General features: G+C 35.9%; 1 pseudogene; it reads left to right on the forward strand.

The window, feature by feature from the left end:
* Positions 1–20,170: 20,170 nt before the first annotated feature.
* LOC105733505 (large ribosomal subunit protein uL1-like) lies at positions 20,171–57,023 on the forward strand (annotated as a pseudogene).
* Positions 57,024–72,089: the final 15,066 nt, after the last annotated feature.

Genomic DNA, 72,089 nt, shown 5'->3' on the forward strand with positions numbered 1-72,089 from the left:
TAAATAATTAATACACCTTTCATCTTAAGCTATACTAGAAATGAAAAGACTCCTGTGATCTTGGTAATGCAATCAGCAACATATATCAAGGTATTTTTAGGTTGATCGAATTCCAGTTTACTGAAAGCTTTGCAATTAATACATGACAATACTCAGTCAGGAATAAACTAGCTAATTTAAACACTATGAGAGGAAGTAGGAAGATTGAGAACTAGGAGGGCAGATGGATTGAAAAAATTTGAAGCTGCAAAGGTGCTATGGTCTGAATGTTTATGTCCCCTCCATATTCATATGTTGAAACTCTCATCCCCAAACTGATTATGTTAGGAGGTAGGGCTTTCGGGTGGTGATGAGGTAATAAGGGTAGAGCCCTCATGAATGTGATTAGTGCTTTTATAAAGGAACTCCCAGAAAGATGTCTTGCTCCTTCTGTCATGTGAGGTCACAGTGAGAAGACAGCTGTCTGTGAGAAAGTGAGCCCTCGATAGACACCAAATCTTCTGGTTCTTTGCTCTTAGACTTCCCTGCCTCCAAAACTGTGAAAAATAAGTTCTGTTATTTATAATCCACTCAGTCTATGATCTTTCATTACAGGACCCAAGAGTCTCACAGGAAAGAATGTAGAAAACAATCTGGGAAGTAGGAATTCTAACAAGGTAAGGTACTTTTTTTTAACCTTTCTTTATATTAGAGGAAATAATGTAGCATCTCGGACAGCCAGAACTCACTGCAGACCAAAATCATCTATAGGAGAGTATTTGGTGAGATTCTTTTAGACAAAGAATTATCCAGAGTTTGCATGTAGTTTGGTGATGTGACAAGTCCTCATTGCCTATTTCTCCTTTTAGGATACATTTGGTGGTTCTAAAACTCTGGCTGGCATCAGGAATATGACTGAACTCACCATTAATATTGAAAACAGACAGCCCTTTCTTACTTTCCAGAACCCCTTCCATACCTCATTACACTGTGAGGTGACAGACCAGAATTAATATCCATTATTTACTTATGAGTCAAGAAATCTGGAGAGTACTAGGAACTTAAAATGCATCAATCAGTTTAGGTTTAAAGAAAAATTGGCAAGATCAGAATGTACGAAGACTTCCTTTTACTACCTCACTCACCCCACCACACACTTTCTCCTATAATTAACATCTTCCATTACTGTATTACATTTGTTACATTCCATAACCCAACACTGATGCACTATGATTAATGTAAGTACCTCATTTACATTAGAATTCACCATGTGTGTTGCTATCCTACGGATTTTGGCAAGTGTATACTAACATATATTCGTCTTATTCATCTTTATACTATTATATAGAATACTTTCACTGCCTTAAAAATCCCATCCACCACCTATTTGTTGATCCCTCCCTCTGATCCTCTGGCAACCTCTGATCTCATTGTCTTCACAGGTTTGCCTTTTCCAGAATGTCATAAAATTGAATTATGCAGTAAGTACATAGCCTTTTCAGATTGGTTTCTTTCACTTAGAAATATGCATTTAAGTTTTCTCCACATCTTCTAGTGATTTTATAGTTCATTTCATTTATCACCTATTAATATCCCATTGTACAATGTACCACACTTATTGTACTGAAGGACATCTTGCTGGCTTCCAAGTTCTGGCAATCATGTATAAAGATGAGATACTATAAAAATTCGTGTGTAGATTTTTATGTGGACATAAGTTTTCAGCTCATTTGGATAAATGCCAAGGACTCCAATTGCTAGAACAAAGAATATGGTTAACTTTGTAATAAACTGCCAAACTGTCTTCCACAGGTGCTATATTAATTTGCATTCCCACCAGCAATAAATGAGAGTTCCTGTTGCTCCACATCTTTGCCAACACTTAGTTTTGTCAGTGTCTTGGATTTTTACCATTCTAATAGGTATAAAATACTACCCCATCATTTTAATTTGCAATTACCTAATGATGTAGGATGCTGAGAATCTTTTCATATGCTTATTTACCATCTGGTTATATTCTTTGGTGAGGCTGAAATCTTTTGTCTATATTTTAGTAATTTTTGTTTTCTTATTGTTGAGTTTTAAGAGTTGTGTATTTTGAATACTAGTGATTTATCAGATATATGTTTTGCAACAATTTTCCTTCAGTCTGTAGCTTGTCTTTTCATTCTCTTAGAGTGACTTTTAAAATTTTTAATGAAGACCAACTTACTATTTTTTTCTTTCATAGATTGTGCTTTTGGTGTTGTGTACTAAAAAAGACATCATTGCCAAACCTAAAGTCACCTAGATAACAGAGATGTTATCCCCTAGAAATTGTATTGTTTTTACAGTTAGGTCTATGATCAATTTTGAGTTAGTTTTATGAAATGTTATGAATTTTATGAAGTTTTAGAATCAGGCTGCTAAAATTCACACAACAATTGAAACCATGTGGAAAATAAGAGGTAATAAATAAAATCAGAAATCTAATAATTCTAAAATATTTACAAATTTAAAAACCCACAAAACAATGTGCTGGTGTTTTTATTAGAATTGTGTTGAACCTACAGATCAAATGTTGAAGAAAGAATATGTTTATAATATTGACTCTTTTAATAAATTTGCAAGGAATATCTTCATTTATATGCATTTATATTTTTCTTTCATCAGAATTTTGTAGCTTTTCTCCTATAGATCTCATATATTTTTAGACATATATCTAAGTATTTCATTGTATGAGTATGAATGTAATTAATTCAAATTTTTAATTTCAAATCTCACTTGTTTGTTGCTGATATATAGGAAAGTGATTGACTATGTATATTAATCTTGTATCCTGCAACCTTACTATAGGTGCTTATTAGGAGGTTTTTGTTTGTTTATTTTGTCTGTTCTTTCAGATTTTCTACATAGACAATCATGCCATCTGTGAAAAAAATAGTTTTTTTTTCTTCTTAATGAGTATATCTTTTATTTCTTTTCCTTGTCTTAATGTATTAGATAGAACATTTAATATGATGCTGAAAGGGAATGGTGGATGGAGGCATTGTTGCCATTTTCCTGATTTTAGTTGAAAATCTAGGTTCTCACTATCAAATATGATGTTGTGTGTAGGTGCTTAGTACATGTTCTTTATTAATTTGAGTACATTCCTCGTTTGCTAAGAGATGGATCATGAATGGATATTGAATTTTGTTAAATGCTTTTTCTCCATCTATTGATGTAATCATTTTTTTTCTTTAGTTTGTTGATGCAATAGATTACATTGATTTTTTTAATATTAAAGCAGCCTTGCATATCTGGATAAATATCACTTGCGCATGGGAGATAATTCTTTTTATACATTTTTTAATTCAATATGCCAATATTTTGTTGAGGTTTTTACATCTGTGTTCATGAGAGATATTAGTCTCTGCTTTTCCTTTCTTGCAATGTATTTTTTTTTATGATGATAATATACATCCACCTAAGCCCCAGGTTGTGACCATGGGCAGAGTAACCTGTTTTCAGGGTGCTTGTCATGCACTGGTGGTCCTGATGCTGGGGAAATGGGGTTGCTGCTAATGGCTCATGCTTTGGGCCTGACAGCAGCAGCCAGCAAAAGTGGCAGCTGTGGGTGGGAAATGTCGATGGCAGAGGCTATTTGCTGGTGGGGGCTGGGTTCTCAAAATTGCACCAGGTTGTATCTTCTTAGGACTCAGAGGTGTATGAGACTCATGATAAGCACTTCTGGAGCAATGATGTCTTATGATCTCCAGGCAGCTCCCTATGTTAGTTTCAGGGACTGTGAGGGTCAAGGGGCTTTCCTGTGGCTAAAATGGTAGGAGTTCATGGTGGGAATGTGGACTGCTGGGGATCCCTCACTTACTCTTTCCCTGCATTGGGAGCCTCTCCAGGCTCCCAGCTGATCCTGGCTAAGGAGGCAGCCTCTCCTTCCTTGCCTTAGGTGTTTTTTGTCAATTCTCTGTTCCATTTCAGTGTTCTTTCTTAGGGGATCTATTTGTGAAGTGTGATTACTTGCTATTTTGGTTCTTCTCTGAGTAGGAGTTGAGTACCAAATGCCTCTATTCAGTCATCTTGAAGAAACTGGATGTGATGTACTGGGGGAAAAAAATGAAAGTAAATATACCTTTAAGTGTGAGGTCTTGCATTTTTGTGACTAGGAATTAGACTGTTATTGTTTGCTATAGCTGTGTGAGTCAGAAGCTAAAATGTCTTCTGATGTCCTTTTTCTTGTTTCCCCTGTTGTCTTTAGGTTTCCCTAAAGACTTCTCCTTGAATAAGATCTGAGATATGCAGTTTATTCATGTGTATTCCTCTGTTATTTATACAGGAGCCCTATTGATGTAGTGATAAGGTTTAGGAGGAAAGGAAGCATTCTAAGGTCCTGTTACTATGTCTTACTCCTTTTGTAATCCTCTAAGGAGGTGGGCTATGGCCTTCAAAAGTACTCTTCAGTCTCCCTGCACCCCTTACATGAGGCAGTAATGCTGGAGTAGGTTGGACTTGTGCATTTTCATTCCCCTATGATGGAAGCTGGAGTGAGTTGCAGTTTAGTATTTTCTTACTCTTTGGTTGGTTAGACTAGTAAACCCCATTTGGGTTAGACTCCAGAAAAATGCTTTCCTTTAAGGGAAGTTCATGTTAAAAAGAGCAGAATGTTCTGAGTATATTTCAGATGGCTACTTTTCCCTTCCTCATGCTGGCAGCACACAGGAGGTTTTCTTTGTTCTTCTTTGTGAAGACCACCTAAATTCCTGGAGGAAAGACTCATAAAAGTATGAGGGTCTCACTAAGATGGGGCTCCTGTGGATTTATTTTAGCTCTCAAGCTTACCCACAGTAAGCCTCAAGCTATTCCTCAATTACAGTTAAATGTTTCTAACTCTGTACTGGCTCCAGTGATGTCTGCTCCTAGGCTTCCGCCCCAGTAAGCTTTGATTCTCGTATTCACCTGTCTTTCACTATAGTTTGGGAAGAAGCAGTTTGCCCAGTGACCTCTCTGGTGGTGCTAAAAGGAGTTAGTCATTATTTTCAGTTTGGGTTTTTTTGTTGTGAGAATGGTAGTGATGGCTCTGAGCTCTTTACATTCTGAACCTGAAGTCCTGAACAGTTTTGAATTGAACTATAGAAGGAAGCTGTCCCTCCAGCAGGGACTTTATGCAAAGAGAAGCTAGTTTTAGCCATGGTTCTATAGTTGAGCCCATGGCGACTGAGACTTGTTAATTTCTTAGAAACCAATAAGAAAGATAGATTTCAGAGCGCATTAAAGACCAAATGCTGAATAACTGAGGCTTATACATGGCATCAGAAGTCCAGATTCTGAAACCAGGTGAAGAATGGGATAGGCACTAAAGTCTGAGTTTTGTCAGGTCCTGTGTATCTCAGAGGTGGCACTAAATTTGGAGTTATCCTGGGCTTATACCAAAATTATCCTGGGGTTATACCAAAATTATTGCCAAGTCATCCTTGGGTTCTAGAGAAAATGTATTGAAAATGTTCCAAAACATAAAATTAAAATATTTTAGTATCTATAAAGTTCACCAACCATATACTGACCTAGGAGAGCAGAATAAACTGATATTTAGGAAAGGAATGGCCAGAATCAATATGAGTGGAGAAGTATGCTAGAGTGATTCTACAAATAATTCTGTAAATACAGCCTGTCTCTCTCAATACTCCTCTCATGTACTGCTCAGTCTGTTTCAAAGGATCTTGGTTATAGCCACTAAACAACAAGTGGCAGTGTCTTCTGTTACATTTCAAAAGAAATCTAAAGGCTGCTCACCCTCCCACTTCAAAACACTCTTCTCACTTGTAATACGATCTGAAATTCTACCTGTAGAAAGTTCTTGAGGTTTCCTCTTACCGTGACACTCTTTAAAACATGAATACTTCTGAGAGGACAAAAACATTTTTTTTTGCCATGTTTCTATCATGTATCAAAGCACGCTTCAAGAGGAACTAGATTATGAAAACTGGGTACTTGGGGAGGGAGAGGAAGAATAGGAAAAAAAGAGTATTGAAAGCTGCTGATGCCTTACAACTCAGGAAAGTTGGATAACAATGTGATTTATTTGAAATTTTGCATATGGGTGAAAATGTAGGTATATGTATATACACATTACCCAGAAGTGATCCCATCAATCTCAGAATATCATATCATTTTATTTGAACCTGCTCTGCAATAAATAGGATGGTTTTCCTCTATTGTCCATGAAGGATATGTTTCAGATCCTCCATGTATATCTGAAACCATGGAAAGTGAATCTAAGTTCCTTTTTTGATAAGATGGGTGGGACTTTACTTGCAAATATCTATTGCATATTATACCTATGTTTTGTTATCTATAATAGATCTTAAACTTTTAGATCTCAAAAGTTGTATCTTACAGATTATGATTTAAGGAAAATATCATCAGTCACTTACACATTTAGGCATTTTTTATATGCAAGATGTGTAAATTGCTAGATCTGATATATGAAAGTAACCATTAACACTTCATGGTAAAGATTCATTTGTAGATGACTGCTGTAGGAGCTAAACCCTTTTATATACAGAAGATTTAAAGAAACTAAGTAAAGAACCACACCTAAAAGGAAGTAGGCTCAAGGACTATACATGCACCATAAAATTCAAAAATTCCCTTGGCAATTCTTTATAGTCCCTGTTAGGTACTTACTCAAAGGCAGATTCAAGACAAGTGGGAAATAGTAAAATAGCCTCAAATACTGAACAACAGTTTGCTAAATTTCACCAGGTCTCTTGCTGATAATGAATCTCATACCTGTTACTTTGTAAGTGGAGTTGACTGATATTAGACTATGGATAAGCAAAAACACTCAGTGGTTCTTGGAACTTTGAAGATTCAAAAGCAATTCACCTGCTAATGTGTTGTTGATTTGTAAGAAAAATAGCATCTCATTTTTCTTTATCAATTTACTTTTAACCAAACACAGGTCGATAAGTTGAGCAGCCCATAAGGTTTAATGTCTGCCCCATAGGCCAGTATTAAAGTGATAGCCTTGTAGTTTTTTGTATTTGTAAACATAGTTACATGAGAAAACATTGCCTTTAAGTGAGCAATTATGATGTTGACATGGTTGTCATTATAACATCAGAAAAATATAATATGGCTCACTGTGTGTCTCTTCTCCCTCTCTCTCTGCCAACAATATTGAGGTTTATGGTATACAAATATGATTATAATAGATAGATCTAAATCTGTCAGTACTCAGAGACTTAGATTTGTGACACAGTAACATGTTTGCTTTGGCTTCTAAGACATAGTAAAAGTACATTGTATATGATAGATTGGTAGGTAGGTAGATATGTTGGTAGATAGATAGGTAGTTGATAGGTAGATAGATAGATAGCTGGTAGATAGATAGGTAGATAGATAGATAGATAGATATGTTGGTTGATAGCTAGATAGTTGGCTTAGTTTATAGATGATGATATGATGAAAATAAATGATAAAGATAGACAGACAAAAGCAAAGCAAGTCCCTCTATCTCTACCCCACAATGGAAATATCTTTGAACAACGAGATACTACTATCTTCTTCACATAAATGAGAACCAAATGAAAAGAGAAAATACCTTATGGATCTTTTTCCTGGGCTGGCTCATTTTTAACTCAGGACTCCTTGATTCTCACAATATTAACTAACATTACCATTATCATTACATAGCACTATCCCTTTACTGTCTTCTAAATTTGCCTGAAGAAATGAAAAATCTTGGTTATTGCTAAAAGCATAAATTCTGCTCACCAAACAGAATCTGCTAAATCAGACTTTCTCAGGGTAAATACTTTATAATCTGCATGTTTGACAGAAACCCCAAGTGATTCTTATTATTAGTAAAGATTGGGAAATAATGATTAATTGTTTCATTTTATTTGAAATGTACCTGAGCAACCATCTGAAGTAGGAGTTATGAGCTAGATTATATTCCAATTATTACAAATGAGGAAATTGACACTCAGAGACATTTAATACCTTGGTGAAGGTCACACAGCTAAAAAGTGGCAGAGCTAGATCTTAAACCTACATATTCTGGCTCCATTTTTTTTCTTTTTTTTTTTCCTTTTCTTTTTTTTTTTTTTTTTTTTGAGACAGGGTCTCACTCTGTCGCACATGCTGGAGTAGAGTGGCATACTTTTGGCTCATTGTAGCCTTGACCTCCTGGGCTCAAATGATCCTCCCACCTCATCCTCCTGAGTAGCTGGGACTACAGGCATGTACCACCACACCTGGACCTGACTAATTTTTGTGCTTTTGTAGAGGCAGGGTCCCAGGCTGGTCTCAAACTTCTGAGCTCAAGCGATGTGCCTGTCTCAGCCTCCAAAAGTGCTAGGATTATGGGTGTGAGCCACCACACACAGCCTCTGGCTCCATTTTTTTAACACTTCTCCATCAAATGATAAACCACTTGCTACACTGCTAATCACATGGAAGCTACTCAAGATAAAGGCTCTGGACAAAACTGCAAAGTAACATATAACCTTCTGTCTTCACTCATTGAGTCTGTCCTATCTTCTATTTCTGCTGTTCATTGTGCAGAAGATTCCTGGAACCCTCTGACAAGCTGAAGCATTCCATTACAATCTCCTACCAGGATGACTCTGTTTCCCCTTAAAGGACCCAGCCTCCAATATTATCTTCCCTTGTCCAGCCTCTTCTTTCCTCTGCACCCATTCTTCCAGGCAGAGGCTGAAAAGTAAGATGCAAAAATCACTGAGTATTTAATAAACTAGAACTAGAAAACTGGACTCTCTCCATGGCCTGAGGCAAAACATTCTTTGTTTTGCCCATGTGAATTACTTAATCTGATCAGAGACTCTAGGATTACAAGAATTTAGGAGTCAAACTCCTTATTTTAGAAGAAAGGAAATGAAAATGCTAAAAGGTGATTTAGCAATTCAAATGGAATTATAAAGTTAAAATGTGCAAGGTAAGATGTTTGAGCATATAGTGTCTTTGGTTGTCCCTTTTATAAATTGAGCCCTCCTTTTCCTAATCCACACTGACCACGAAATAGCTTATTCTTCTTTTATTACTAATTCTACAAGCCAATTTTTTCCCTGAATACTTTATATACATTATTTCACTGAACTTCAAAGCAATCTTTCAAACGAAATGATTCACATGTTAGAAACCTGTTACTTTTTGCAAAAACAAGAATAGGATCAAGACAAGGTTTATATTTAGATATTTTTAAATTCTAAAATATGCTCTTCCTCCCCTTCTCAAATAGTGGTCACTTCTCAATCTCCACTTTTCTGAATTTTTAATAAATTTTACTGTTTATATTTAAGGCATGCAACATGTTATGGGACACATATAGATGGTAAAAAGGTTAGCAGAGAGAAGCAAACATATCCATCATCTCACATAGTTATTCATTATTTTTTTGTTTTTGTGGCAAGAGCAGCTAAAATCTACTCATTTAGCATGAATCTCACATACAGTACAATTTTATTACCTGTAGTGCCCATGTTGTACATTAGATCTCTAGACTTGTTCATCATGCACATTTGCTGCTTTGTATCCTTTGACCTATATCTCCCCATTTACTCCCCAACCATCACTCCTGGTAATCATTGTTTTATTCTCTGTCTCTGTATATTTGACAAGTGGTATTATGTAGTATTTGTTCTTGTTTCACTCTGTAATATCTCCAGGCTCATCCATGTTGTGGCAAATGGCAGGATCCCCTTCTTTTTTAGGGCTGTATAATATTCCATTGTAATATATGCACCATGGTTTCTTTACCCATTCATCCATTGAAGAAGACTTAGATTATTTTCACTTTTCAAAAACCAGAATGTCTCTCCCCCACCACAAGATCACAACTCCTCACCAGCAAGGGAACAAAGCAGGATGGAGAACAAATTTGATGAATTGACAGAAGTGGGCTTCAGAAGGTGGGTAATAACAAACTTCTCTGAGTTAAAGGAACATGTTCTAACACAATGCAAAGAAACTAAAAATCTTGGAAAAAGGTTAGATGAAATGCTAACTAGAATAACCAGCTTAGACAAGAACATAAATGACTTGATGGAGCTGAAAAACACAGCACAAGAAGGTCATGAAGCATACACAAGTTTCAATAGTCAAATAGATCAAGCAGAAGAAAGGATATCAGAGATTGAAAATCAACTCAATGAAATGAAATGAGAAGGCAAGAAAAGAGAACAAAGAGTGAAAAGAAATGAACAAAGCGTTCGAGAAATATGGGATTATGTGAAAAAACCTAATCTATGTCTGATTGGTGTACTGGAAGATGACAGGGAGAATGAATCCAAGCTGGAACACACTCTTCAGGATATTATCCAGGAGAACTTCCCCAACCTAGCAAGGCAGGCCAACATTCAAAAACAGGAAATACAGAGAACACCACAATGATACTCCTCTAGAAGAGCATCCCCAAGGCACATAGTCGTCAGGTTCACCAGGGTTGAAATGAAGGAAAAAATACCAAAAGCAGCCAGAAAGATCAGGTCACCCACAAAGGGAAGCACATCAGACTCACAGCGGATCTCTTGGCAGAAACCCTACAAGCCAGAAGAGAGTAGGGGTCAAAATTCAACATTCATAAAGAAAAGAATTTTCAACCTAGAATTTCACATCCAGCCAAACTAAGCTTCATAAGTGATGGAGAAATGAAATCCCTTATGGACAAGCAATTGCTGAGAGATTTTGTCACTATCAGAACTGCCCTACAAGAGCTCCTGAAGGAAGCACTAAACACAGAAAGGAAAAACCAGTACCAGCCACTGCAAAAAAGAACCAAATGGTAAAGACCAACAACACAATGAAGAAATTATGCCAACCAAAGGGCAAAGCAACCAACCAGTAATAAAACAGCAGGATCAAATTCACACATAACAATATTAACATTAAATGTAAACAGACTAAATGTCCCAATCAAAAGACACAGACTGACAAATTGAATAAAAAACCAAGAACCATTGGTGTGCTATATTCAGGAGATCCATCTCACATGCAAAGACACGCATAGACTCAAAAAAAAAGGGATAGAAGAAGATTTACCAAGCAAAGGGAGAGCAGAGAAAAGCAGGGGTGGCAATCCTAGTCTCTGATAAAAAGGACTTTAAACCAACAAAATCAAAAGAGACAAACATGGACATTACATAATTGTAAAAGGATCAAAACAACAAGAAGAGGTAACTATTCTAAATATATACACACCCAATACAGGAGCACCTAGATACATAAAGCAAGTCCTTAATGACCTACAAAGAGACTTAGACTCCTGCACAATGATAGTGGGAGATTCTAACACTCCACTGTCAATGTTAGACAGATCAACGAGACAGAAAATCAACGAGGAAATCCAGGACTTGAATGCAGATCTGTACCAAGCAAACTTAATAGACATTTACAGAACTCTTAACCCCAAATCCACAGAATATACATTCTTCTCAGCAGTACATCACACTTACTTTAAAATCAACCACATAATTGGAAGTAAATCACTCCTCAGCAAATGCAAAAGAACAGAAATCATAACAAACAGTCTCTCAGACCACAGTGCAATCAAATTAGAACTCAAAATTAAGAAACTAACTCAAAACCGCATAACTTCAGGGAAAAGGAACAATGGCTCCTGAATGTAGACTGCATAAACATGAAATGAAGGCAGAAATAAAGACGTTCGAAACCAACAAGAATGAAGACATAACACACCAGAATCTCTGGGACATATTTAAAGCAGTGTCTAGAAGGAAATTTATAGCAATAAATGCCCATATGAGGAACAAGGAAAGGTCTAAAATCAACACCCTATCAACAAAATGGAAAGAGTTAGAGGAGCAAGATCAAAAAAACTCAAAAGCTAGCAGAAGACAAGAAATAACTAAGATCAGAGCAGAACTGAAGGAGACAGAGACACAAAAAACTCTTCAAAAAAATCAACAAATCTAGGAGCTAGTTTTTGAAAAGATCAACAAAATAGATAGAACACTAGCCAGACTAACAAAAAAGAAAAGAGAAAAATCAAATACATGCAATAAAAAACAATAAAGGGAACATCAACATTGACTCCACAGAAATACAAACTACCATCAGAGATTACTACAAACAACTCTATGCACACAAAGCAGTAAATCTGGAAGAAATGGATAAGTTCCTGGACACTTGCACCCTCCCAAGCCTAAACCAGGAAGAAGTTGAATCCATGAAAAGACCAATAACAAGGGTTGAAGTTGAGGCAGCAATTAATAGCCTACCAACGAAAAAAAGCCCAGGTCAAGATGGGTTTACAGCCAAATTCTATCAGACATACAAAGAGGAGCTGGTACCATTCCTTCTGAAACTATTCCAAACAATACAAAAAGAGGGAATCCTCCCCAACTCATTTTATAAGACCAACACTATCCTAATACCAAAACCAGGCAGAGACACAACTGAAAAAGAAAACTTCAGGCCAATATCCATGATGAATATCGATGCAAAAATCTTCAATAAAATACTGGCAAACCGAATCCAACAGCACATCAAAAAGCTTATTCATTATGATCAAGTAGGCTTCATCCCAGAGATGCAAGGCTGATTCAACACACACAAGTCTATAAATGTAATCCATCACACAAACAGAGCCAAAGACAAAAACTACATGATTATCTCAATAGGTGCAGAGAAGGCCTTCGACAAAATTCAACAGCCCTTTATGCTAAAAATTCTAAATAAACCAGGTATCGATGGTATGTATCACAAAATAATAAAAGCTATTTACAACAAATCCACCGCCAATATCATATTGAATGGGCAAAAACTGGAAGCATTCCCTTTGAAATCTAGCACAAGACAAGGATGCCCTCTCTCACCACTTCTATTCAATATAATATTAGAAGTCCTAGACAGAGCAATCAGGCAAGAAAAAGAAATAAAGATATTCAATTAGGAAAAGAGGAAGCCAAATTGTCTCTATTTGCAGATGACATGATTGTATATTTAGAAGACCCCATCGTCTCAGCCCAAAATCTCCTGAAACTGATAAGCATCTTCAGCAAAGTCTCAGGATACAAAATCGATGTGCAGAAATCACAAGCATTTCTATACACCAATAACAGACAAACAGAGAGCCATATCATGAATGAACTCCCATTCACAATTGCTACAAAGAGAATAAAATACCTAGGAATACAACTAACAAAGGATGTAAAGGACCTCTTCAAGGAGAACTACAAACCAGTGCTCAAGAAAATAAGAGGGGACACAAACAGATGAAAAAACATCATGCTTATGGTTGAGAAGAATTAACATCTTGAAAATGGCCATACTTCCCAAAGTAATTTACATATTCAACGCCATCCCTATCAAGCTACCAATGACCTTCTTCACAGAACTGGAAAAAAGCACTTCAAAATTCATATGGAACAAAAAGAGAGCTCACATAGCCAAAACAATCCTAAGCAAAAAGAAGAAAGCTGGCGGCATCATGCTGCCTGACTTCAAACTATACTACAAGGCCACAGTAATCAAAACAGCATGGTACTGGTACCAAAACAGAGACAAAGACCAGTGGAACAGAACAGAGGCCTCAGAAGCAACACCACAAATCTACAATCATCTGATCTTTGACACACCTGAGAAAAGCAAGCAATGGGGAAAGGATTCCCTGTTTAATAAATGGTGTTGGGAAAACTGCCTAGCAATGTGCCAAAAGCAGAAACTGGACCCCTTCCTGACACCTTACACTAAAATTAACTCCAGATGGATTAAAGATCTAAACATAAGACCTGACACCATAAAAGCCCTAGAAGAAAACCTAGGCAATACCATTCAAGACGTAGGCATAGGCAAGGACTTCATGGCTAAAACACCAAAAGCAATGGTAACAAAAGTCAAAATAGACAAATGGGATCTAATTAAACTCCAGAGCTTCTGTACAGCAAAGGAAACAATCATTAGAGCAAACCAGCAACCAACAGAATGGGAAAAAATTTTTCTATCCATCTGACAAAGGGCTAATATCCAGAATCTACAAAGAACTAAAACAGATTTATAAGAAAGAAACAAACAAACCCATTCGATAGTGGGTGAAAGATATGAACAGACACTTTACAAAAGAAGACATCTATGAGGCCAAGAAACATATGAATAAATGCTCATCCTCACTGGTCATTAGAGAAATGCAAATCAAAACCACACTGAGATACCATCTCATGTCAGTTAGAATGACGATCATTAAAAAATCTGGAGACAGATGCTGGAGAGGATGTGGAGAAATAGGAACACTTTTACACTGTTGGTGGGAGTGAAAATTAGTTCGACCATTGTGGAAGACAGTGTGGCGATTCCTCAAGGACCTAGAGATAGAAATACCATTTGACCCAGCAATTCCATTACTGGATATATACCCAAAGAATTATAAACTGTTCTATTATAAAGACAAATGCACAAGTATGTTCATTGTGGCACTGTTTACAATAGCAAAGACCTGGAACCAATCCAAATGTCCATCAACGATAGACTGGACAAAGAAAATGTGGCACATATACACCATGGAATACTATGCAGCCATAAAAGACTATGAGTTCATGTCCTTCATAGGGACATGGATGAATCTGGAAACTATCATTCTCAGCAAACTGACACAAGAACAGAAAACCAAACACCGCATGTTATCACTCAGAGACGGTTGTTGAACAATTAGAACACGTGGACACAGGGAGGGGAGCATCACACTGCGGACAGTTTGGAGGGTCTAGTGGAGGGACAACAGGGGGTGGGGAGGGTGGGGAGGGATAACAAGGGGTAAATACCAGATGTGGGTGATGGGGGGAATCAAGGCAGCAAACCACCTTGCCATGTGTGTACCTATGCAACAATCTTGCATGATCTGCACATATACCCCAGACCCTAAAGTACAATAAAAAAAAGAAAGACAAGATCATTCCTGTACGGTCAAGAGAGATAGGATGAAAATGTTGGCAACAATTATTTAAAGGTTCTAAGAATGTAGGAGATGGATATATCATCAATATGCATGAGGAAATCTTAAAAAAAGTCATAGCCATGGAGAGAGACAAGAGCTAGGTATCCCATGAGAGGAAGAGGTAAACATGGTGTCTGTAGATGCAAGTAATGGAAGTGGGAGCTAAGAAAGTCTGATGGTTAAACAGGAAAAAAAGCTAATGTTTTTAAGGAGAAAGGGAAAGAAATGGTCCTTAGGTTCTTAAGTGGGGATAGAGAATAGAAAAGACACTTGAGTTATAGGGAGTACAAGAAAAATCAGTCTCCATTGAAGGGGTTATAGAGATGTATTTGCAGTACAGCCACATTTCAGTTAAGCAAGAAGATGAAGTGATCATTCAAAGAAGGGGTTGAGAACAGAATGGAGTATGCTTGTGACAGTGATTTCAAAAGGTACTGAAGGATTTGAAAAAGTTGGAGGGTTGGGAGTTAAGATCCTATCAGTAAATGTAAACATTCGTAGGGGGATAATCATTTTCATTATGCTTTATGGTATTGAAAGTTGGATTTCTGTTGATATCCAAGGATAGAGGTAAAGTGGATTAATTCTAGAAATCAGAAAATGAATTAAATACCCTATAGTGGACATTCATGGCCCTTTGGGGAAAGGTCAACGCAGCAAAACATGGAATAACTAGGGGCTGAGAATTCGGCTTAGCCCCTGAGTAAAGAAGGTGATTTGCAAAAGCACAGAGTTGATTGGATGACACAATTTCAACTGAGATATATATGAAAGATGTGAAGGATTTAACTATCATATCAATAAAAGCTGAAAACACAACTTCACTAAAGAAGACAATGTATTTTTTGACTGCATCAATAAAAATTTACTGTCCTGAAAAAGTGAATATACCCACTGGCTGATGTAATGTATCCAGAGCACCAAGGCTAATTCTGGGCTTTATTCTTAAAGAATAGCATTGGTAAGTGAGAGTCAATCTCCAGATCACTAACATGCAGCGGAAATCAGGAAGTTGTCATGAACACGTAGAATGAGAAACAGGTCATCAGTGCCTTGAATAAGCCACGTATCAATAAGCAGAAAGTACTGCTTCACAGATACAGGTGTCTGGACCCTTCAGGATATGGTAGGACCCTTTAAGCAAGTAAAGGACAGTCTCACCCAGCCTGAGAAGTCCTCAGAGCTTCAATCAAGCCCATCATGGTTAAACTTGGCCATGTCATAGCCACTTCTGGCAGAGGTAGAAATACGATTTGCCAAGGCTTAATGTGGTCATTCATTTTAAATAGTTGAAGAACAAACCCATGAAAAAGAAAACAGAGTTATTCTGAGTTTTTCTAAGAGAGATTTAAGATTAGCAGGAATAAGTTATAGAAAGAAGATTTTGATCCAAAATAAAGTAGAACAATCTAAAATTAATCTTCCTACTATGACATCAATTGCCCAAAAGTAACCAGCTCCCTTTTACTAAGAGAATTCAAATCAAAGCAAAATAATTTATCTGAAATAGAATCATAAGCTTGAAAGAATTTTAGATATCAATTCAATATACTATTCCAACCTCCATTCTATAAGTGAAATCTAAGGTCCAGAAAAATTGAGACCTATCTAAATTCATACAGCTGATTAAAGCCAGTGGTAGGAATACAGCCTGGCCTGAGGGCTTTACTCATATATCTACTCAAATTGTAGAAGCAATACCTGCTTTGATTTATATGACTCCAAATGTCTCGTCTAAATTCTAGGACTTAGGACTCTGTATTTTGAACTCATCTTTTTTTTCTTCCTTTTTTGTTTATATCTAGAATTTTATAGTTAATTAATTTTTCATGGAAATGAAGTGAATCATGACTCTTGATTTGCATATTTGCAAACTGAAAGAAAAAAATCCAAAACAAATCTGCCTGAAAATAGCATATGACAATCTGTTCTTTGCTGAACAAAAAGTATCTCTCTTTTTTTCAAAGTGAAATAAATTAAGTGGCATCCACTGTCTTGTTGTGTGTAACATGATTCTCCTTCTGGGCTTGGGAATACAACTTTGCCAATAGTAGAAAAAGGAAATAACATTTACAGAATGTCTGCTTGCTAGGTGCTTCATATATGTAATCACATCTAATTTCATTTAATTAACACAATATCTCTGTGAAATAGTTAGTATAGCCATTTTACAGATGAGGAAATTGGATCTCAAAACGTTTAGTTCCATGCTCAAAGCACTATAGTTAGGATGTGGTAGAACAAGATGTGAAATGAGATCTTAGTTAGGGGACCAACATTCTGATTTGCGTGAGGGGGAGGAGTTTCCTAGGACACGAGACTTTCAGGGCTAAACTTGGAAAAGTCAGGCAAATTGAGATAATTGCTCACCTTGGTTAGTCCCCAAATCCAGGAAAAAGTGAAGAAAGTTCTCCCATAAGATCACCAAATGCCAGTAACACAATTTTTTTTTTGGGGGGGTGGGGGTAGGTGAAGGTGTAGTTGTGATACAACATGTTTAGACACACAGATTTCTGGATCCATTCTCTGTGATTTTGATTGAACAAGTCTGGCGTGAGACTTCAGAATACATACTGTTAATATCCTCCTAAATTATTCTGACACACATGGCCCACAGGTCACATTTCTAGAAAAAAATTTTTTTAACAAAAAGAGACTTCCCAAGGGATCTCTCCTGTATATTCCTACAAGGTCCTACTACATCCAGAGGAGCCTGGCACCTGTGTCTCCTGCCATCATTTAGTAATATATGATTTAAAGATAATCATCATTCTGTAGGCCTCTGTTCATATGTGTTTGGCAGGAAGCAGATAACTGGTCTTTTCCTTAAGAGAAGATTCAAAGCCGTTTTACAGCCTTTGCAGCCAAAGACCACAGCTTAGGGACACCAGACATGCACTGACACCATTACTCAGGCATTGGAATGATCTCATCAACCCAGTAGTTCTCAAACTCCAGGTGTGTAAGAAGCACATGGGGATCAGTACAACATGGACATTCTTATACTTTCTATTCTAAGATTCTGATTTAATTGCTATGAAGTAAAAGTCAGGAATATGCAATTTATACATCCTTTTCTCCCCACCAGGTGAGTTGGCTTTTTCTTGATTCTTTAACTGTGTTACGGATTCATAAACTTACACTCATTCTTTGCTTATTATGTACCTAACATAATATTAAACCCTGGCTCATGGAGGAAGATTTGGAAAATACTAAATTGTATGAAAACAAATGATAAACTACCTAAATAATTTTTAACTTAGATGACAATATATTCTATCATACTGCTTTTATTTATTTTCTTTTTTTGATGACAAAATATCCATTTTGGAACTGTCCCAAAATAAAAGCATTTGGATGGGAAAAATTTAGATTAGGCATTTTACTGATTTCTTCTCCCTGTCATTCATATTTCAGTGCTAATTTTCTGAAGTCTTTTATATAGAACAGTTTTAAATTCCATACAAGGCAAATTGGGCAAATTCCATTTCAGAATTGCGGTTGTGTTGACACACAGTAATCTTATTAGCAATAAAAGGATATTACCTATAATTGAATAGCTCTGCAATTAGCAAATTTCAGAGCCAGGGAACACCATCATTCTTCAGTTTTACATTTGTTTTTACCCACAGCAGGAAATGTTTGAATTACCAACAAAACTATTAACATGTTCTTGCTCTACTAAATGAAAAAATAACTTAATAAAAAACTGTTTCACCCAGAATAAATATTAACTACAGTTCATGCAGATAAGCTTAACTTGGCAATTAGGACTGTGTTGTTTTCTTACTCTGACAAATAAAGTCTGCATTTATTTTAAGCAACATAACATCTATGTCACCCCAAAATCTGATCAGGCACAATTCTGTGTTGATAATAAAGGCCTAGCTTCCATTTATTTAAACAAATATATCTGTGTGAAAAATAATTAGTATCTGGGCAAGTTATATTTGGTGTTTTCATGACAGTTGTATAATTGGGTCATTCTAATATTATAATGCATGTACACACACACACACATGCACACAAACAATTTCTCTTAAAGTGGATTTAGGTACATTCTAGGGCTCAACATCACCATGGAACAAATTACATTAAAATTACAATTAACTTCCGCTCAACTGTCAGCAGAAATCGATGTTGCTGTGTACATACTGGCTCTTCCTCACTTTTATTAAGCCCCTTTCAATTACGAGGGAACATAAATTGGAAGGATGTGGCTATGTCATCTACAGTATTAAAATGTACGAGGAACACTGACCCTAGCCTCTAGAGATTATGTGAAAAGCCATTTATATGCACAGCTGTACAAATTGCCTGAGTTTAATGCTAAATTCCGTGGAAAATCATCTTTGCTGCTCTGCATCTGAGGAAGGACAAGGTTTAAATATTTAATGTGTTCCCTTACCAGACAAGCCAAGTCAGCAGTGAATTAGTGAAGCGGTCAGTACAGAGAGCTCTTTTTGGGAGTGACAGGTTTTGCTTTTAAATGCAGGAAATGACCTGAGTTCACACTTAGCTGAAAACAGTAGCCAAGAGAAGAGCAAGCTGGGTTTGGACACATTGCCTTCGCTGATGCTATCTTTCATAACATGATTCTCAGACTGATTCTGAGGGTCCTGTCTCTAGCCTGTTCTTCAGCATTGATCAAAACAGTGTCCCTTTCCTCCTTTCATGTATCAGACCTTTCTTCATAGCTATGGACTGATCTGGAAAACATGTTTCAGACATATTATTGAAAAAGCATCACCACTTTATGTTGTATGTGTGTGGTGGGGGGGAGGGGAGCAAAATCAATCTATTCACTGATGGAAGCCTCATGTCAGAGTGTGGCTGTGAGAGTAATTGCCATCGTTCAAATCCCACGTGATCCTGTATCATCTGACTCTGTCAATTTACTTATCTTCATGTAACTCAGCTTTCTCATTTGTAACAATTAAGAAAATTTATTTTTACTTTCAGAAAATGAAGATTGTAACATTTCCACAGGATTTTTTTCTTTTTGGGTAAGAGACTTAGTAAGTGAAGTATATATTTATTTTTAAAGTTAGTGATTTTCCAAAGTGACTGTAACGTAAGTTGTTACGTATTTTTAAAATAGCACAGACAATCTTCTTTCCAGTGAGCAGAAACCTGTCTCCTCATTACTTTACCTTACACAGGTATCTTACTGTACCTTTTGCCTTGTTGAGACTCTCAAGAGACAGAATTAGTTGCCCAAGAGCTAGTGAGATCCTTGTCATGGATGAGGTGCAAATGGACACTGGTAGCAATGCTAGAGAGAGCATTCAAGCTCTGAAAGTACAGTTACATCAAGACAACTCTCGACTGGAAGGTTAGAAGAGACAAAAATAACAGTGGCGTGGGGAGTGTGAAAGTCCAAGGCAAGTATCAGAATCACTAGGGAACATTTTCAAAATGTTCATCTTGAGGGATAAGGAGAAGGGTAAAGGAGTTAGAAATTTCTCCTGAACTAGCCCTTTTTTCCAACCTTGTTTTGAAAATTACTGGATCAAAGGTACCCAAACCTGACTATCACCTGCATTCAGGTTGAGTGACATCTTGAGTTAGGACTGGAGATATTTATCTAGATTGAAGAGTCTCGACCCTGCACACATTAGAGTCAGCTGGAGAAGGGGCTTTCAAAAACACTGATGATTACGCCTCCCCCAAGATCAGTGTATCAAGATGCATCTTCCAAAACATAAATAGAAAGAGAATAATAATATCAGTTGTCACTAGTCTACCGAATAAGTTCATTCAGCTCTGAACAGCCACAGTGGCAGTGACTTGGGAAGTTTAATTAATTTGAGTAAGATTACATAGATTAAAGGCAAAGGCAGAACTCAAGCCCAGTTCTTCACACTCTTGAATTAGTTCTGTTTTTACTCTATCGCCATCAGATAGTTTTCCGAGTTCTTTGATGCCCAATCCTGTTTGCACTAACAGACCATGCTCCCTCCCTTAAAAGCATTCCACAACAAAGATTAGCTGCTAGTAACAGCTTTAAGCCAATCTCTAACTTCTAATGCCTGCAGACCTGAGACTCTTCAGGTTTGTTTTTGTTGACAAATCGTAGTTGTGGAGGACTAGTGACTGGTTTGAGTTTAGTGAACGTCTCAAGAACTGTGATGGTTTGACTGCCCTTACAGTAATTTCATATGCAATAATACTTGATGCAAAGAAAATCAATTTACCTGTTTTTTTTTTAAAAAAAAAAAAAAAGAAAGAAAGGAAGAGGCAACATGGTCGCTAACTCAAAACAAACAAATCAGAACTTTTTTTAATATAAAGGGTAATGAGAATTTTTTATATTTCATTTTTTAAATAATTTTAGCTTTTATTTTAGATTTAGGGTACATGTGCATGTTTGTTTCATGGATATGTTGTATCACACAGAATTTTAATATCTAGAGTGCTAAAATTGAATTTGACATTTCTAAATTTCTTGATTCAACAACTAAAGTGGTTGTCATGTTTAAAAACATGTCCAACTTCCACTTTTAGGAAGATGGCATAGGCATACTATTCCTCAATCCTCTAAAATCCTTGTTTCTAGATAAAACAAATAGAGAAGACTCTCTGGATTTTCTTTACGTCTCATGTATCCCAACTTGAAGGTGAAGAAGCCAGCAACCAGGAAATATCAAAAGACGTAGATCAAAAGAGACAGGCACAAAAGCCTAATCTTTCTAGCCAAAGGCCCAGGAAAGGGGCAGCCTAGCAAAACAATAAACTGTTCTACTCTAGCTAAACAGCGCAGAATACAAAACCCCACATACACCCACACCAGAAAAGGCCAAGTGGGAAGTCTAGAATTTCACCTTCACCTCAATATTTGAGGCACCCCAAATGTTGCCCCTGCCTCAAGAGTCTCTGCTAGATTGTAACAAGGGCCCACCACTGCAGTGTCAGTAGAGCCCCCACAGGGAGCCTGAACTTCTTCCTTCACGTGGTGGTAACAAGATGATCCTTATCTGTCTTCTCAGGGGGTGTCAGATGTCACATAGAGACAGGGTCTCACCACTCCTAGTGGTCAGGATACCACTCCTCCCCATGATCTCAATGGAGGCCATGTGGGGAGCAGTAGTTATGCGCTCACACCCTCAGAAAGCTGCCAGTGGAGAGTTGGAGGGGAGCCAGCACACTCAGTGAAGAGAAGTACCCCCTCAGGTGTCAACAGAGGCTGATTGGTGGACATGGACTTCTACCTCTACCTAGAGGTGAACCTCCCATTCCCCTAGTAGAGCAGTATCAGTGGAAACCAGGTAAAGCAGAAGCTTACAAGAAGATCCTAGTCTCATAACACAACAACAACAAATGTTCAGGTATCAACTAAAAATAACTCATCATGCCAAGAACCAGGAGAATCTCAAACTGATGACAAAAAAAAAAATGCCATATTAAATTTCTAGGGCTCCCATAACAAATACCGAAGACCTTCAACATTTTCTCCTCTATGTAAGCAACGAAAATACTGATAAACTAACAGAATCAAAATTCTTAGAACTCTGGAAAGTAACTAATAGCTTATAATAACAGCAAAAATCAGCAGCTTGCCTGTCACTGAAAGGGGCATAGCAGGGTTGGGGTTCCTTCAATGCCTCACTTCCAGAGATTGTCATTATTATATCCATCTGATGATTCGTTGAAAGACTCTATTCACAAAACTTTCTTTCTTTAACCTAATTCATAACTTACTCAATTTAACCTAACTCAAAAAAGTAAAAAGACTTTTTAGTTAATGTGTTTGTCAAAAACAATCACAGAAAATTATTTAACCTTGCAGCTGCCTGAATCACTGGGTAAAAATTGGCAAATAATAGGCTAATGAAAGAGCTCAAAAGAAGAAATCTTGAAAATGAGTTGTCTATAGGGGTCTTTGAAAAGCTATGGCATATTGCTGGAAATCTAGAACATCACATGCAGGTGTAGGGTTGTATGCACAATCAGGACAGACTAGAGAAGAACCCAGGCTCTCACATCTATCTTCCTCTGTGTAAGCAGGAAGTAAATGTGGTAATGCAGACTTGTATAATACCTGCTTAGATATTAAAGACATGTGATAACCCACACTTCAGCAGAGTGACACTTACTGACTTCAGGCATTTTAAGAATTTCCATTGAATCATTAAGACTTTAGTGATTACATATAACAAAGAAGCTGCAGAAATTGTCAAATTGGCAAAGTCAAAGAGAATCTTAAAAGTGGCAAGAGAGAAGTGACACATTTTATCTAGGAAATCCATAATAAGATCAGTGGCTGATTTCTCATCAGATACCATGAGGGTCAGTAGGCAGTTGGATGATATATTCAAGGGTGCTAAAAGGGAGATCAACCGCCAGTAATTTTATAGCCAGAAAAATTATTCCTCAAAAGTAAATACTAAGACATTGACAGATACTAAGACAATGACAAATAAATTTTTGCTGGAATACTAACAGGAAATACTAAAGAGGGTCCTTCAGGTTGAAAGGAAAGAATACCAGACAGTAATTAAAATCAACATGAAGAAATAGAAAACTATTAAAGATACCTACATAGGTAAATATAAAAGACATGATAAATGTATTTTTTTAACTCTGTTTTTCCTCCTATCTAATTTAAACAACACCTGCATGAAGCAATATTAAAATCTGTTTTGATGGGCACACAATGTATAAAGATCTGATTTTTATGAAAATAGTACCAAAGAATGGGAACAAAACAGAAAGATACATATATAGGCTTTTTATAGTATTGAATATATGTTTGTTTTAATCTAAACTAGATTGTTACAAATTAAAATATTAATTGTAATCCAAGAGCAAAGCAATCCCTAAGATTATGACTGTAAAATGCATAGTAAAATAAATGATAAGGAAATCAGTGGTAAGCTAGAATATATCTATTTAACATACAAAAAATGTAAAAGAACAGAGGAACAAAAAAGACATAAACCATATAGAAAACAAATAGTAAAATGGAAGACATGAATTTTACCTCACCAGTCATTACAATAAATGTAAGTGAATTGAACACTCTACCTAAAATATACAGAACAGGAGAAGAGATTTTTTAAAAATTACCCAACTATGTGGTGTCTACATTAGAGGCACTTTAGATTCAAAGACACAAATAGATTGAAAGTAAAAGGATGGAAATTATACACCATATGAACAGTAACAAAAAATGCTGGAATGACTATTAATATGAGACAAAATAGATTTTAAAATAAAAATTGTTATAGAGACAAAGAAGAATATTTTATAATAATAAAAGGATTAATACACTAAGAAGATATAATGGTTATAAACACATAGGAAACTAATAACAGAGGCTCAAAATATACGAAGTATGAGCTGAAAGAACTGAATAGAGAAATAGAGAATTCTGTAATAGTACTTCTAGACTACAGTACTTCACTTTGAATAACAGAAAAACTAGCAGGAAAATCAATGAGAGAATAAAAGATATGAACGATACTATAAAACAACTAGAACTAACAAATATCTATGAAACTCTACACTAAACTAAACAGGAGAATATACATTCTTCTTAAATGCTGATGTTACATCTCTAGAATAGATCATATATTATGCCATAAAACATATCTCAAGAAAATTTGAAATGTTAAAATCATACAAAGTATGTTCTCTGAGAACCCTGGAATAAAATTAAATGTCAATAAGAAATAGAAATGTGTAAATTAAGCAACACACAAATAACCAATGAATCACAGAATAAATCACAAAAGAAATTAAGAAATACTTTGAAATAAGTGAAAACAAAAACATAAAACACATTAATTTATGTAATACAGGTAAACAATGCATAGAAAAAAATTATCATTTTAAACACCTATATTAAAAGAAATAAGAAAAATCTCAACTCAAACAGCCTAACCTTCCACCCTAAGAAACTAGAAAAATAAGAGCAAACTAAATTAGAAAAAAAAATTCTGGAAATAATAAAAATCAGAATGAAATTAAGTAAAATTACTAAAATCAAGGACAGAGGAGAAATTATTAACTAAATTACAGAAATAAAAATAATCATAAGAATATATGATAAACAATTTATGCCAATAAATTGACATAAATTTCTAAAACTTTCTAAAATTCCCCAAAGAAGATGCAAACTACTAAAACTGACTCAAGAAGAAATGGATTATTTAAATAAATTTATAGCATGTAAAAATATTTTAATAATCAAAACACAAAAAAAGCCCAGGAACAGATGTTTCATTGATCAAATCTACCAAATGTTTAAATAATATTTAATGCTAATCTTTTACAAACTGTTCTAGCTACTACAGCAACAACAAAAATAGAAGTTCAGGAAATACTTTCCAAGTGACTTTATGAGACCAGTATTACACTGATTGCAAAATCAGAGAATGAGATACTAAGAAAATTATAGACTGTTATTCCTTATGATTATAGATTCAAAAATTGTTGACAAAACAAACTGAACCCAACAATATATAAAAAAGAAGCAAGACCAAGCAAGATTTACCCCAAGAGAGCAAGGTTGGTTCAACATATACAAATCAATTGATCTAATATGCTTTATTAAATGGTTAAAGGTCAAAACCCACATGATCAGCTCAAAAGACACAGAAAACCAAAACTGTTCACCCTAAGATGAAGAACAAGACAAAGGTGTCCATTCCTGATAGTTGTAGTCAACATTGTAATGGGCAAATGGTCAAGAAAAATAGATAAAAGGCACTCAGATTGAAAAAGAAGTAAGATCATCTCTACTTGCAGTTTACTTGATATTGCATACGGAAAATCTTAAGGTATTCACCAAAGAAGTTATTAAATTGAATAAAATTCAGCAAAGTAACAGGATACAAGTATATATTTTAAAAATCAGTTTTATTTCTATACACTAGCAATAAATAACCCAAAATAAAATTATGATAACCATTCTATTTATAATAGCATCAAAAATAAAATAGGAATAATTTTTAATGTAAAATTTATACACTAAAAATTATAAAATATAATTTTAAAGGACCCAATAAATGAAAAGACATCTATATTCATGGGTAAAAAAAATCAATGTTGTTAAGATTAAATACTTGACAAATTGATCTACATTTTTCGAAAAACCTTACCAAAATCCCTCTTGACATTTTTTCAGAAATTGATAAGCTAAATCTAAAATTTATAAGGAAATGCAAGAGACTCAGAATAGCCAAAACAATCTTAAAAAATATGAACAAAGTCAAAGGACTTACACTTCCTGATTTCAAAACTTACTACAAAGCTACACTAACCAAGATTCAGGTACTCACATGATAGCAGAAAAATAGATCAATGGAATATAATTGAGGGTCTAGAAATGAGGTCATATATTTGTGCTCAATAGATTTTTGACAGTCGTGCCAAGACAATTCAAGAGGAAGGAATAGCCTTTTAAGCAAATGGTATAAAGGTAAGTGGGTAGCCACATATGAAAGAATGAAGTCAGACTACTGCTTCACACCATGTCCAAAAATTAACTCATAATGGATCAAAGACAAAATGGAAAAGATAAAATTGTAAAACTCTTAGAAGAAAACATAGGTATATATCTTTGTGATGTTGGATTAGGTAATAATTTGTTTTTTAAAAAAATAATAAGTTTTTTTTATCATTACTGAAGATTGTAAGATGAATTTCCTTAGTTAGTCCTAGATCTTGGAAATACAATTAAATACAATTAGAATAAAAAATATCATTTAACTATTAATGTTTATGATGAATTTTCAGATAATGCAATTAGATAATTTCTTACATATGACATCTAAAGTATAATCAACCAAAGGAAAATAAATCGGACATAATCAAAATTAAAATATAGAAAATATATACATATAAATTTGATAAGGATCTAATAATCAGAATTTGTAAAAGGATAAATAACTCAATGAAAAATAAATGAATTTCAATAGAAATTTCTTCTCAGATCCTATATAAATACTAATAAGCACATGAAGAAAATGCTCAAAACAATTAGTAATTAGAAAAATGCCAATTGAAACTACAATGAGATACCATTTTATGCATATTGAGATGGCTATAATAAGGAAAACAGGCAATAATGAACACTTGTGGCAATGTGAAGAAATAGGAACCTTCAAACACTAATTGTGGAAATGTAAGAAGTGTCCACTTTGGAAAATAGTTTCACAGTTCTGAAAATGCTAAACATCAAGTTTCCATATAAATCAGCATTCCTTTGTCAGCATAATGTTCAGACATCTATTCTCATGTTTTCATTTTTTCTTTCCATGATATTGAGAATTAATATTTATTAAGATATTTTGTGTGTTAAGTACTATTTAAAGCACTTTATAGGTATTAATCATTCAACTCTACAACTCTAAAGATAGAATTGTTTTCAATAAACATTTTAGAGTTAATGAAACCAAGAAATAGAAGCGTTAGTTAACTTGCCTAACATCATATAACTAATGACTTTAAAAGCTCAATTATAATCCCAAGTATTTGACTCCAAAGACTAAATTATTATTTAAAAGAAGGACTCTGGTTCCAAAGTGGTGGCATAGAAGCAAGCTGACTTTACTCTTCCCCACAGAAAACCAAAAACAAATATACAGCATAAAAATTATCACCAACACTATCCCTGAACTCAAATGTGATGATGAGACAATTCCCAGGGTCACAGAGACATAAAAATATCCAAGCAAATGGTCGGAGAATCAGACTCCATAGCTGCAATTCCCCTTTCCTCAATCTGTCCAGCACCAAGCATGAAAAAATATCCCTCCAACTCACAGTTTCTATACTGGAAAAGTTAGATTGAGGTAGACAATCAGCTTCTTCACCATCTACATTCCCTTGCTGCAGAACTGTATCTGCCTTAACTCATTGGGAGCATTGCAAGCACCTGAAAAGGGAAATACATCTGAGAGCAAAAGACAAAGAAGGGAAGCAGGACTATCATCCACATCCCAGGAAACTCTGTTCTATAATAAAAGAGATGCCATATCAGAATAGCTGTTCAGTCTTCCCACACCACAGAAGTATCCCCCTTTTGGATCCTCTTTCCACCTCATTCAGGATGGGTAGTTATCTGATTACTAGAACTGAAGCAAACATGGGGTTAAGGCGCCATCTAGTGTCAAAAATGAGGCAGCAACCTAGTGGGAAAAAAAAGAGAAATTAACAGATACAAATTAGTAAGCAAATATAATAAAAACCAAAACAAGCCAGAAAGAGAAGACTAAATAATCATTCCCTCAATGCAAAAACCTATATGTATATTTATTCCCTGAAAACAGGGAATCATGACCTCAAGGACATCAAACAGGATAAAAGAAAAAATCATCCAAAGCTCAGCAACTTCAAGGATTCAAGGAACATCAGCCCACAAAGATTAGAACCAGTACAAGCAACCAGTTCTTTCATCTGGTTCAGCATCTCGAAAAGCCAGAATGTCTTCTTACCTCCAAACAACTGCATTAGTTCTCCAGCCATGGTTCCTAACCAGCTAAGATGGCTGAAATGATAGAAACAATTCAGAATATGAATAGGAATGATCATCAACATATAATAGAAAGTTGAAAGCCAATCCAGGGAATCTAAGGATTACAATAAAATGATACAGGAGCTGATAGACAAAGCGGCCTTTATAAAATAGAACCAGACTGATCTGATAGAGCTGCAAATGCTCTACAAGAACTTCATAGTGCAACAGCAAATATTAACAGCAGAATTGAACAACCAGAGGAAAGAATCTCACAACTTGAAGACTGACTCTTCAAAATAACTCAAAGAAAATTAAAGAAAACAAATAAAGAATAATGAACAAAACCTTTAAAAAATATGGTATTATGTAAAGAGACTCAAACTATGACTCATTGGTGTGCCTGAGAGAGAGGGAGAGAAACCAAGAAACTTGAAAAACATATTTTGGGATGTCATCTATGAAAATTTCCCTAACCTTGTTAGAGAGGTCAACATTTAAATTTAGGAAATGAGGAAAACCCCTGAGAAATACTACCCAAGAAGACCATCCCCAAGACACATAGTAATCAGATTCTCTAAGGCTGAAATGAAAGACAAAATGCTAAAGGCAGCTAGAGAGAAGGGGCAGGTCACCTACAAAGGGAACCTCCTCAGGCTAACAGCATACTTGTCAGCAGAAACCCTGAAAGCCAGAAGACATTTGGGGTCTATAGTCAACATTTTCAAAGAAAAGAATTTTCAAAAATGAATTTTATATCAGGCCAAATGAAGCTTCATAAGTAAAGGAGAAATAAGATCCTTTGCAGAGAAGCACATGTTAAGAGAATTTATTACTACCAAACCTGGTTTACAAGAGGTCCTGAAGGGAGCACTGAATATGGAAAGAGGAAAGACTGTTGCCAGCCACTACAAAAACATACTTAAGTACATAGACCAGTCACACTATAAAGCAACCATAGAAACTATCTGCATAATAACCAGCTTACAACATGATGGCAATATCAAATCCACATATCAATATTAACTGTGAATGCAAATGGGCTAAATTTCCCCCTTTAAAAAGCAGAGAGTGGCAAATTGGGTAGAGAAGCAAAATCCAATAGTATACTGTCTTAAAAGACCCATCTTACCTGTAGTGACATTCATAGCCTCAAAGTAAAGGGATAGAGAAAAATCTAACAAGAAAGTGGAAAAAGATCAAAGCAGGGGTTGCGATTCTAAATCAGACAAAACCAAGGAGGTAAAAGAGCTCTACAATGGGAAACAAAACACTGTTCAGACATATCAGAGGTAACTCAAACAAATGAAAAAACATTCCATACTCATAGATAAAAAGAATCAATATTGTCAAAATGGCCATACTGCCCAAAGAAATTAATAGATTCAATACTATTCCTATCAAACTACAGATGACATTCTTCACAGAATTAGAAAAAACTATTTTAAAATTTATATGGATGCAAAAAAGAACTCAAATAGCCAAGGCAGTCTGAAGAAAAAGCAAAAAACTGGAGGCATCACACTACCCAACTTTAAACTGTAGTACATGGCTACTGTAAGCAAAACAGTATGATACTGGTACAAAAGTAGACATGTGGATCAATGAAACAGAATAGAGAGTCCAAAAATAATGCAACACACCTACAACCATCTGATCTTTGACAAAATTGACAAAAACAATAAGAAAAGGACTCCTTATTCAATAAATGGTGCTGGGATAACTGGCTAGCTATATGCAGAAGATTAAAGCTGGACTCCTTCCTTAAACCATATACAAAAATTAACTCAAGATGGATTAAAAACTTAAATCTAAAATGAAAAACTATAAAAACCCTAAAAGAATATCTAGGAAATACTATCCTGAACATAGGATGGGGCAAAGACTTCATGACAAAGATATCAAAAGCAATTGCAACAAAAAGAAATTGACAAATAGGACCTAATTAAACTAAAGAGCTTCTGCACCACCAAATAAATTATCAACAGATTAAACAGACAATATACAAAATGAGAGCAATTATTCACAAACTATGTAAGGTCTAATATCCACTATCTATAACAAAGTTAAATATACAAGCAATAAAACAAATCCATTAAAAATTGGGCAAAGGACATAAATTGACACTTTTCAACAGCACTCAAGTGGCCAACAAACATATTTAAAAAAATTCAACATCACTAATTATTAGAGAAATCTAGTCAAAACCACAATGAGATACCATCTCACATCAGTCAGAAAGAGTGGCTATAATTAACAAGTGAAAAAATAAGATATTTGTAAGATTGTGGAGAAAAGGGAACATTTAGGCTTATGCATTGCTGGTAGGAATATAAACTAGTGATCAGTCATTGTGGAAAGCAGTTTGGGGATTTCTCAAAGAATTTAAAACAGAATTACCATTTAACCCAGCAATCCCATTATTGAGTTAATACCCAAAGGAATATAAATAATTGTTCTGCCATGGAGACATATTCACGCATATGTTTATCAAGCCAGGATTCATAATAGCCAAAATAGGACGTCAACCTAAGTGCACATCAGTGGCAAACTGGGTATATTAAATATGATACATGTGTACCATGGAGTACTATGTAGTCATAAAAAATGAGATCATGTCCTTTGCTGCAACATTGATGGAGCCAGAGGCCATTATCCTAAGTAAAGTAATACAGGAACAGAAAACAAACACCACATGTTTTCACTTCTAAGTGGAAGCTAAACTTTGAGTACATTTGGACACAAAAAAGGAAACCACAGACACTGGGGCCTACTTGAGGGGGGACACTAGGAGGAGGGTGAGGATTAAAAAACTACCTAGCAGGTACTATGCTTACTATCTGGGCGATAAAATAATTTGTACACCAAACTCCAGTGACATGCAATTTTCCTATATTTTCCTATAACCTGTATGTGTACTTCTGAACCTAAAAGTTAAAAAAATAAAATTGTAAATAAATAAGACTACATTATTAACCATTAATATTATATGATGCTTATCGAATTGCAGCATAATATAGGCTTTTTGCCATATCTGTTGGAATCAAAAGGCCATACTGAAAAACCAGTATAAAGCTATTACAGTGCTATTACTAATCAATCTGTTGTATACATGTTAACCCTCCTAAATCTCAGTCACATTGGTGGGGAATATGAATACCTTAGAATAAAAGAAGTAATAAGAATTCTTAGTTTTCTCATTGGTAATGTGTAATCCAAGTCTGAATGGTTAATGACTTGGGAAATTGGTGGTCAAACGGGAACACATGAGTCTCCGCTCTTCCTCATCTGTTTTATTTTAATCCCCAAATTCCTCTCTTACGAAAGAAATTGTGAATAGTGAAATGATCATTGTTATGCCATCTGCCACAGAACACCCCAGCTTGTCTCATGAAGCTGTAACATAAGGTATTAAAGCTGAAAGGTGATCTGTGCTTATGTTGGGATGGAAGAGTGTCCCTTTTTGTAACACTGTGTTAGAGTACACATTTGTGCCCCAATACAATAATGCAAAAATCAGAGAAAGATCATTTAATTGTTTTCTCAAACCATCCATCCCTAATATCATGAGTTATTTAGGGGACAAAGTAAGCAATGAATAATTTTTGGTTTTATTTTTTCCTTCTTTTCTCCAGATGAGTTTGTCTAAGAGATTTCTCAAGCATCATGCAAACGACCTGCAGCCAAGCCTGTTTCTTCAGTGTGCCTGACATGCCCAGACAGTGCAAAATATCAGAATGGAGCCATGGACTGTTACTGTCATGCTGCAAACTTGAAATAGGAACATGGAACATGTACATTGTACCATGCAAGATTATCTACCTGTCTTGCCATCTATCTACAAAACTAAAAGCTCTGACATTTTAACTTAGAACCTTCTGAATTATTATGAAACCTGTCAAAAACCTACAGCAAAAAAAACAGAAGACTAACTTATATTCAGTTCAACTGATATGGATATACATATATGACATAGATTTAATTTTATCCCAAACATCTTTCATGTATTGTCTAAAATATTATGTTGAACTTAATATTGTTTTGCTAAAAAAAGTCAAGAATGTAGTGATTCAAGAAAAATTTATAATGAATTTTTTTTTTTTTGAGATGGAGTTTCGCTCTTGTTACCCAGGCTGGAGTGCAGTGGTGCAATCTTGGCTCACTGCAACCTCCACCTCCTGGGTTCAAGCAATTCTCCTGATTCAGCCTCCCGAGTAGCTGAAACTACAGGCACGCGCCACCATGCCCAGGTAATTTTTGTATTTTTAGTAGAGACGGGGTTTCACCATATTGACAAGGATGGTCTCGATCTCTTAACCTCTTGATCCACCCGCCTCAGCCTCCCAAAGTGCTGGGATTACAGGCATGAGCCACCGTGCCTGGCCTATAATGAAATTTTTACATAATGAACTATGTGACTCCAGGAGACAGTGATTTGAACAGACAGGGTGTGATTCATCTTTTGTTTTCCTTTTATGCATGAGTCTATGTACAGGCAGATATAAAGTTATTGTTCTGCATATCAGATATTAGATGTTTGCAGAATGCATTTGATTAAAATGAAGTGTTGAACTGATAATGAATGTGCTGCCCAAATAATCTTCACCAGTTAATCCCAGAATATCAGGGTTTCGTCAGTGTCTAAGTTTATTGACTTCACAATAACAATTCATGCCCATTTTTCAAAACCTTTCTGAGAAGGAGACCCACTCATCACCTTTAGCTCTGTAATGACATGTTACTCACAGCTGACAGATAGTCATGAAAGAATGGACTCTGATTAAGATCGGTTCTGAACTGAGCGTGATTATGGTGATCAATATCTGCCTTGACGACAGGTGAAGAGACCATATTGGCATGCAGCAGGTCTAGTCATTAGTGGAACATAAACAAAACACCACAGCTCAACCTGCATGATAGAACTGTTTGAACTTTGCCATGCTTGTCTCTGACCCTGGCTCTCTACAAAGGCTGAAACAACTAATGAGAGTTTGTGACTGTCAACTGTTGAAACCCCACTGTGCAGGGCAAGATTGGACGGTTTCACATCAGGGTGGCTGGCTGGTTCCTCCTGACACTGAGAATGCATGCCTTATTCTGACATTTCAGAGCATTTATTTAATTAAATGCAATTATAGCAAAAAACTAGGGAATCTATAGAGAGGAACACTTCACAGAATTATATTGCCAGCATATGACTCCCTCTGATTATAATTTAATCACATTCCAAAGCATTTCTTTTTAATTTGTATACCCAGAGATACACTATATGAAACAAATAATTCAGAGCTGAGTACAATATTCCAAGCCCCAATGTAATTTATACAGAAAGCTGGATATTTATTACTGATGCTAGAGGTTATTAAGTTATCTGAAAGGTATAGACTTCATTTCTGTTTTCAAGAAATAGAGATTTATATTGCCTATTTATTCCCAGCTGTTGAATATCCGAGTTGTGCTCAGAAAAAAAGATTAAAAATATTTGATGATACCAGTGACTGAGATAGCAGCAATTCAGAAAATTTCACCCAGTTTTTTTTCAGAATAGGTTTCTGAGTGAATGTTGTATGTGTCTGAGTTCGTATGTCTGATCATGAATGTGGAATCCAATAAAAGACACACATTTTTGAACTCCATATCATGGAATATTCTGTTTCATTGTTTTGGACTGAGTCTTTGAGCTCAGATTCCATTGTCTTGCCACAAATTCTCTGGTGTGGCCTTAAATGAGCCATTTAACCTTTTGGCATCTATATTTTCTCATTTCTAAAAATGAGGAGTTGCACTTTTAGAATCTCATTATTCTGTGTTTGAAAACTAAACTGTAAATAAATTGGGAGTAAACCTTAAATAGTCTTACTCTTAGACATAAAGAAAATGAATCTGAGTTGTTAATACTCAGCTCCATTTCCCATTCTTCTCATTAACATATATGATTACTCATTTTACATGGTTTAGATGTAGAAAATGCTAAATTATATGTACTATGCCCATGCAACCCCAAGAATCACAGGCTTTGGCAATTACTAAATCCAGAAGACAGTTTTGCAACATGTGTTTATTCTTCAAATGGAAGGAGCTCCAGGTTATGCATCAATCTTTTCAACCTCTTGGGTAGTAGCAATGCCAGCACAGGATTATGGAAAACAATGATATACTGTAAGAATAGATCAGTCTGAAGATCGAAACATATATCTGTATTTCTGCGCACACTTTGCTAGAGCATGCTTAGAGAGGTTTGGAAACACCTGAGACTACGGGCATGCATTTAGAATCCTTGGCAGAGATTTAATGTTTCCTCTTTCGTTTGTGCTGTGACTGTAGGCAGGCCATGTCTTCACTTTTATAATGCCCATAACTAGGAAAATAAAAAGTGAGGAAGAGATGAAGAGAGAAAGGGCCAAAAACAAAGGGTCTTGAGGTATAGTCCCGAATGAAATACTAACAAGCTCTGTGTTGGAGAGTTGTTTTATATCTTTGGCCACAAAACTAAAAGAAAATTTGACATATTAATCATTGAACTAAAATTAAATTATCTTTAATATTCTCTAATGTCTTTTCTTTTGTACGACTATTAACTTCCACCTCTGGGCTATTGCAAAGACTGATGAGCCGAGTCCTATCAAAAACTTCTAGGAGAGGTAGGTTTTAAATTGAAGTACAATGAGCAGCTTTTGCTTCACTACCTTTTCTTTCTTCTTTTCAGTGTCACGTTCTGCTTTATGCTTTTCCTTACTTCTCAGACCACTTCTCCATTCTAGGTTTCTTCATGCCAATGGTACACCATGTGTCAGAACTTCCCAACCACTTGTCCTATTTAAAAAAAATACTTTTCTATTTTCCCTTCTCTTTAGTCCACTGTTTAGTGAACAACGTTAGTCACATACACTTATCTCTCATGCATTCCAATTGGTGATCTTGGAAGTCAATATCTTAAATAAAAGGAAAGATTCAAATAACGAGACTTCTAGGCATTATTATTATCTAACGAGAGATACGTGTTGATGCTTCTTGATGTTCTTTAAATTGTACCACAAAACACGCAATTTTTTAAATTTGATATGGGGTCTTACTCTGTTACCCAGGTTGGAGTGCAGTAGCATGATCTTGGCTCACTGCAACCTCTGCCCCCTGGGTTCCAGAGATTCTTCTGTCTCAGCCTCATGAGTAGCTGAGATTACAGGCCTATACCTCCACGCCTGGCTAATTTTTGTATTTTTAGTAGAGATGGGCTAACCATGTTGGCCAAGATGCTCTTGAACTCCTGATCTCAGGTGATCTGGACAAAATATATGAGGAAATTCTTTTCACATAGTGGAAAACAAACGGTATAGGCACGTTATACTTGAGATAAGAGAATTATACAATACAAACACCAAGTTCACCATGACTTTCTGGCTGAAGTCAATAATGAAATTTCAGCACAAGGAAGTGGACGGCAAGTAGAAAGTAGCAATCTCATTAGTTGCTCAGAATTTTTGAGGAGATTGTTATTTGTGGGACAAGACACCAGAGAGGAGGTGGCTACATACATGAAGAGGTTCAGAAATCTAGAGAAGACTTCCCTACACTTTTTGCCAAATACAAAGCTGCATATATGCAATAAAATACCAGTAAGAGCCTTCAGAGAAAAGCTATTGAGGATTTGTGAGCCAGATGAACATTCTGGATGTCATACAGTATTGGAGGGTATTGAAGTTCTGACCAGCCAAAGTATAAAGACATCTCTAAATATCTTGGCTCTTTTGTTGAGTTCCTAGAAAGGCCTCATGTGAAGAGTAAAGCTACTCTAGACCTACTCCAACAAAACCTAAAACCAAGTGGAATGTTGACAATCCACTCTTGAGAATATAATATTCTCCATGTCCATCCCATAATTTTAAGAAGTACTACTAGATATAAGAAGCAATAAAAAGCGACCTGTAATCAAGAAGAAATTTAAAAAACAACTAATACAAACAGACATAGAGGCGGCACAGATGTTGAAATTAGTAGATCAAGACTTTAAAAGAGCTCGTAGAAACATATCCAATGCCTTAAATAGAAATGTGGACATATTGAGTGAATAAATAAGTAATCACAACAGAGAAATAAAAACTTTTAACACTGCATTTGAAAATATCAATAAACAATGGATCAAACAAAACTATCTCAATTAAAACACATGAAAATGAAGCACACACACCACCACCACCACCCTGACAACAACACAAAACAAATTGCTGGTCACCAAAGTGATGTATAATATTTGTAATTAAAATCCCAGAAGGACAGAGAAAACAAGGTAAAAATAGGCATCAGAAAAAAATAATGACCAGAATTTTAAAATCTGACTGTAATTATTAGTGCACTAAATCCAAGAAGCTCAAAGGAAATTGATCCAAACAAATAAAAAGAAATCTATATATGCATATCATAGTTAAATTTCTAAAATGCAAATATAAAGAGAAAACTTGAAGGGGCCATTACCTACAGAGGAATAATGACAAGAGTAACTGGTAACTTCTTATCAGAAACAATAAAAGCCAGAAGAAAATTGAATAATATACTTAAAATGTTGTAAGCAAATAAAAAAACCCTATTAATTACATTTCTACATTCAGCAAAGATATCCTTCAAATATGAAATCAAAGGAAAGACATTGTCAGATCAATTAAAACTAAGAGGATTTTTGACCATTATACTTGCACTATAAGAAAGTTAAAAAAATTTCTAACTGAAGAAATTTCAAATAGTTTATGTGAATATTCTAAATACTATGAAGTAGAGCTTAACTCACTTGTCTAACAAGCTTGAGTGTGGGCTGTGCTTAGTGACTTGCTTCCAAAGAGTAGTATATGAGAAAAGAGGAAAAGTGCCTTTACATTGAAGAAATCTTGAAAATCACTACCTTCATCTGGTGGTGAAGGTTAACTATCAGTGAGAAATCACACTGATAACATGAAGCCTTAATATGTTGTAGTCAGAATGGCACTTCACCTCTGTGGTTTCCTTCCAAGAACTCATAACCTCTGTCTAACCATGAGAGAAACATCCAATACACCCCAATTTATGGACAGTCTACAAAATACCCTATCATTACTCCTCAAAACTCTCAAGGTCATCAAAAACAAGAAAAGCCACAGACCAGACAAAACTAAGAAGATATGATGTCTAAACGTAATGTGGCATCCTGGATTGTATTCTAGAACAGAAACATGGTATTATAGAAAAACCTGTAAAACCAGAATAAAGTTTGAAGTTTAGTTAATGGTGCTGTACCAGTTTTGGGTTTTATATTTTTGACAAATTTATCATATTAAGGTAAGATGTTACCAATAGGAGAAACTAGGTGACAGGTATATAGAAACTCTCTGAACTATCTCTGGAACTTTCCTGTAAATTTGAATTTAATTTTAAATTTAATTAAAAATGTTTTTTAAAAAAGTCTAAGGAGAGAAAGAGACAGAAAAAAGACACAGAGAGAGGAATATAGACCTTCCTCTTGCCTTGATAATAACTACAGAAGATATGGATAAGAGAAAAATAATTATATAACTACCCCACCTTTGTCTTGATTAAGGAGGTATGTATAAGATGGAGCTGAAGAGCCACATGGTTATAGAATTAGTTTTGGTTTATAACAGTTGGCAGGATCATCTCTTTTGTTCTGAAAGAGTTTCACCTTCACCCATTTCCCAGTCTCTTCTCTGCCTGTTCAAAGGTAAGTGATAAATCATTAGTCAGCTCTGCCTGTGAACATGGAAGTGGCATTGAGTGTTCACCTAGAGTGGCTGGAAGGGGTGTGGAGAGGATCCTAGCGGAACTGTATCCTACCACCCACATGCATGTGTATGTGTGCAGACACAGGCAAACTGGTGCCCCAGATGTGTTCTGATGAAGGATTATTCTATAGCACTAATGTATCAAGGTGGCAATTATTTTCCCTGCAATCAAGATCCCCACTCCATCTCTATCAGCATCTCTAATACAAAACATGACACTGAGAACATAGCTAACATTTGCCTCCCCTAGCAGCCTTGGAGACTATTTGGATTGACATAAACTTGTAAGGATATGGAAATTGCGGAATATGATCACGTAACGGCCTCCACGCTTTTTTCAAAAACTAGTCTCCTTAAATTTCATCTTCCCCATAAAATAATTAGAACTCTCTATTTCTATGTTATCACTGATCAGCGTTAGCTTCTGTAGCACTTAGTCTTAGGGAAAGGCCAGATGACTGGTTCAGATGTCCTTTGTTAGGGACAACATTCCCAACTAACATAAGACAACTAAGTTTCAAGTCTCTCCTCTGCCACTTTTGAGCTATGTGACCATGGAAAATGGTAATATAGTTACAAAGGTTCTTTTTGTCCTAATATTCTTATTTGAAGATATAGTTAATAATTTCTTCCCACCTTATGGATATATTTTGAGAGTCTAATGAGTTTATATACAAGAAAGCCTTTTAACCCTTATACAAAACCATAAAACTTTAAAAGATCAAGGGGCAAAGCTATTAGAATTATGACAATAACATGACTAGGCAGCACATTGCCACTGGATAGATATTATATTCTCATCCCTGATTTCTATTAAGGGTGCATCTGATCCTGCCCCATTTAGAAAATATATCTGCTCCTGTTGAAATAAATATAAATACAATAGGAATCAGTGTAGTCACGGGAGGGGCATTTCCCTCTGAATTTATCTTCCTCTATTTTCTTCCAAATTGTTTCTCACTTACACTGAGATCTAATTTTCCTATGAGTGCTACTGTTTAAGTATATTTATTCTGACACTCCTCTGGTGTTTACTGAGATACAGCTCAAACAGATCAAGATAAATTCAAAAACGATTCTCAAAAGTGAAATCAACAAAACATTCATAGAAGCAAAACAAAAGCTGGAGGAAGCTAATGGGAGCAAATGAACACAACTGAGTCAGGAATATAATGGTTAGTTCTCTATCTCCTGCCTTTATGGATTCTGTTTGGTAGGTTGATAGATGTATGCAAATATAAGTATATAGAGGATGTTTAATAAACATATGTAAAACTCATATACAAAATAAACTTCAAACTTACATTATACAAAATGGCTGTTTGTATATCTAATCTTATGAGCCTAGGAATTGGTGGAGTAAAGGACTGTTTCCTACAATGTGATCTAAACAGAAAGAAATTATGGCTGGATAGTTAGCTCGGGGACTTGAAGAAATTCTGTGTGGTTATTAATACTGTGGTTGGTTTCTACCATACTATGATTTATAATTATTTTATTTTAATTAGCCATGAAGCTTGCCAGATATTTTCAAAAGACTTCATAAATGAGTTAATATTTTTGTCATTTTATTTTTCATTACTGTTCCTGGAAAGAGTGACAGACTTGATTCACAAGGTCAGCTAACATTCTCTTACCATTCTTTGTACCTTAAGATAGCCCATAAGTTTAATGTCTTTTATTTCATCTCATCAAAGGTATAAATGATATTTTGCTGGATCACAGAGATGATGTTCCTATTACATTCTCTCATCAGATCACTGACACCATAAACTGTAATGGCTTCTTCAGAACTATTAATGTGTCTGACATCAACCTATATTGGGGAAGTCCTTAATCCTGCAAATGGTTCTTAATAACTTACATTTACACGGAGCATTTTAATCTCAATCTTAAAGTGATATATATAAAGAAAGTGTTAATCCATCCACTGCTGCAATGACAGCCATTTCTAAAATGGAATGCAGCAGCTGGATAGCTACTGCTCTTGCAGATGGCCAGAGATGAACATAGTATTTAATATGAGGTGAATTAGACTTCTGAAATCTGCTTTCACTTTTAAGCAATGATTAAAACAGGTCGCTGTGACTAATATTTCTCTATTTGTGTAAGTAGAAGCTCCCAAGTTCGGTATTTCCCATTTTTCTAGCTCATTTCTTGGACTTGGAGTAAAACTCAGAGAAATGCTGGAACAGAAAGCAAGAATTTTTATCCAGAGCATATAGAAGCAATGCCATAAAATAATTTAAAATGAGTGAGAGTAGAGAAAGCCAGAGTTCAATACTATAGAACAACACCAATCGTAATGAGGACAGTACAGGGAAGAGTCAGATCAGGAGGAGAAACAGTTACAAAAGTCTTATTTTTGATAGGTCAAAGCAAAAAGTTTAGAATACCAGCCATGGACAAGACAGCATGAGAGTTGAGGACTTCATTGGTTGGTTGTACCACAGGGATTGAATACAATCGTGCCCGTTTTATGACCTGTAGTGATGAAAAACAGAGGCATTCACCTGAATGGATACATAAGGTCAATAATTGTTTTTCTAATCTTAGTATGGAATTTCTTCAAGACAGTACATGGATTTCAATGTATTCTATATATACTATATGCATAGATTACTTTTAAGTTAATATATGGTTAATATGTAGTTAATATTCCAGCTTCTTCCATGAGTACAGAAGCAGCATCAGACCTCTACTTAAAATTAAACAAACATAAATACTGAGTTTTATGAACACATATTACAACTAACCCAGAACAATACTTTTCTGAAAAGAACACTGAATAAAACATTTTATTTTGAGTTTCAGATCTGTCATTTTATAGCTTTATAATTTTGGACTATGATTTCCAGCTGGAACACTCTCATAAAAAAGCAAAGATAACAATCCCTAACGCAATGACTATATCAAGGATTAAATGGTTTAATGTATATAAAATTATTTGAAAATATTAAGTCACCATATAAATATGAAAGATAGCTTCACTAGAGACATATTTCTTTACCTAACCTCAGATTACTAATCTAAATGGTCTTAAATATTGGAAACAGCCTGAAATAGAATTGTAAATATACCTGGCTGAGTTGCTTCTGAATTATCAGGGCTTTTTTACTTGCATATTCTTTTAAATGCTGGAATCCCTTAATATTTATATCTTCATTCTTGAAAGATTAAATTACTGTTATATACCACTTGAAATATGTATTAGACCTCTTGGCCTTTAAAAGATTTACATGAATGCTAATGAGAATCTATCAAATATAAAATGGTCTATTACAAAAACTAACGGATCTATCTTCATGTCTGATTCATTAAGTAAATGTTGATTGAAAAGGGGTCAAGATCAAAGCATATTATTCTGATGAACAATGAAAAAGGTATTCAAGGATATATTACATAGAAAGTAGGACAAAATTGTATAAACAATGGAAATTTCCAACACTGGGAACTCTTATAATATAGTGAGCTTCCACCCACCTACTTAATTGTATTTCTTTGCATAACCCTTTTACATTGAAGACTTTCCCTCCATCTAGCATAACTTAATGGGGTTATATCCTGAGAAGAAAGGGCAGCTGAAACTCTAACTTTATTAGTTGCCTGACTCTATCTGTCAGAAACTTTGGCTCTCGACCAATTCAAGGTAAATTTATACTGGAAAATAAGATTACAAATAAGGTTAAAAGTGGATTTATTTGGAGAAAAGACTCATAAGTATAGCTTTTCTATATGAAAATGTGATAATACATTATTGTTTTGAGGGCTTAAGTACTCATGAAATTTATAATCAACTATGTATCCAAACTAGATTGGAAATTGCTTTTGGAAATAAGGTAAATGAGCCTGCCATTTTCTCACCAAAAATATAGAGGTGAACAGGGATCAAGAACTTCTTATCCCACCCTACAAGACACTAATCCTCTACCAGCAATCACCTAGTTAACCAAATGCATTGTTATATCACCTTTCAAAACTACACAAGGGCCTGTTCTAACACTTTCTATTGTTTTGCCACAAGAATGTCATAGTCTTTTCTCAACTGCTGTAAAGAACTCCCTGAGACTGGGTAATTTATAAGGAAAAGAGGTCTAATGGGCTCACAGTCCACAGGCTGTACAGGAAGCATGGCTGGGAAGCCTCAGGAAACTTACAACTTACAATCATACCCAAAGGGCAAAGAGGAAGCAAGTACACCTTTACAAGCCAGCAGGAGAGACAGTGAAGGGGAAGTTTGTTTTTTGTTTGTAAATTTGTTTAGATTTCTTAAAGACTGGATACTAGACCTTTGTCAGATGCATAGTTTGCAAATATTTTTCTCTCATCTTGTTGGTTGTCTGTTTACTCTGTTGATAGTTTCATTTGCTGTTCAGAACCATTATGTACTGTCCTTCTTGTCCTTTTTGAAGAGATCAGTATTTTATCAGGAGACAAGTGCTCCCAGTTTCATAAAACTACACTCCAACATAAAACAAGTACAAATCCTTCGAGAGTCCTCCTGGGGCTCTTGATATGCAGGGTAGATTTTTATCTTAAGGCTCCTAAGTAGTTTACAAAAATAAATTATCAAACTAACACCAGACCCAAACCTGAAAACTTGATCTCGATTTTATTTGATATTCCCAAATTATGCCATGTTTTATCGACGAATAAAGCTCATCAGAGATGAGATAATTAAGTGTCTTCCTTTTTTCATCCAGTATATTCAAATTTTAATTTCTTCTTTGAGCACCAGGGCTTTGTCAACCCAGTGACATATTGAGAGTGGACACTGTATGGTAACAGATTTAAATATTGCTAGTGAATAGCTATGCTCTTAGTTTAAATATTATGTACTTAATTTACAGAGGTCATTCTTAAGACCATGTGAACAAACCATTTTAATCCACGTGAACTGCTCACAATATTTACACTGGCCCTAAATACAGAAAGCAACTTGGGACATACTGTCTAGAACCATGTGCCTAGGCCTGGCATTAAAATTCACAAGAGCAGAGAGAAGCATATAGTTAACTTTCATTCATCAATTTCCTTGCTTCCACAATTATAAACTTTAAAAAAAAATCTAGTTGGATCAATTCCTGCCCTTATGCTGATACTGTTGCTGTTTATTTGAAAACAAAACAAAACACCTTGTTATTTCACTTATAAACACTCCAGTTAGCATTAACAATTTAAAGTGAGAACCTCACCAGAGTTCTGTAGATGTCAGCTGCTTTGCAGTTTAAAAGCATCAAACACTGCTTTTCCTCCAAAGTTAAAAAAGCCAGTAAAACTCTTTTTTCTGTCTAGTTGAAAACCTGAGCTTGTCTATAAGGCCTCTGTGAGCAGCAGATGAGCAGAGACCCCACTTCCCACAAAACCTTGTTGTGGTCAAGCTGCTGTAGTCCCCAGGTGGCCTGCACATGCAAATGGCCAAGCCTTTGCTGATACAGTCAGGGCCAGCTGGTGTTTAGATAATGCTCTTAAGGCCTGAAGCCAGAATTCTGGCTGAGGTCTGCACTCTGAAATCTTTGGTAAAGCCCAATCCCCTTGCTGAAGCTTGCTCACTGTTCTGTATGGCCCAAGCCTTTTCTAAGGCGATCAGCCTTCCAAGGCCAGGTAGTTGCTGAGGCCTTTGTTCAAGAAGAGCAAGGCCTGCATGTCATCAACTGAGTACCCAATTTGTTTTAATGAAGCAGCTCCAAAGTTCAACTTCCCTACTCAAGGCACATAAGAAGCCTCAATGACTTCTCCTATGTTTTGGTCTTCCACATTTTATTCACTGTCTCTTTTTCAAACTCATTAATTCATGCAGCAGATGTTGGGGTGTTTTGATAGACTCAGTAAATAGCATCTCTCTTGTCTGCCTAAGTTCAGAACTAGTTGGGAAATAAAACAAATGGAGTGAGAATAGCGGGGCTGGGGAAGCATAAAATCCTGCCTTTGTTTACTGAAAAAGCTGATATTGAAGAATGCTGTATACACACACACACACACACACACACACACAGAGAGTAAACAGTACCCCCTAAATATAGACAGAATTATCCAGTATCAGGCTTGCAGACATTTCCCCATCTTCAGGCAGGTCCCTATAAAATAGACAGTATGAAGAAGCAAAAGATAATGCATAATCAATGTGAACAAAGCTACTTCCAAGAATAAGGAATGAGCAAGAAGCTGCGCTACTTGTGCCTCATCTATTTTTCCAAACACAATCATCTGGTTAAGCTCCTAGTCTTGAAAAGAAATGCATGAAGAACTAAGAGTGTTATAGTAATAAAGCTCCCTTCACATAGAAGAACATTCCAGACAGGAGAAGGAGAAACATTTCAGACATACCACTGTGATGGTTTTGTGTGTGTGTGTGTGTGTGTGTGTGTGTGTGTCATGCCTGACTATGGACAAGCTGACCTGAAAATTCCCAGGTCCTGCCACATAGACACAAGCAAAATAAGGTTTCTCAAAGAGCAGCAAAGATGAGGAGAAAGAGACTGAACAACTTTGGTGCAACAGGAATTTCCCAGTCCCGCTACCAGGACATTAGGCCTAGGGATGTGGCTGACCTCATGGCAAATGTATTGTCTTACTTGATAGCAATTGTGTTTGGGCATTGGGACGGCTCTTCTGCACAGAGGAGGATAAAACTCAAGATGCGTTCTTGGAGGGCTTCTCAGGTGTGACAGATTCCTGAGGTTGCTGACTACTATCATGGTTCCACCTGGAATAAGTGATCATGACGAATAGAAAGGGGTCACCTGAGAAATGGGCTTGTATTAGGTGTTTTCTTTGCCTATGCCATTTTCATGTCTTTTTTTGTGGCAAAATATACATAAATTTACCATTTTAACTGTGGATTAAGTGCCCGATTCGGTGGCATTAAATTCTTTCACAGTGTCATGTAGTCATCACCAGTATCCATTTTCAGAACCCATGACTTTCTTGATGTTTAATAATCCTGTGCATTGAACTGAGCAGAGTCTATTATTTTCAGATCCAGTATCTCCAAACCCAATCTCAGTGTTCTTGGATTTGAGACTAAGAAATCAACGTCATGATCATCATTATAATCATTGTCACCCAAGGTCATCTCATAAATGACAGAACTGGGTTTAGCATGAAGACCTTATGATTCTTAATCTCCTGTCTCTCCACAGCTCCTTTCTTACTATGGTGATTGTTATGTTGCTTGCAACAGATGCTTTAAATTCAATTGTGAGGGAAGTAATTCAAAGGTCTGACCAATTGCTTTAGTACCTGAAGTGCCTTTTAAGTAAATATTCTTTTATGAGAAGAATATTGAGGAAGGAGGGAAAGACAACAGGGACTTAAATCATTAGTCTCCTGGTTTTTATCTAAGGAAGGTAATATATTTAAATAGTGAATACTAAAGAAAATGCAATTCTAGGAGGAAATACTAGGCAACTTTTATGTAAAGACATAATATTTTGTAAAATATTCTGTATGTAATAACAGAATATTTTATTCACTGCTTCTTAGTGTCTTTCTGTCAGCATGTTGCTATCAAATCCAGATGTGCTCATTTGCACCTGGACATCAGTGCTGAGAAGAAATTCGCTATATTTAGTTCAGCAGAGCAGGCATGCCTTCCAACTCTTTCATGGGTTTCATGGCTCTATTTCTGTTTGTATTGCTTCTAGTATCTTTTCTCATTCAATTTCACCTAAACTCTAGGACTTCATGACAGCCTGAATAAGGAGATAAAGACTCATTCGTTCTGTAAATCTATCGTTAAAAAAAGAAAAAATCGTATTTCAATATTTCAGACAAATCAGAGTTTAATGCAAATATGAACACGTCATTCTGTATCACTTTAAAATAGATTGATTTTATTTTTTAAAAAATTACAAATAACTGGGCACAGTGGCTCCTGCCTGTAATCCCAGCACTTTGGGAGTCCAAGGCAGGTGAATCACTTGAGGTCAGGAGTTCAAGACCAGCCTGGCCAACGTGGCAAAACCCAATCTTTACTAAAAATACAAAAATTAGCTGGATGAGGTGATGGCTGCCTGTAAACCTGGCTACTCTGGAGGCTGAGACATGAGAATCTCTTGAACCCAGGAGGCAGGGGTTGCAGTGAGCCGAGATCGCACCACTGCACTCCAGCCTGGGTGACAGAGAAAGACTCCATCTCAGAAAATAAAAAAAAATAATACAAATAGAAAAGTTTACCCTTTCTGGCATAGAGTCCCATGAGTTCTTACACACTTGTAACCACCACCACTGATAGGATGCCCAGTGTTGCGAACATGTCAAGAAGTCTTCATACTGCTCCTCTGCATCAGATGCCCCTCCAGCTCTTCACTCTAACTACTGACTTGCTCTTTCTTCCTATATTTTGCCTTTTCCTGAAGGAATGTGGACTTACTTTGCAGAAAAAGAACACGAAATTTTAAATTAGTAAAATTTTTATTTTGCTTCACTAAAAGGGTGACATTGTTCACCAACTTTCACCAAAGGACCTATAAAATATTTGACTCAATGATGAATAGGTGATATTTTGGTCAGATACCAAATCTACTTTTCTGTGTTTGTTCCATGTACACTAAATAAAAAAAGAAACCCACAACATAATTAAAGGATATTGGAATGGATATAAGTTTTTGAGTTACTGGCAGTTAATTTCGAATATTTGCTTTGAAATAGGCCTTAAAATTTGAAGTAATTTTTTCATGAAGTCTAATCTCAGGATCCTGTCAAATGACAAAACTGCAAGCATTTGCTTTCAAGAGGAGATTTCTGAATGTTTCAATTCGGGAAGAAACTGTACAGAGATATTTCTACTATATCATGGGCATACATATTTTTTCTTTAATAACTAAATAAAAACATCGAAAACCCTAACTTTCAATGATTTCCAAAATAATTCAGTCTTATTAAATTCCTGTATTGCCTTCAAGTTAAAAACTTGCTTTCTTTTGCCTATGAAGTGAGCAATTCATAATTTAAGATCTGAATATATTATCACTTGACTAAGCCGCCTGAAATAATAGAACTATTGAACTATCAAAATCAATAATAAATATTTGTAATCTCTTAATTTTTAGGTTTACATGTAGCCAACATTCCCTAGATGGTCAGTGTAGCAAAACTGTGGAATGTTTCTTCAAACTACATGATAAAAGTACTAACTCTTAATACCTAAAACTCAACCTTAATCCCAAATCTTAGTGTTCATGTCCATGATGAATAGACATCAGGAAGTATATCATTGACCACATTTCTTTGTGAGTAAAGCAGTGTTTATTCTCTGGCAGTATATACCACACAGAGAGGATACACACCTACACAGTCTCTGCTCAGCCTAATTAACTGGTAGGAGTCTACCTCATGGTTTACAAAATAATAATAAAGTAAATCAAAAATATTTTCCCCTATAGCTTGTATTATCAATGATAAAAAGGACATAGTTGTTGAACATCTCTTTTATAGGTAAATCACTTAAGGCATCAAACTGATTCATCTTTTGTACTTTACATAATTTATCCAAATATAAGGCCAACTATCTGCTCTATTGGCAGAAATTCACAAACCAGTAATTGGATTTCTATACTATATGACACTGCTATTATGTAATATCCATTTTTGTCATTTGAAATGGAATTTTAGGGATTAGGTTCAGAGCATGATATTTGTTAATAACTTTTCAGGTGATATTACAAGCTTCTCTGTTTCAATGTGAGTTAAATCTCATTTTAGTTACAGAAAGAGCAGTTTTGAATGATGCTTCAGTGCCATAATTTCTACTTGAAAGCATTGTTTTTCTCTTGTTAAAGAAAAACTAATTTGGATTACTAGAGTTGTTACTTTGATTTACTTGAAAATAACACAAGAGATTCACTAAAATCTACCCTACCATTTGATAAAATTTCTTAACAGTGAACATACCAGTCTGAATTTTTAAATATTTGTTTTTATACTTTCAATTTTATCTGTTTTCCAATTACATATCATACTCAGAGACTCATTTATCTCAGTATATAAAACATTATGTACATAAAAACCCTGTGTACATACAACCCTTAGTATATAAAAAACCCTGTGTTTGCATTGGAATTTCCTTCAATATTCATTTTAATATATTTTTGAAGGCTGTAATGTTTTCATTAAAATTACTACTTTACTATCTCTGTATTTCCACAATCCATTGATTTATTTTTATGAATTGAGGATATAAGAAATACAAAAGTAGCAAATAAGAGATCTTTTGCAAATATACACAGCACATGCATTATATGAAATTATTTTAGTGGAGAGGAAGAAAATCTTATGGAATATGAGCTGAATGTTCTAATCTTCTATTATTGTATAACAAATTACCCCTGATACTTAATGAAACAACCTCTTAATTTTATTTCACAATTTTGTGGTTCAGGAATCAGGAAGGGCTGCCTGGCACAGTGGCTTATGCCTATAATCCCAGCACTCTGGGAGGTCAAGGCGGGCAGATCACTTTAGGTCAGGAGTTTGAGACCAGACTAGCCTACATGGAGAAACCCCATCTCCACTAAAAATACAAAAATTAGCCAGGCCTGGTGGTGCGCACCTATAGTCCCAGCTACTCAGGAGAGAATCACTCTCCTGAGGCAGAAGAATCACTTGAACCCAGGAGGCAGAGGGTGCAGTGAGCCGAGATGGTGCCACTGCACTCCAGTCTAGGTGACAGAGTGAGACTCTATCTCAAAAAATAAAATAAATTAAATGAAATAAAATACAAAAAGGGCTGGAGAACTTTTAAGTTCCACACAATATTGACAGAGGTCCCTGAGTATTCAGCTGACAGAATACCGAGCCTGATCTGGAAGGTCCAAGACAACTTGATACTCATGGCTGGGTTTTTGTTAAGGATGGCAGTCAGGCTGGGCTCAGCCAGAACTATCTATCAGAGAGTTTATAAATGGCCTCTACAGAACAGCAGTCTCGGGGACATCATGGTATCAAATGTTGGATGGCTCAGGACTTCCAGAGAAAGCATTTTTAGACAGAGGAAGTGGAAGCTGATGGTCTCTTAAGGCCTGGACCCGGAAGCTGGCTCCATATTCTGTTAGTAAATGTATTCGCTAAGTCCAGTCCTGGTTGAAGAGAAGGGGAATTAGAGTCTACTTCTCAATGAGAAGGGAAACAAAGAATATGTGTTTATCTTTAGTCCATCACACCAAGGCTATGTGATGGAGACAGTCCGGCTGTTCATGGGCTACTTTTCATAATGACAATGATTATGAACACTGCAAGTCTGTCCTCGAATGCTTATAGCTAATTGTGCATTTCATGTGTGTATGATGCCTGTAGCTATTTAAGTACATTTTCTTCTAAAACTATAAAACTTTGTGTAGCTGCATTAAACACCAGGGACCAGGCTACATTTGTGGTAGTACTTAGATAAAAATGTCTAACATGCCCCTAGGAGTATTGAATTTTTTATGACACATTTGTGGTCTCTAACACTAAGAGAAATGGTACAGTAAGTCATTTACCTAGGTTGTCAACCTGTGACATGTGAATTACAAACAACATAAAATTATCTTTATTTTTATGATATTCAGCAGTTTGTAAAGTACTTTTATTTATGTTGTTGTACTTGCATTTTACAACAGCCTTGTGAAACTGGAGGACTGTAATTATCATTTTCTTTTAATAGATTGATGTTTGACAGTTCAGAAGGAATGAACAATTTCTACAAACTCACAGTAGAGGCAAAGTTAACTTTTAAAAATTCAGTATTAATTTATTCAAAATTTACTGAACATCAACTATGTGCTAAGCTTTATACAAAGGACTGCAAATATGGCACAAGAGAAAGGATTCTAAGTTCCCTGCCCTCCAATAGCTTGTAATCTAGTATGATGCTGTTTTCCTTCAAATTTAATTCATGTTTTACTATCATAAATTTTGTCACATCTGGATACCACCTACACTACTAATGAAATATTTTTAATCAACTCACAAACTTTCAATACTTAAATGAACTTAGCCTAACCTTATAGAATATTCCTTTTAAACAAAGGCCTATGTATTATTTATTATAGTAATGAACTCTTCAGATATATATGTGTGTGTGTATAGGACATAAGTCAGGGTGGTGGGAAAAATTATAAGAAAGATGCAAACCTTCTTGGAAGGCTGGAGTGTTTTGCAAAAGCTTCAGTAAAGGGTTGTGGCTGAAGGCAACCTAACCCTCTTACCGTAAGCTAATAGCAAAGAGTAGATAACAAGGGAATGTAGAGGAGTTAATCTAACTAGCTTGTTTACTCATGTTGTCCTAAGACTGACCTTTGATCATCCGTGAGCAGAACTGCTCTCTATTTGGGGGGTGGGCAATGTCAATTACCCACTAATAGTGTTAATTCGAAACCTTTGTCATTAAATCTATCCTAAAACAAATATAAGCCTCTCCAGCATATGGGGGCTCCACAGCCGGACTCCAGTCTCTTCAGGGTCTGTAAGCCATGGGGTCCCCTAGCCATGCTCTCACAGGAAAAGGACCTGTGTCTGTGTACTTCTGTCATTTGTCACTCAGACAGAGTCTGCTGCTCAGACTCAGCATATACACATACACAGGCACACACACACACACACACACACACACACACACACGCACCACTGCCACCAAAAAACAATCATCTCCTATAACACCAGAAGTATACATATAATACCCATATAATACCCTGGAAAATGTCAGGCTGCTGGTTTTGATGCTCTTTAATATAGCATTATTACCTAGATCTCAAATAGCACATATGTATAGAGGACAAGGAAATGCAGCTCTATTTTGGAGATCTTTCAACTGTATGACCAGAAGCTAGCAAAATAATACATTTGGAAATATGCTCCCTGAAATTTACTTTTCAGAACTGTTTCTGAACAGTTTTATTCTGAGCAGTTGCACAATATCTACCATTCATCTGAATGGTAAACTCAAGCTACTGCCTGCCAATGACTACTCTAAATGATAGAATCAACCAGTCACTGGCATCTTTAAAGTCCCTGAAGTGAAAACCTATGAATATTCTTTTTGTTTTATTTATTAGTAAGAGATTGAAATTGCAAGGAAAAAAAATTATTGTTGCTGTTTGCTCTTTTACATTATTTAGCCTTTATCACTGAAGTTTATCCATCTATATGTGATATAGATGTTCAAATTACATCATATGTAATCAAAATACAGCTTATAACCATTTCCCTTAGGTATTATTGTACAGAAATAAACTTTACTGATGTATTTTATTCAAGGGTAATCTCACAACAGGGTATGTTGCATGCATATAAATGTAAACAAACATTTTGGCAACACTGATCTCTGAATCCTCTGACTCCTCCTCCTTCCTTCTTCCTCTTCTTCCTACTTTCTCTTCTTCAAGTGTATTTAACTTTTATTGACACAGAACTGGATATATATTGCTTCTACTACTAGCAGGGTTAACTCAAGCCAGTTTGAATTCCAGAGTCCTTTTTAATAAAGATGCATAATCCACTAGGTTTATGGGTTACTTGAAAAAAATATATTTAATTGTCTAGTCCTAACAAATGTATTTCTTCCCTTCTTTTATTTTGCATTAAATTTTTCTCCGAGTAAAATATCCAATTAAAGTAATTTACACTGAGGTGTAAAAGACTGATAAGATTTAATAGGGAATCTCTTTCAAATTTATGTATGTCAACCTATAATAAATTTATCTCTAAATTAAAAGATTCTTCCTTAAATTATGTAATTTCAGGTATGGGGGAAAACAATGAGAAAAGAATACTTTGCCATGGAAACATTTGTATGTTTCAGAAATCACAACTTATAGACCAGAATCTACTTACTTACATTTATTAGAGAATCAGAGCTGTCTTAGAAAATTTATGCTAGTGTTGCAGCAAATGCTGGGACCACTCAGAAAAGACATAGGCATTATTTGCGGTTTGTGAATCAGCAGGAATAAATAGGCAGAGACTGCACAAACTTGGCCTGGTCTGCCCCACAGAGCATTCTTGGAATTGAACCTTGGGTGAGTAGAATGAGGGGTATCCAACATCACCTTGCTCATTCAGAATGATGCTTTGTTTCAGCCTGGGTCCATCTTATAGGATTTCTCAGTTGTTTATTTCTTTGTACTTAATCATTGGCTTATTTATGATTATTAAAGCCTAACATTTTAAAAAATGGGATACTCTAGGTAGAAATCTCCTTGTGGTACTCTCTCATGAATTTATGGAAGGAAATTTAGATATGGGAATAACTCTTCACAGCTACCTAGTTCCAGAAACATCTTACCTATTGCATCTAAACTTAGAGTTACCATTGAATGACCCAACTCAAATATGTTGCCTACTTGTCTAGCTGAAGTGTAATTACTAATTGCCTTGATTAGAAGAAGAGTTTCCCTGTAAATCCTTATGATGCTTGGCTTATGACCATCTTATGTATTTTCTTTAAAGTATTTTATTAAAATCCTTATTAATTGTTTTGCCTGGTAATGTGTAAGTACACTGTCAGGGAGTATCTTTCTCATTATTATGTTCCCCACATGTAAATGTTAATAAATGATTGAAATAAAGAATACCAAAACTAAATTAACTCCATGCTTTTCCAGAATGCAGTCATTGATAGAGTTGCTTAAAAGTATATGTAGAGTGTCCCAGGCCGGCAGGAGGTAACAGTGATCTAAGAACCCAAAGCAATACTGAAACCACTTTTATGAAACTTATGACAGTGGGAGAAATCTAACATAACTCACTCAGTCTTACTCCCAACCTTGCAAGACAGTCTTTGCTCATTCTTAGCTAACTATTGAAGGAATTTAGTTTGTAGTTTAAGTCTAAAACAAAGATGATAACAGCCCTTTCCAAAAACTAACCTTCTCCTTGGTAAGGGACTGAAACCACTTTTGTAAAACAAAAGAAGGGCCACAAGGCTAGAATTGGGGTAGGTAGGAGCCTGAATTCTGCTAAGTTGTAGCATAGCGAAATTCTGAACAGCCGCTGTTTCTTTTGTTAGCGTGGTTAAACTATAAGAAGTTATTGTTTTATAACTTGCTTTTGAAAACTGCTTACTACTCAGGAGTCACACAGTGAATGGTCACAAGATTAACTTACTCAGTTTCCCCTACAGATAACATCACCATTGTAAATCCTTTAAGACTAGTGTTTATTTTTCAGAACTTGCATTCTATATGGATCAACTAGCATCTTGTAGTTGTAACCACTACCCAGTAACTGACTCAGCACAAGCAGACAGTGTCAACCCCCTGTGATTTCATCCCAGACCCATCTCATCAGCAATCCTCATTCCCTAGCCCTCTGACTGCCAAGCTATCCTTGAAAAACCCTAGCCCCCAAATTCTTGGAAAGGCAGATTTGAGAATTACCTCTTATCCTTCCACATGGCTGGCCCTCTGATCATTAAACTCTTTCTTTGCTGCAAACATTCCTGCTGTTCTCAGTGTATTAGCTTTTTTTGGGTAGTAGGCAAGAAGAACCCAACTGGGTGACTACAAAGCCTTCAAGTCCAGGAAAGAAAGAAGATAAAGATCCAATTTGTTCTAGAAAAGCTCACTGAAATCCAAGTTGAGCAAAACACAAAACATAGTGCTAAATCCCATAGGCTAAATATTTGTGAATTTGGATCAACAGATTATAAGACAGAAAGATGTATTATTCCTAAAGAACACGTGAACAAAGTAAGGGAGCAACTCTTTCTCTTGGGGAAGGCTCTGAAATCAATGTTTACCATTTGAAGGCTGTCCTCTCCAATCTGATCGAAATATTGAAATGTTTCAAAATGTTTTCAAAACTCTCTCAAATTAGATAGTGTAGATGAGTAGTTACTTTTTAAAAAGTGTTTCCTTTTTTAAGTAATATAAATAAATGTTTTATTTGCCTTTTTACAAATAAATTCTAAATAAAGACTTTTTTGTATGATGACTCACTATTCCAACATGAACTAGTCAACTATAAAACCTGGGAAATTGCCTAATTACGTACGTTGGAGTAAGGAATATTGTCACTATTCTGAATTCAAATAGTTTCTAACATCATTGAAGGGGTGACAATCTTTACTGCCCCTTTCTGTTATGTTCTTTTTCTATTTCTCTGGGGAACATCTCTACTTATAACTTATAGAATATTTGAGAATCTTCAAGGAGGAAAGACGCTAAATAAATTTGCAATATTTTTTTCGGAGAAGAAGGGTTGGTTAAGCTAGCATTGAAGCATTACATATTTATTTCATAACAAATTTGTGAGTCAAAGAGAGTTGCCTTTATTTATTTTTTATTTATTTATTTTACCCCAGCCTATTCTGATAGAAGGATTCAGAACTCCATCTGGTTCTTCTAGTTTCCTTCATTGTCATTTGTAATGAAGAGTTTGCAATAATTTTTCAGGATGACACCTTTGTTTATTGATTTGTGAAACAGAATGAAACCCAGACCAGTTTATACACATCTACCAGAGTCTTCAGAGGCTAAAACAAACATATTAGAACCTGCTTATGTCAGAAAAAAAGAACAATGATAGAGAGAAGCAATTCTGAGTGAGATGGAATTTTTTTTACTAACTCTTTTCTCTGACAATGGAAGGGGGAATTTTTTCTTGGTATCAGTATCAGTTCACACTCATAAAAAAATTCACATTCATATTTACCATTCAGAAATATGTCCATATCATGAATAAACTGTCACAGGCACTGATTACACTGTTTTGTTCTTGCTTTGATTTACCTTACAGAATGAAAGATGGGTTTTATCATAAGAAATGAAAAGGAAAGATTCCATCTTTAAACATTATTAAAAATAAGAACTGAATTCAATATCTTCACAGGGACTGGTCGAGCACTTGTAACTTTCTTTCTGAGCAATGTTTTGCAGGTTGACTACATCCTAGGGCTTGCAGCATAGATCTAAGTAGACAAGCCTTTGAATTAAGAATGAGCACCCTCTGTGGCATTCAGAGGTGAGGCTGCTCACAGAGGTTCAGTGACCCTGGAAACTAATTCCTCACCAGCCAACCTTTCAAAAGGAAGCCTGTAATTAATTGGTGGCTTGATTAAAGTGGAAGGATGGTGGGAATATTTCTACCTTTGGAAAAATAGAACATTTATCTAACGCTAATTGACCAAGTATTTGCTCTAAAGCAAGGCACTTCATTCTTTATGTGGGATACTGAGATTTGGTAACTGAGAGCCAGTTCTCTGCCACTCCTATTCCTAAGGGAAGTAGAGAGAGCAGAAAGTGTTTAAACAGTTTTCTCAATGGCTTTCTCGAAATTTATGACATAAATAAAAAGAGAAAAATTTTAACTACCTCTCTTCCCATCTGTATCTTCCTCCAAAGTTACCTATAATCTTAGTTCAGCGATTCACAATGCTAGCTACACATTAAAACTATTGAAAAATGTTAGAGAGATTTTTAAATTCCAGAACCTAAGTTTTATCCCAGAGTTTCCGGTTTCATTTCCTTGAGGTGATCTGAGACATCAGTGTGTGTGTGTTTGCACACACTCTAACAGGTATACACATCCATGAGATTCTCATTTTATTATTTTTCGGTTTTGCAGCCAAGTTTGAGATCCAGTGTGTTTAATTCAAGCCTTCAGTATAATTTTATTCACCTTTACGTAAGAGCTAGCCTGTGTATCTTGCTTAATAGCACTACCTATGAGCTCCTTAATGTCTGTTGTGTCTCTCTCACATGTGTTAGTAAGAAGCTTAGACATTCTTTTCAATGAATGAAAATGTTTCAGTAACAGAAATAGCTCCCTAATAATTGATTTATTTTAGGCAATCAAAAAGTGCCTAGCCCATTTTGGACTATCTAATGGGAATGCTTCCCCCCAAATACCATACCGTTTATATTTCTTATTCAAACCACTGATATTCATGTTTATTACTTGAATTCCTGAAAGTTGAACAACACAAATGCTGCCAACCGATCTATTGCTGATATGAATTCTCTAAGCCCATCGAATCATCACTCCAGCAACTCCAAGGCCCTTCACTAACTTGGCAAGGTGATTTTTTGCATTGCAGAGGACAGGTAGGCTAACAAACCAACGCAAATAATCCATGCAAATTCTCAGTTTCACTCATATGAAGAGCCATCCTCTTAACACTCTTATTTCTTCAGAGACAATGGGTTTAAGCCTTCTTTCCGTAAGAACAGCCCAAACTTAGAGTAGATGCCATGACATACGAACTTTATTATAAAATAATGATAGGCTCTTTTCCCGTGAGCGTGGCGTGAGAAGTCTCTCACAACACCATGTACCCAGGCGGCGCAGGAAGTCCTGCACCAGAACCAGCACAAGGGCCGCAAGTTCCTGGAGAGTTACAGATCAGCTTGAAGAACTGCGACCCCCAGAAGACAAGCGCTTCTCAGGCACCATCAGGCTTAAGTCCACTCCCTGTCCCAAGTCCTCCACGTGTGTCCTGGGGGAACTGCAGCACTGTAACGAGGCCAAGGCCGTGGGTATCACTTACATAGATATTGAGGCACTGAAAAAACTCAACAAGAATAAGAAACTGGTCAAGAAGCTGGCCAAGAAGTATGATGCAATTTTGGCCTCAGGGTCTCTGATTAAGCAGATTTAACGAATTCTCAGCCCAAACCTAAATAAGGCAGGAAAGTTCGCTTCCCTGCTGACACATGACGAAAATATGGTGGCCAAAGTGGATGAGGTGAAGTGCACAATCAAGCTCCAAATGAAAAAGGTGTTATGTCTAGCTGTGGCTGTCAGTCATGTGAAGATGACAGACGGTGAGCTTGTGTATAACATTCACCTGTCTGTCAACTTCTTGGTGCCATTGCTTAAGAAAATCTGGCTGAATATCTGGGCTTCAAATATCAAGAGCACCATGGGCGAGCCCCAGCAGCTATATTAAGGCACATTTGAATAAATTCTACTGTTACCAGGCAAAAAATAAAATAATGACAGTAATTATTATTATAATATTGGCCTTTGATATTTGTGGTAGAATAAAACCATGTGAGTCCCCTTTTCTAACTGAAAATGACTCCTCCTCAAAGAATAATCATAGTAGACACAGAAGGAAAACAAAATAATCACAGTAAACACAGAAGCAAAAAACGTTATATTCGAGGAAGTGAGGTAACCTCAAAGCACAATAGATAAAAATTAAAAGCTGTTAGTCAAGGATAATAAAGATGTTGTCAGGGCAGCTCATTCTCAAACATGTAAATCTGAAGATAAACAAGCAGGTTTTGTTCACAGAATCTCCCAAAAACTGAGAAACTGGGCACTGGAACAGCTGAGAGGAAAGACGAGGTGGGACATCAAAAGGGTGAGTCTAGATTGTAGACGTCAAGGGAACAGTTAAAAGCCCAACTTCCACCGCCACTTGGAACAGAAGGGCAACACCCTGTGCTGTCTTCATAGGGGAAAGAGGTCAATTTTCTGGGAAAAAAAATAGACCAGAGAGACTTGGAGTTACAGGCAGAAGATCGTTAAGGTGAAGTGCTGTCTTGAAGGCAGAATGATTACGTTAAAGTCTGCCTATTTGACGATTATTAGGCCTCCAGCTTGCTTTCCTCAATCAGCCACAGAAGAGCCACAATCTGGTGTAAACTCGCCACACTCCCAGGCAACAGACTGGGAAATGTATCTCAAGACAAACTAAATCACTAAGTCTTACCAGACCCAAGAATGCTGCATCTAACCCAACAGTGGGAAAGCTTATCAACACATCATGTTATACTAATGAACTACAGTAAGGCTGAGAAACTGAGACAAAGATATCTTAGATAGTTGAAGGTGCAATAATGAAGAAAATAGGAAAGTCAGTTGTAAGTATATCTGAAGCAGTGAGATAGCCTGAACCCCCTTCACCACTGTAGTAGGCAGAATCCCCAGTGACCCCCAGGATTCCCATCCCTGGCACACATACTCTGAATCATCCCTTCCCGTGAGTTTGGGGAAATATGGGAATATAATGGTATATTACTCCCTTAATTAGGTACAGTGTTAGGTACTTCTTGTATTGCTATAAAGAAATACATGAGACTGGGTAATTTATAAAGAAAAGAGGTTTTATTAGAGTATCATTCTGCAGGCTGTGCAAGCATGCTGCTGGCATCTGCTCAGCTTCTGAGGAGGCTTTTACTCATGATGGAAGGTGAAGTAGGAGCAAGAGAGAGTGGGAAAGGTGCCACACACTTTAAACAATCAGATCTCGTGATAACTCACTTATGGTGAGGACAGCACCACGCCATGAGGGATCTGCCCTCATGACCCAAACACCTCACACTAGGTCCCACTTCCAACATCGGGGATTAAATTTCAACATGAGGTTTGGGCAGAAACAAATACCCAAACTGTATCAGTCACTTTATGCGGCAAATATGATGGAAGAGTCCCTCCTGTGACTACATTATATTATTTACAACTCCCTCATAGTGGGCTGGAGAGAGATTCCCTGCTGGCTTTGAAGAAGTCGCTGCCATGTTGTGAGAGGGCCTTGTGTCTTGGATCAGCCAACAACCAGCAAGGAAATGGAACCCCAGCCTGTAACCATAAGGCATTTAATTCCACCAACAATCTGAATGAGCCTGGAAGATGATCCCAAGCTCCCAAGAAGAAAGCCAGAGGACACCTTGATTTCAGCCTTGTGAGAAGCTGAGTAGAAGACCCAATAATGCCAAGCCCAAACTTCTGACCTACAGAACTGTGAGAAAATGAATAGGTGGGCTTTAAACTGCTATCATTATGAAGCACATTCACCAGGCACAGGTTACCAACTTGTCTGAGTCGGGTGAGACATAAAAACCACACACAAAGTTACATGAAGCAGGTTTATTACTTATACATTAGGCAGCAAGGGACAATAGAAGCCTAGGACTCATGTTGAGCCAGGCTCCTAAATGCACACCACACCTCTAAAGCTGAGGAAAGCTGCCTATAGCAGATGGACTCTCATCTCTAGGTGCCTCTCTTACAGCCAGCCCACCTTGGGCTTTATACCTCAGGGTCACAAGACTGCCTGGGCTGACTCATTTAAGGATGTCCTGTTTCTGGGGGAGAACTGGAACAGAGTCTAGGCTGATCCTGCTAGCTCCTCCTTACATCAACATGTTCCATTCCCATTATATTCCACAGTTACATTGAGAACTACAAGTGAAAAAGAGAGAAAAAAGCTGAGTCTATCTAAGGCTACCCAGAGAACTGTTTTTCAATGGTTGTGTTAATTTGTTACTCAGCCATAAAAAAAAACAAACCAAAAAAAACTATACACCAACAAAAGCAAGATCTTTAAGAGAGGTTGAATTACCTATAGGGACCTGTACTTGGAGGCACTAAGATCAGCGGAGGGTCCATGGCAGATTAGGTATATCATCAGGGACCTGGCAATAAAAAATGGCACACTCAAACTAGATAATTAAGGAGAGTTTAATAAAATGGACTATTAAAATGCATGGACATTAAAGAAATGAACAAAGGATAGGGCAGTATTCCAGGATCAGCAACAGCAGGAGCCATTACCACTTCTAGGACTGAAGGGGCAAGGATATGGAGTAAATACTAGAACTCAGAGGGTAGCTGTGCAGAAAAAGCTATTTGGCAGGAGCTGCGCACTTCAGCAGAGGGTTGCAGCCAACTTAAGATAAAACCATCATCGAAAATATCTGAGCAACATAATTGCAGATGTCTTCTCCCTTCCTCTGATCTCCTGATAGTGTCTACACAGAGTGAACCAAACAAGAAACTGGAGATTAGAGATGTTCATTGGTATATCTCATTGGAAGCATGAATGAAATTGCATTCAATTAATATATTTGTTTTAGGAAAGATATTTATCTTCCTACTTGCTTAGCCACATAACCCCTCAGCTTTGAGCTGGGCACAAAGCTACTTGGAATAAAGTCTGTACTAATCACTTTCTTTGCAGGTGAGTGAGCTTCTCACTCAGGAAGGAAAAAAATAGAATAGAATACGAAGGGACAGAGAGAACTTACTTACACAGACAATGACATGTGCCCTTTAGGGTCTTTATCCTTTATCCAGGTGACAAATGTCTTTTACATAAGGTCTCAACAGCTTCTGTGTCATCGCAGAGTGATATAGATTTGAACGAAGCCTACTATTGTATTTTAAATAAATTAGTAGGAGTAAGAGAACAAATAAATAATTAATGCACAAAAACCATAGCTGTAAAGGTCCTCATTTCCAGAGTCAGTCATAAGGTCTAAGTTAATAGTCATAGCTACTTTTTCTCACCACCAATTTCATCATATCTAAGCCAGATGCTTGCAGAGGGTAAGGAGAACATTACCAGAACTTAAGCACAGAGTTGACTCAGCTGCAAAGCAGGCTGTTGATGAAGACTATTCCATGTAGCCATGTGCCCCGCTCAAATTTGAGTGTTGTGTGGCCAAGAAGGAAAATAAATATCTTTCTTAAAATAAATATATTAATTGAATGCAATTTCACTGGTACTCCCAATGAGATGTTGATATATTATTTGTTTTTGATTTTGTTACTATATTATCTTTGTTTCAAATTGGATAAAAATAATCTTAAAATTTTTTTAAAAGGACAAATGTCTAAGATGAACTAAGTAAACTGTCAAAAAGAAAAAGAAAGGTAAGTGATCTTATGAGATAGCAGAACGTTCTATAAATTCATTAAAATAGAGTTATAGTACTCATAGTGGTATAGACAAGTATACTAGTAAAACAATACGAAATTCAAAAGTTGGTCTTAGTATATTTTAAAATGTGATATATAGTAACGGTGATAGTTTAAATTTAGAGGGTTAATGGTATATTATTTAATAAATGGTACTTGTGCATTGTCATAACAATGTATCTGGATTTCTATTTTACATCACATATAAAAATAAATTCCAGAAAGGATTATGATATTATAAACAAACTAAAATATGATGAGCAGTTGGAAAGCTACATTACCAATCCAATGAAGACTAGAAACCTAGTAGCTCAGTAAGAAAAGAAAGATAGGGTGGACAACATAAAGTAGAAAAAAATGCAAGATACATCAAAAACTAGGTCAGTAGAAGATTAATAGAGTGAGAAAATGTTTAAGTAGCACAGATGACACAGGCTTAGTCTCCATAATAAAAAGCACTTACACATTGATAATGAAAAGACAACCAATTCAAAGAATGATGGGTAAGCAGTATGAATAATTTACCAAAAAGCAAATCTAAGTGGTCAATAAACATATGGAAAGTTGTTTAATATAGCTGATGAGCAAGGAATCATGAGTCAAAAGGACAGTGAATTACATTATATTCCTAAGCCTGGCAACAGACTGGAGATGAACATTTACTAGCATGGAGAGGTAACGTGGTAGTTAGAGTGGATATGAGCAAAGGAGAGAGGAGGATGGGTGTATGATTTGATTGCACTTATATATTCAATGGAAATGTATGAGTGTGTGTATTTTTAAAAAACTTACATAACATTTTTAAACTAGCACATCTGTTCTACCTCAGAAATCTCTTCTAGCGATTACATTTGCAAAGGTACACGAAGATGCTTATTGTTGCATTGTTTATGATTTGAACAAATATTTAAACCTTAGAATAAACCATGAAGGTAATGGCTTAATAAATTATAGCATATTTCCACTATAAGACACTATAAAGAATAAAGTAGAGATACACTTACTGAGGGGAAATATTGTTTTATAAGTGCAAATTGCTAAATAATACGAATGGTATTAGGTATATATATATGTATACATACATATATAACCATATATATACCTAATGTATGTGTATATATATACACACACATATATATACCTAATACCATTCATATTATTTAGTAACTTGCACTTATCAAACTATATGTATGTGTGTGTATATATATATATATATATATATAGACATACACAACCTGAAATGCTGATATATGAGGTTGGTACAAAAGTATTTATATATATTTTTATATATATATGTATATACACACACACATACATGAATATTTATATGTTTGCAATAAATAATGAAAACTCTATTAGAATACATGCCAAACTCTTAATAGTGTTACCTTTGGAGTGGAGTAGAATTCAGGAATTTGGCGCTATAACTGTATGTGTATACATATATATAGTTATACAGATAACTATATATATATATCTATATGTGTGTATTTGAGCTATTTGAGCATTTCATAAAGATATTGGATTCATAAATTATATTATCTGCATATTATAATAATACTAATAGTTGCATCAGAAATTAGATATTGAGTTCTCTAAAAGCACAAGATACTCTATATTTTTGCTAGGCAGAATAATGCCTCCACCCCTGGAAAAAGAAAAGGATGTCCACATTTGAATGACTAGAATTTGAATATGTTTTGTTACATGGCAAAGAAGAATTAGGTTGCATTAAAGGGGAACTGGCTACCTTTAAAATAGGGAGATATTTATGGAATATCTGGGTGGACCCAATGTAATTTCAAGGGTGCTTAATAGCAGAAGCAGAAGGCAAAAACCAGCCAACGTCAAAGCAATAAGATGTGAGAAAGGCTCAATAGGCAATTGCTGACTTTGAAGATGGAGGGAATGTGGAAATTGTCCATAAGCTGGAAAAAGCAAGGAAACAGATTCCTTCCCTGCAGCCTCCAGAAGAAATACAGCTCTGCTGACATCTCATTTTAGCCAGCAAGGTCCGTTTTGAAGTTGTGAACTACAGAACTGAGAGATAATCAATTTGTGTTTTTTTAAACCACTAAGTTTATGGTAATTCGTTAAAGCACCACCAAGAAATTTATGCAATATGCATCATCTCATTTAAAATTCACAAAGACCCTGGGAGATACATACAACTGTGGGCCCCTATTTACGAAAGAGGAAACCACTATTCAGAAGGTTTAAGTTGACACAGCTGGTACGTGCTGTGGACAGGACTTGAGTTAGTTCCAGAGGAATCTCGAGCCTCTCCTGGATGTCATTTTGTGTTCTCTGTCCTCTGATCTACAACTCCAGCGCTCCTGGCTCAGTACTCAGATGCCAGAAGATGTTTACCATCATAGAAGTCAGTAAGAACTCAGGTTTGAGGGGTAAGACAAATCTCCATTTAAACCCACTTACTAGCTGTGTGGTCTAAAACAAACTACTCAATTTAAGCTTGTTTCCTCGTCTATGAAAGAGGAGAAATACTTTCTGCCTTGTGGGCTGAGGAAAAGCATTCAGTGAAATAATGTATGAAAACTGTCCAACAGAAAGCTTTGTATAGATTTTGTTTTTAATAACGGTTATTTATTGTTGGTGAGGACTACTACTTTGTTATAATGACTCTGGGAAGCTGTTTTTCCTCTAGATGAGGTTTTAGGTTTTGTTCATACCTTTCTCATATCTGTCAGCTCCTGATTCAGAGACGGTGGTTACTGCCTGTGGCACAGAACTATAACTACAAACTAGGGAACTATTAACTGAGTACAAGTGTAGAAGAAGTGGCTTTTAGTGGTGTGGGCACCAGTGATCCATAAGATGAATCCAGTGGCAAAAATGTACTATTAATAATGTATATTTCTCCCATAGGATGACATCACAGAGGAACAGAAGGAAAAAAAAACTTAGAAAATATCCTTATAAATTTAAATTTGTTTAGGATGCTATGAGAATCTAGAAAAGGGGACATCTCTATTTCAATCGAAATTATGTTGGCCTTCTGTTTTCTGCCTGTGGGGTCCCAGACAGAGTTTTCTCAGAATATCATTTGTCTTCCAGTCAAGAAACATATTCTGTTGGTCTAGGTACTTCATAAACTTCTTCAAAAATTCCTTTGATTAAGGCTCTAAGTTCTTCACTAGGAGTTTGGCTTTTTAAACAATTGTTAATAGTGATGATTTATGAACGGTTATTTATAAGGATAAATCTTGATTATTCTCTACAGAAGATCATCTTTGCTCTTTTCAAAGGTCCCTCTGGTTCCGAGTTGTCCAGTATCTGGTACAATGGCTGACATATATGCTCAACCTGGATCCACTGAATGAATAAAAGAGTAAATTATCGAATGAACCATGAGCGTGAGGCAACAGGTGTGGTCACTAACAACTCATTCATGGGAATAGATCTTCCCCTGTTACTTATTTGAAAGGAAAGGAAATCAGAGTGAGTGCACATTCCCAAGGGACCTCAGGTTATTGGTTCAAATGTTTTCAGACCATCTTGACTATTTGTGTATATGTCCCTTTAGAAAACTGAGGAAGGAAATAAAAAGCCTTCTAGAAGTTTTGTTTTGTTTCAGAAAACTCAGAGGTAATAAAGCATTTACATTGCTAACAACTTTTTCAAAGTGTGTTGACACCCAAGTGGGTTTGGGAGGAGAGTTTTTGTGTGGGGGAAATACTATGATGCCTTAGCCAGGGCAACGCTGGCTTTTTCTGTGAAGCTTCTATACCTGTAGTGCCCTTCATTCAGGTGACCTTTGTTCTGCTAGTTGCTGCAGATTATTTGAACTCTCCGAAGATTCAATGAAACCAGCAGGATAATTGCAGAGAATGGATAATTTATAGCAATAGCAATTTACTAAGATGATTATTGTCAACCATGACACAGGCCTTTCTTAATCATATCTATGATTACTATACCTTCTAATAATACCATATCATTTTTTCCCTAATACTCTAAAGTGCTTCCTACATGTTACAAAGCTATTAAAACACAAATCTACATGGCAATGCATAAAATGTTTTCATTGTTCAAGCTGCAGGCATTCCCATTTTAATATCTGTTATACAAAATGTATAAATGATTACAGAATTATAGTTTTGAAGAGGATCTCCAAAAAATAATTATTTCCAGTCCACCACCTTTAATAGTTACATACCCAAACCATCAAAGACATATGGTTGGAATTGCCACTTAAAAAACCATAAGGCATGGGCTCTGCCTGACACTTTAAATGGACTGTTTTGGTATTTGATCACCATTTTGTCAAGAAGTTTTGCTACAAGCTGGGTAAGAGCAAATTTTGTGCATATATACATATATAAAAGAATATATCTATTCCTTTGTTGGGACTGAAAAAAATGTTTCATGCCTCCTTTATTACACCAAAGTCATATAATAGATTTCACTTTTTGAGATTGAATAGTAAACCTTCCCAACTCTGTTGACACTTTTTACAATTAATCTATTAATTGACTTTAATCCCCTTGGACATTCTTTGATCCCTAAATACACATTTTATTATTTGACCTTAAGAGAAATGGCAACACATAGGCTATGAGGAGAGGAGACATAGAAATGAGGTTCTCTACCCATATCTTCAGTGTTAGTTTCTTGATTCATAAACATTAACCAAACATACTGCTTAAATTCAAATTCAATTCATATGCAAAGTCTTCAACTAGAAGGCGAGCTCCTAATTAACCTAATAATTATTAACTTAAATTTTTTTTTTGTTTTGTTGAACTGAAAGCTTATTGACAGAATAACATTTCACAAAGAAACCTGAAAAAGCCTGAGGCATTTAGGGAACCTCATGAGAAACAAATCCATGAACTACAAAAAACAGGAGAAAACAGAGTATAATGGGAACATCTGGTCAAATCTCATGGAGAACTGGAATATCGGTCATTACTGTCCAAAATGCAATGGTCGCGCTAAGGACTAAGAGTCGCTTTATTTTTCATCTTGTCCATTCAAATTCTGGCTTTCATCACTTTCATTCCAAAGTTTCTCTTAACTTCTGACTCAGGGCCTCCTTATTTCTGCTTCTCTCTTCTAATTTTCTCTCCACATCTCCAATGTTACACAGAAATGCTTCTACCATTTTTCTCTATCTCTGTTACTTGTATTCAAAATTCTGTAAAGGGAAAAAAAACTACCTAATCAAATCAAGTAGTCACAATTCAGTACTATTGGTTGAAATTATCTGGCCACATTGCCTTATAGACAACTGACAGAACCTTTCAATACACCCTAGATCTTTTCATCCAAAACTGGAGTTAGAGTAACAGCATCACATGGCTGAGTATGACACCCCATGTGCAAGCAAATCACCATGTCCACTTATCTCAAGTGAGGTTGTCTGTGTGAAAAGCACAGTATGCAGTCAAGTGCGTGGTGAAGCAAAACTAACAAAACAAAAACCTCCTTACTAACTTGAAGAAAACCTTTTAACAATAGAGACTGAAAATCATTGTTTACACAGTCCTACTTGATGTACCATGGGGAATGCAATGCACTGGTAAGCACTATTGCATATTGTAAGGATATTTACCAAAGATAGTCATTTTATTTAGTAGCCTCAGGGATGCGCTGTGAACAAAACATCTTGCTGAGTCCTGCATGAAGGTGCTGGTAAGGAAAGGTGATGCTAGAAAACAAGGATTAAGTCATGATTCTGTACCCAACACCAAAGAAGCTTATTATATAGTAAGTTAGACACATAAATTATGCAAATATAAATAAAAGGGAGTGAATAGTATTGCGAAAGGAAAGAAGTACAGAATCTCTTTGGCAACTTCCAGTGCTTCCTTTGTGCTAAAATTTTAATTGAAACAGTGCTGGAGTAAATGTCAATCAACAATAGAAAGCCATTCTAAGCTTCAAAGGTCAAAACCTTCCTGATGCTAAGGCCTGAAGAATGAAGGGATGAACCTGCTGAAGAATAGACCACAGAGAGAGAAGTGGGACTGGTCTTCATTCATCTCCTGGGACCTTACTTGTTGGTAAAGGGTCCTCTTGGATCTGGAAACAAAAGAATGGGCCAGCTGAGGAGACTGTTTTTAAACAGATATTCCAGTCCTCCACGAGGTTTGACCAGATGTTCCTATTGTACTGTTTAAAAACAGTTGCCATTCATTCATTTATTCATTTACTCAAGCAACTTTTACTGCAGGTCAAATATATGTTGGGGTAGACAGGGTGAATCATATATAATCCTTTCCCTAACAGACATATAAAGAGATATTTGTGTCATATTTTTATATTTGTATCTATATAGCAAAATAATTAAAATTTTCACTCAAAATGCTAGAAAAACAGAAGAGGAGGAAACTAAATAGACTGGATAGAGATGTCAGCGAAGGTAATACAATTCTCCAGATAAGAGGCAATAGAGAGATTACTGTAGGAAACATACTGCAAAAATGCACCCTTGTGAAATGAAAGGCTTGTTTCAAGATTATTGAGTTTTTCAATGGGATCAGAGGGTCAGGTTTGCATGTGATGTGGTAGAAGGCACAGCTAGAGACTGGACATGGTGGCTCATGCCTGTAATCCCAGAAAACTTTGGGAGGCATAGGTGGGCAGATCACCTGAGATCAGGAGTCTGAGACCAGCCTGGCCAACCATGGCCAACATGGTGAAATCCTATGTCTGCTAAAAATACAAAAATTAGCTGGGTGCTGTGGAGCATGCCTATAATCCCAGCAACTCGGGAAGCTGAGGCAGGAGAATCACTCGAACCTGGGAGGCAGAGGTTGCAGTGAGCCGAAATCGCACCACTGCTCTCCAGCCTGGGTGACAGAACAAGACTCCATCTCAAAAAAAAAAAAAAAGAAGAAGAAGATCAATAATTTCCACATGAAGCTTTAAATAAAGCTCTTATAATTAAACTAATTGAGATTATATTGATAAATTATTTCTTGTAACTGTTTTTCAATAAGAATTTTATTTTTATAAAAATAGATGGTTTAGTATATTTTTATTACAATCAAGCTATACTAGTGTTTGAAGTTTCTTAGTAGTAACTCTTTTGAAGAAAGTCAGATATCATCAAAATGTCAGCCTTGTAATTGACCAGGTAATATTAAGCAAGTTACTTAACCTTTCTAAGCCTGTTTCATGTATAGAGAGAGGATGATAAGACTACATGAGGTTGTTGTGAAGATCAAATTGGTAATACCTGTCATGTAGCAAATACTCAATGAATATAGCTATAATCAAGTTTCTAAGATAGTTGTTTTCTTTTATCTTTTTTAAGACAGAGTCTTGCTCTGTCACCCAGGCTGGAGTGCAGTGTTGTGATCTCGGCTCATTACAACCTCTGCCTCCCAGGTTCAAGCGATTCTCCCACCTCAGCCTCCTGAGTAGCTGAGACTATAGGTACATGCTACCACGCCTGGCTAATTTTTGTATTTTTAGTAGATATAAGGTTTCACCATATGGGTCAGGCTGGTCTTGAACTCCTGACCTTGTGATCCTCCTGCCTTGGCCTCCCAAAGTGCTGGAATTACAGGCATGAGCCACTGCACCCAGTCGAAAAAGTTGTTTTCAAATATAACTATATAATTATAATTATATAACTATAATAAATATAACTTAGCCATAAAAGTTTCTTCAAGTGTTAGAAGCACCTAAATAAATTAACTGAGATATAAAATTTAGGTACCTACAAGCTGCATGGTCCTGCTTTCTCCCAATCCCACTTTCCACCCTGGCAACCTGTAAAGGGCTCTGCCCATCACCCCTTTCTTCCAAATAAATTATTGAATAAACAAATGAACTGATCTTTATCCAAAGTTCCTTTTCTAGCATTTGTTTTCCTTTGTATCAGTTCTTCTATGCATCCAGATTGGAAGCATTGTTCTTTCTTTAATACTGCAGTGTGTCACTTAAGTCCCATCATAATGTGTTTCAATCTCTCCTACTTTATGTTCCCTAAGTTAGTAATTGTGATAAAGTATCATTCAAAAATATTTAACTGCATTTATATGCACAATACCTTCAAGCAAAGTAGAACCGCTTTCCCCTGTGTGTGAATTTCTGGGTGAAAGAGAACTCAGGAGAATGTGGCTTGACCAGTCAATGGCATCATTACAAAAATTAGAAAAAGGCGGCCCTTTCTCTGAGGAAATTCAGACCTAAACTATGTGTGGGTTGAGCAATGAGTAGATTTTAACCCTCATCTGGCTCTTCTTTTATATTATTATTTTTAATTCAAACTCTAATTTATCAAGAGATGTTTTAGAAACAAAAATGGGTTTAAATTATTTTTGGTCCTGTTAAAGTCTCTCTTTTAAGAGAATTCCAAGTATAGGCAATATTTTAAAGCTATCTTTTTGTCACTTGATGACTGTAGTAGAGGCTTTCTTGTGCATCAGTTTTTTTTTCTTCTAAAATATTCTCGGTAATATCACTTCCAATTCTGAACAATGCCTTGGTCCAGAGGCTAAAGCAATCAGGCAGGATAAGAGAAATATGTTTCCTGAAGCTAACTCTGCTTCACAGAAATAAGCTTTAAAGTTGTTGAGCATTGCTCTCTTTGGGCAAACCTATAGGCAAGATGTTCCATTACTGTAGATATAAACAGATGATGAAATTAGTCACAAAAATGTTACTCTATGTATAACATATGAATATGAAACTTCTGATAGTGGAAAGCTTTAAAATTATGTTCTCCAGAGGTGTGTGAGCCTGAAGCATTGAGATCATGAAAGGCAGCTTAGAGTAGTTAATTGCACTTACTAAGCATGGTCAAGGCCCAGGTTTCAAATACAGGTTATGCCAAGATTAGCCATTTGAATGCAAATTGCTTGTGCCTCAGTGTTTTTTTTTCTTTCTTTCTTTTTTTTTTTTTTTTTGAGACGGAGTTTCGCTCTTGTTACCCAGGCTGGAGTGCAATGGTGCGATCTTGGCTCACTGCAACCTCCGCCTCCTGGGTTCAGGCAATTCTCCTGCCTCAGCCTCCTGAGTAGCTGGAATTACAGGCACGCGCCACCACGCCCAGCTAATTTTTTTGTGTTTTTAGTAGAGACGGGGTTTCACCATGTTGACCAGGATGATCTCGATCTCTTGACCTCGTGATCCACCCGCCTCGGCCTCCCAAAGTGCTGGAATTATAGGCGTGAGCCACCGCGCCCGGCCTGTGCCTCAGTGTTTTACAGATGAAGATAATATTATCTTCACATTATTGTTAATGAAAATAACTAAGATAACCTATATGACAGTGCCTACAGCTGAAGAAATATTACTTCTTTTTAAATAATGGATTATTTAGAATTAATCTAAATCTCATTTTCATTCACTTTGAAGCCTGGAGCACATGCTCTGGAACAGGGCTGTCAAATAGATGTCCATTGATTTAAGGATCTAATTTCATGTTTGTTTGTTTGTTGTTTTTGCGCGTGGGTATCCAGTTTTCCCAACACCATTTGTTGAAGGGTGTTATCTTTTCTCCATTGTGTATTCTCGGTGCTCTGGCCAGAGACAAATTAGATCTTATGTGCATGGGTTTATTTCTCGGCTCTCTATTCTGTTCTATTTGACTATATGTCTACTTTTATGCCAGTTCAATACTGTTTTGATTACTATAAGTAGAACACAACAGTGTAGAAGTGTCTTTTTTCCATACAATTGCCAAACTACATAGCAATCATTTTGAAATTTTGGTTTTTTGCACAGGAGGAAATGGTATCTCACTGTTTTAGCTCTCATTTTTGTTTCTAATTTCATGCAATGTTCTTTCATATACTTAGTATTCATTCACATTTCTTCTTCAACAAAATGTTTACATGGACGTTGTCCATTTTTATATAGAGTTATCCATGATTTTTATATAAACTTTTTAGAGTGCTTATATACAATGAATATCACATTTGCTTTACGTGTTGTTTATAGTTTTAATGATTCATTTGATTCTTAACTTTCTGATATCATTCACCACACAAAGGTAATTAATACATATAAACTAGATTCCTTTAAATTGAAATATAATTAGAGCCTACGTAGTCACAAAAGAGATCATGGCCAACTAGGAATGGCTCACTTAGAAGCCCAGATGAGAACTCCTGGCTCAAATACCTGGATCTGAGTCAAAATACCCACCAGGATTGTCTAGGACATATGATGGACTGAAAGAGCAAGTAAGAAAAAAAGACTAAAGTAGGGCAGTGTTGGGGGCCAGCGGAAGCTAAAACATAAAGCAAGGATCACTGTGCAGAAATTATAAATTGACATAATGATAATAGAGATAATAATTTGGTAAGATATGTCAATAGTCACGAAAATGTTTATAACCAGTGTGGATACTGCTTTTTTTTTTCTCCATTTAAACAATTTCTTATAGCTAATTACCTAAGGGTAAAATGTTTGAATTAAGATTGAGCATAGCAGCACTACCTAAGATAGTGAAAGCAGGAAAGTAACCAAGAGAAAGACATTATTATAATTAGACAATTACGTTAAGTAAAATCTGACATATCAATTGACTGGAATATAATGAAGCTGTTAAAAATTAATCAGTGTAATCATGTGAAATACTGAGCTAATCTGAATGTCTTTCTTTTATGATGACTTTTTCTGTCTTGTTCCATTTTGTTTCCCTTTATAGTTTTATGGAACCCTGTCCCTCCAGTCAAACCTTTATGAAGATACATTGTGTTTATTGTTTTATGTATCTGTTTCCTCTCCAGACTTTAAAGTCCCAAAAGCTAGATTTATGTCTTTTTTTTTTACATACATGTTTTCTCACTTAAAATGTATTTATCCATGTCTTAAAGAAAAATAGAAAACTAATGTATGCAGACTACGAATTATATAAAATTATACCAATATGTTGATATAGGTTAGAAGAGAACAAAAATGGAAATTATTCTTACAGCAAAATCAGAGCCTTATAATTCCTGTTTCAAATGATTTACCATAAGAAAGTTTTTTTAATGCAAAATGGTATAAAAAAGAAAAATTACATGATCAATAATTCTTCCACCCAGAGATAATGATTGTTAAGGTATGCCCTATTCTTTTCTTTTCACACTTTTTCATGCCTTTCTAAAAATATATTGTTGAGATTACTGTACCTTTACAATTTTTTTCTCTAGTTTCCCCATATCTTTCATTTAAGTAACTTAATGACAATTTATTACTAAACCCACATAGTCTGACCTAAGGCACCTGTAGCATTCAAAGCAGAGCAAGGTGAACCAAAGCTCTCAGAAGAGGTGAGAGACCAAAAGCAAGTCTCTAGTTCATTGAAATGATGATAGCCTCTTTCAAAAAACTTACT

Source organism: Aotus nancymaae, unplaced genomic scaffold (genome assembly GCF_030222135.1).
Source record: "Aotus nancymaae isolate 86718 unplaced genomic scaffold, 86718_ANA_hifiasm-v0.15.2.pri h1tg000079l, whole genome shotgun sequence".
In the NCBI taxonomy this organism is placed as follows: domain Eukaryota; kingdom Metazoa; phylum Chordata; class Mammalia; order Primates; family Aotidae; genus Aotus; species Aotus nancymaae.